The sequence below is a fragment of the Myotis daubentonii genome, chromosome 17 (assembly GCF_963259705.1).
Source record: "Myotis daubentonii chromosome 17, mMyoDau2.1, whole genome shotgun sequence".
NCBI classification, from domain to species: Eukaryota; Metazoa; Chordata; class Mammalia; order Chiroptera; family Vespertilionidae; genus Myotis; species Myotis daubentonii.
The window spans coordinates 25,567,757-25,639,845 of record NC_081856.1 but is presented as its reverse complement, the minus strand read 5'-3'; the positions used below and the strand labels follow the sequence as shown (position 1 = coordinate 25,639,845).

The following is a 72,089-nucleotide window of genomic DNA, read 5'->3' as shown; positions in this document are numbered from 1 at the left end:
TAGCCGAAGCATTATGTTAATTTGAGGCTCTGAATACTTCTCTAAACAATAAAACAAATGATGGATGGATTTGCTTAGAAGGGTTGAATAACTAAGAGAAAAAAATGCATTAAATATTGAAACATGGGTCACTTTGAAGAATATGGGTCGGAGAAGACAAAAAAATGAGCGTTTAGATTACATAAACGCTCTGCAATACAAAATTCAGGGTGGAGTTAAAGAAAGAGAATTAAAAAAAGACGCGGCAAAGTTTAAAATTTTGCCAAACATTTGCACCTACAAATGAGGAAAGTAAGGACAAGATTTAGCAGTCAGTAGGGTATGCATTATGAGCTGAGCATTAGAGAAGTATCCATCTTTCAGCATTCATTCATTTGTGCAGCAAATATTTATTGAGTACCTACTATGTACTACACTGTCCTTGGAACTTGAGATTCGTTACTGAGCAAAATAGGGAAAGATCTCTGCCCTCATGGAGCTTATGTAATTATAGAGAGAGACAATTTTCAATAAGCACAATAAATGAACTAGATAGCGTTTTAGAAGGTTATTGTGCTGTGGCCAAAAAGACCCTTAAGGCAAAAGAAGAGAGGCTGAGGGTCAGGAAAAATGGAATATCAGGTAGGGGAAGAGAGGAATTATGGATATATTGAGTATGGCAAGGGTCAGGGTAATAAACTTATTCCTTCCTGACATTAGTTGTGGCCACCACATGGGTGACTTTGCTTCTTGCTATCCTCTCTGGCATTGCTTTTCGAATGAATGTCTCCTGGGATTTAGAATGAGGAATTAAAAGGGGTCATATGAGTGTCACTGTGAGAGCATTTGAAGAACTTAGAAATCATATTTATTGAGTTAATGAGAATGCACCAGTGAGAAAGTCCAATGGACTTTATAGCCACAAGGAGGGATTAGGTGATCTTGCAATACATAACATGAACAAAGGCTGTACATGAAGTTTTGGAATGCAAAAGACACTTTCAATTCGGAATCTATAGACTGCTAAACAACTTTAAGGAAATATCCCTTCCTATGGGGTGGGGGGGGGGGGAGAAAAGGTAGTGGGTGGGTGGGTGAGGAGGGGGGTTGGTCCTAAGATCCTTTGTGAAAAATTCAACTAGTTGTTTGCTGACCTGATGCCAAGCACCTAGATGATCACCTCCATTTCTCACTTTCCTCCAGGACATTGCACTGTGCACTCATGGTCAAGCTCAAATCTGTGATCAGAGGGCTGGTATAAAATGATCAAGATACTAATTTGAGATTGGAGCAAGGTAATCGCAGGCAAAAGGAAGAAACACTTGTTTCCCTTTTTAGGAAACATGCTGTCTATTGCTGGACGGCCGGAGACCATGCTATGCTAAACACATCGTTTATTGGGCCTTCATCTCTGAGAGTGGCAAGATGAATACACATCTCCATGGGTGGAAGGTCCCTAAGTCACAGGGAGAATTGTCAGCCTCTGATCTACTGCGATACATTTGCGCCATAGTGGGTACCGCTCTCCAATTCCCACCCCTGGACGAGAGAGCTGGTTCCTGAGGAGTGGAGGAGCAAGGACCATTACGGCAAATTCTGAGACCTTCCCGGGGCCACCCGCAGTGTGATCACACTGAACATCTTCTTATTGGAGGACATGGTATGAACAAGACTTCTCTGGACCACCATAAAATGAAACAGAGTTTCTCCCCTCTGATGCTTCACGTTGGTGCTTGAAATACCCCCAAATAATAATATATCACTTCTTAGAATATGCTGAAAGCAGTGATGTTTACCCCAAATGAACTGAATGACTGAGACAAAATCACCTCTGCACCCTAGATATCCCACTCACAGTCAAAATTCTTCACAATATTCCACCCAAATGGAAACAATGGGGCCAACTGGACAGTGTATTAGGGACTGTACATAACCAGTAAAAAAAAAAAAAAGGCACCTGATTTTTTAAATTTGAATTTTTTTTCAAGTCTGGGGGATTCCTTTGCAGCAGATTTTCCGGATCGCAAGAAAGGGGGTTACAGGAGGCCCAGGGGACAAGTGTAAGACAGAGAGAAGTAGACAGAGTCAGGGGCACAGGGAGCATATTTAATTTTAATTGGAACCTAAACATTTTCACAGAGCCTGTCAGAGTTTGTTGGCACCGCTCTATAACTCTGCTACCAGCTGCGATTGTTCCATAATGCAGAAATGAGAAAACGTCCCACAGAACTGTGTTCCACCCCCCTTCGGTTTTCCTTGCTTCAGTGCAAAATGTTAAGAAAAAGTTTACTCTGTGGTTTCTTCTAAACAAATTCAGCTCGGCATCCAGGTATTATTGCTCAATCAGCCAACTTAAGTACTTATTTTTAAAAGTGTATTTTTGACTTTAAACACTCAAATCCATTGTGGTTTATCATGTCAATATGTATTTTGGCACGTGCCCCGCTCTGAGAAGGCCTGGTAGCATTCCTCACGGGTGTGCGCACGGCTCCTGCAGCAGCAGCGCAGGTTCCCTGTTTCCAGAGAACACAGACCTGCACCCGAAGATCTTACAGCCCATCCTGACACTGCCTGCCCCTCCTTTGTCAGAGCCAAGTCCAGGCCGATCGGGTAAATGGACCAACCAAATAAGTTGTTTTCAGTTCGTAGTACAAGCAGAATCCAAGAGCTAGTGTTTGTGCGCGGTGAGTGAGCTCAGATTTTGAAATAAGAACTTAAATTTGGACAACGGCTTCAATTATAATTCGATCCAAGTTTTTCCTCCCCTGATCTCCAATAACAACCTTGGAAGACAGGCAGGGCGGCTACTAAGGTTCCTGTGTTCATAGATGAGGAGACAGAGGAAAAAATACTCCGCGGTGGTCCAGGACCACAGGATTCTCCTCCAGCAAGTCGATGGAGGAGCATTTAACTTACACGTGTTTGGTTTTGTTTCAACTTAAAATCCAGTGCACATCGGTTATCTAAGAGTACCTCTTAAGAATAAATTGACTTCAGGTAAATGCTTAAAATATTCATAATATTAGACCAGTGAAAATTTTTATATTTTTAGAAATATTGGCAGGAATTGTCGTTGTTATTAGTATCCCAACTATTAAAGTAGCACAAGAAAGATTTTTAATAAATCAAACGGAACAGCTCAGGAGAGAGAACAAAATGTTTCCCCCTCTAAAATATTACTGGATGCCATGCATGCACTCCCAGGTCATCCAGAACATTCTTTCAAAGGTCCTTGTACTGCTCAGAGAAGATGGGTATTTGTAATGGAGCTCCAGTCAAAGATGGAAACATTAATTCTGCCAAGAACATTTTCAGAGATATTCCAATATTAATAATTACAAGTTGTCTCCCAAATAAAGCAATATCACCACCATTGCTGTTGCTACTTTTCCATTAATAATAACAACAACTAATAATTTTAAAATGCTTACTACTCATGAAGCACTATGCCATGCACCTTCTGTGGTTACATTGCTTTTCTCACTCATGACAACCCCCATCCTCACACTAGAGAAGAAAAACCTGTGACATGAGGTCACATACTTTGCCATAGTCCCACAATTAATATGAAATGGAGTTGCCCTGGCCAGGTAGCTTGGTTAGTTGGAGCATTGTCCTGATATGCCAAGGTTGAGGGTTCAATCCCCAGTCACGGCACATACAAGAATCAATGAATGAATGCATAAATAAATGGAACAACAAAACAGTATTTCTCTCTCTCCCTCTCTCTCTCTCTCTCTCTCAAATCAATAAATGAAATTTAAAAAATGAAATGGAGCAAGGATTTTAACTTACCTAGTAGGCAGCGTAATTTCAGAACCCATGAGCCTAAAAGTAACAGGACATTGCCTTCCCAGCAGCTGCTAATAATAATGATGATGGCAGCTGAAATGCATTGTTAATTATTAAAGTTATTATCAAAATCGTTTTTACAAGTGATGTATGGAATTTGAAGGGATGAAATGATTCTCCCAAGTTCCCACAGCTAGTGAGTTAAAGACTAGAGATTCAGATTCGGAAAGTTTGATTTCCCAAAAAGGAAATTGAATCCCACGATTCCGCCCCTCCCCCTTCTTATGAACCAGCTGGCAAATTAAAGTGTAGGTCTAGAATTCTCTAGACCGTGTCGTAGACCTTATGGCCTCCTAAATCCAAGTTGCTGGGTTAGGAATTCTTAAACTTTTGAGTTGACGGGATATTTCATTTTTCTGGAAATTATTGATTACAAAAGAGCTTGAGAGACCTGGCAAGATGGAGAGTCACATTTAAAACAAAAAACCTTCCAAATGATGTGCAGAGGACTGAGAACTTGAGATTCAAGTAATTACATTCTTGCTTGTCCTGAAGATCCTATCTGATAAAAAACGTTGTTTCTGTTTTCATGAGAAAATATTGCAACGGGATGTGTGATAGCAGGTTCTACTCTCTCTTTGGATCCCAAGGCTTTGGGAAGAGGGAGGGTAAGCTGCAAAAGCATCTCTCTCATCTTGCCTTGGCAGGGCCTTGGGGTTCCCCCCAGAGGTGCTGTAGAAGGCTTGCTACAAAGCTAACACATGGTGTTTGTTTGTTCATTCCATCACATGGTAAATGGAAACCATCACCATATCAAGTACCAATGGCTATCTTTATTGTTACCAGTAGCTATGATGAGGGCAATTATCTTTTATCATGAAGTTCCCCTTAACTCTATCTTCTCTCTAAAGGCAAATCCAGAGAAGAGACATGCTGTTGAGTGTTCCTATAAGTGGACTGGATTTTTTCTTTCACTTGTTAGTTTTAATTCAGAACACATACGCGATGCTGTAATGCAATGGCGTTCTAACTGCTCAAATTCCTAGAGGGCACTTTGGTGGAGATATACACCCTCGGAGAAATATGTGGCCTGCTCTCCTACTGCCATTGCAAACAGAAAACACCTGAATGATGGTGTTTGAAGAGTTGCCTGTGATTGTTTGTACACTGGGTCCACTTTGAAGAGAGACCCACACCAGGGAGGTGAAAGGACTCCAATACTGCAAATGGTCTCCTTGCACATGACCTGCCTAAGCGGACAGGCAGTCGCAGAGGCACGGGCAGGGATGGAGTGAAGTATGGCCATGGCTTCCATAAGAGCACCCACAGACCAGCCCAGTACTGACTGGTTACAGGTGTTTCGCAGATGAGGGCGCATAGCAGTGGGACAGCCTGTCAGATGTTTTTAAGGGAACCACCATTCTGTGTGACCTTTGGCAAGTTGCTCAACCAGCCTGGTCTTTCTTCTCCTCATGTACTAAGGAAAAAGTTGGACTTGTTCTTCAACCCTTCCTTCTCACTCCGAAATGCTCTGATTTCTAATCTAGACTTGTAGATCAGGCTTTGAGAGCCACTGATCTAGTAACCTAAAAAACTGACTACTTTACTTCCCAAGCTATTCAAAGTATAAAGGGAGGAACTCTTACTCACTGCTAGAATTGGGTGTCAGAGATATTTAATTATAGCATTTGGAGGTGTGCCATTCATCCATCGCTGGTAGGTGTCATGGTCAGCTGTTTTATTAAGTAATTTATCATCTCATTCGACAATTACCAGTCTGTAATCACCGAATTCTATTCAATCAGAGGAGAGCCTTGTTCTTCTATCCTCTGGTATTTAAGCCCTAAAGTAAACCTATGATGTTCATGATCATCTTTCATTCTGCTGCATTTCAATTTTTTTTTCTGACCTTGATTTTGTATCTAATGATCTCTAGTTTTTCTGGCTATGGAATCATAGTCTCCCAGAATTAAAAGTAATTTTAGAAATTATGTAATCCCGCCTCTGTTTTACTTAATTGAAACTTGATCACAGGGAAGACTGTACAATTTTCCCAAGTCCTACAGCTGGTTAGTGGCCGAGTTGTGCTCAGTGTCAGGTCCCTGATCCTTGATGGCCAGATTTCAGTGAGATTCAGCAGGCTCTGGCTCCACCAGAGGGCCGAGCCCAATGCCATCTGATCTGAGAGATTTGACGACAGTTGTCTGGCCTCAAAAATGCCCAAGTAGAGAGCCACAGTAGTAAGGAAGAATTTGGGCAGGTGGTTAAAGACAGGGGTGGAGAGAGGAGGATAAAAGAAGAGTTGGGGGCATTTGGTCTCTTTTCCAACTTGGCAGGAGGTGAACTCTAGGGATGAGTGAGAGTAGAAGAGATTTTACTGGGATTAAACAAAGTGGAGTGTCTTCAAGTGCTAAAGGACACTTGAAGGACAAAAGATGCTTGACAAAGACTGGGGAGGACACCTGCAGGGTAGGGAGTTGTATGTGGGTGATTTTCTTTTCTTTTTAAATTTTCCTCCCCTCCTCCTTGGTACATGTTGTTTTATTAAGAAAAGAATAGAGTTAAAAATTGCTTTGCTAGATCTTAGCCTGGAACCATTTTGAATGGATTACCTTTTATTTTGAAACAATTTCAAACTTATAGAAAAGTTGCAAGAATGACGCAAAGAACTTTGATATATTCTTCACTCAGACCCACCAGTTTTTAACATTTGCTGTCTTTGCACATTCTCTCTCTCTCCATGTGCATAAAAATTATGTATTCTTTCCAAATCACTTGACAGTACATTACCCTTTACCCCTAAGTACTTTGTGTACATTTCCCAAGAACAAAGACATTCACTTATACAACCATGTACAGTTAACAAAATCAGAAAATTTTACATTGATACATAATTATTACCTAATCTATAGACCTTGTGCAAATTTTATCAGTTATCCCAGTAGTGTTCTATATAGCATTTTTTTTTTCCTGGTTCAAGATCAAACCCAATTTTCACATCTCTTTATTTTCCTTTGATCTGGATCATTCTCTTCCTCTTTTGCCTTTCATGACTGACATTTTTGACGAGTACAGGGCCATTTATTTGTAGAATAAACCTTCAATTTGGGTTTATCTCTGATTTTCTTGTGATCGGATTCAGGTTATGCTTTTTGGGAGGGGTCCTCGCTAGGAGCTTTTGTAGCCTTCTCAGTGCACTGTGTTAGGGGACACAAATGTGGTTTGTTAAAATTGCTGATAAAATTAATGACTGGTGATTATTAACTGTAGAGTAAGACTACATATTTTAAATAGTGGATTTTGTTGTTTTTTTCATCTCAATGTATTATCATTGTTAAAAAAATAATTTTGGAAATATTTTAAAAATGAACATAGTGTCCCATTTAATTCACATTAAAGTTAGGCATACCTACAGAAACAAGGAATGCGGGCATAACTGCAATGCCAGGCCAGCATCTAGCACAATAAGAACGTAGATTATGATGCAATTTCAGGTACAAGTGAACATTGATGTAAGCAGAAATAACTTGTTTTCAGCTTCTGCGTATTTCAGCATAGCTTCTAGGGAATCAATTGGATACATATATAATTTAATCTGTTGACTAAATCTAAGCAAATGTAAATTATAGCATCTGGGGGACATTCTGAATACTTGTAACCTTCCCCTGGAATGAATTACTTGGTTCCAATTACAGATGAACAGGTTCAGACTGATGGTCCTACAGTATTTTAACCTATGATGGGTCACTGTAATGTTATTTCTATTTGTGGCTATAGAGGAAAATGACCTTTTCTTTATATCAAACAATGAAAGTTCATAAAGATGTTGGATTTTGGTATGAAATATAGGGGCGGGGCCAGCCTAGAAGAGATCAATGGGGGTGGGGGTGGGACATGTGTAATACTTTCAACGATAAAGATTTAAAATAAATAAATAAACAAATGCAATTAAATTGATTCAAAAGCTATTTAGTATCTGAAAGTTGGTCTTAAAAGATGTTGATGAAAAGGGAAACAACCCCAGATGGGAGAAGGTATTTGTAAGTACTATTTCCAACAAGGGGTTAACATCCACAATATATAAAGAACTCATACAACTCAAAACAAAATAAACAAACAATCTGACTGATAAATGGGCAGAGGATCTGAATAGACGTTTTTCCAAGGAAGACATGCAGATAGCCAACAGGCACCTAAAATGTTCAACATCACTAATTATTAGAAAAATGCAAGTCAAAACCTCACACTTGTTAGAACTGCTATTATGAAAAAGACAAAAAGTAAAGACTGTCAGAGATGATTTGGAGAAAAGGGAACCCTTGTACACTGTTGGTGATATTTTAAACTGGTATAGAAACTATGGAAAACACTATGGGGGTTCCTAAAAATAAATTAAGAATAGAACTACCACATAATCCAGCAATTCCTCTTCTGGGTATTTATCAAAAAAATTAAAAAAAACACGAATTTGAAAAGATATATGTACCCTTATGTTCATTGCATCATTGTTTACATTAGTTAAGATATAGAAACAGCCTGTGTCCATCAACAGATAAATGGATAAAGAAGATGTGAAGGTGATATATATAAAATGGAATAGTACTTATCTTACCTAATAATAGACAAACATGCAAATTGACCATCCCTTTGATATGCCCACCAGCAGATCGGATAAGTATGCAAATTAACCAAACAAAGATGGTGGTTAATTTGCATATGTAGGCACCCAGCGGCAATTGGAGCTGAGGGTTCCCCTGCCCAGGCCTAACGCCTTGGTCAGAGGTGTTAGGCCTGGGCAAGGGTGGAGCCGGCGATGGTGGGGAGCAGGGAGGGAGCCGGTGATGGCGGGGAGCAGGGGCGGAGCTGGCAATTGCAGGAGCTGGGGGTCCCCTGCCCAGGCCTAATGCCTCGGCCACAGGCGTTAGGCCTGGGTAGGGGCGGAGCTGGCGATCACGGGGAGCAGGTGTGGAGCTGGCAATGGTGGGGAGCAGGGGCTGAATTGGCGATCACAGGGAGCAGGGGTGGAGCTGGTGATGGCAGGGAGCAGGGAGGGAGCCACCAATGGTGGGGAGCAGGGGTGGAGCTGGCAATTGGTGTGAACTACAGAGGAAACACCTTTTCTGACAGCTCATTGGCTAAGCTCCCTGTATGCCACTGTTAATATTCTTAGTAACTTGGCTAATAAGAATCCAATAAGGTGATCTAGGATTTTTCACCACACTCCTGGCAAAAAAAACGAAGATCCGCTGCTGGAGGGCTAAGAAATGTCATATCCTGCCCTAGCCTGTTTGGCTCAGTGGATAATGCCTCAGCCTGCCCACCATAGGGTCTGGGTTCAATTCTGACCAAGGGCATGTACCTAGGTTGCAGGCTCCTCCCAGGTCAGGGCTCATGCAGGACGCAACCAATCAAAGTGTTCCTCTCACTTTGATGTTTCTCTCTGTCTTTCCCTTCCTCTTCCACATTCTCTAAAAATAATGGAAACATATCCTCAGGTGAGGATAAAAAAGAAAGAAAGAAAGAAAGAAATGTCATATCCTATGAAAGACACATCTTGAAAATGCCTAAATAAAGTTGTCATTTTTTCATGGTGAAGGGACTGGAGTCCGTGTTGATGAAAACACCTTGGTGGCTGCGGTGACTGGCAGTGGCTGCAGCAGCGGGGTGATGGGGCTGGTGCCCTGATCAGCCTGGTCGCCTCCCACAAAGGGAGGCCAGACTGTGGCCTAGGCCCGCTCCCCAAGGGGAGCAGGGAGCGGGCCTAAGCTGTCACTAGGACATCCCCTGAGGGCTCCCAGTATGTGAGAGGGGGCAGGCTGGGCTGAGGGACCCCCCCCCCCAGTGCACAAATTTTGTGCACCGGGCCTCTAGTCCATAAAAAAGATGACATTTTGCCATTTGCAACAATATGGATGGGTTGTGAGGGAATTATGCTAAGTAAACTAAGTCAGAAAAGGACAAAAAACATGTGGACTACAAAACAAAAAGGAATCAAGGAACAAACAAACCAAAACCAAAACAAATTTATAGATACAGACAACAGAATGGTGATTACCAGAGGGGAAGGGAGGTGGGGGGAAGGTGACATGGTTAAAGGGGGTCCAATGTATAGAGTTTTGGTGGTGACCATACTAGAGTGTACATAGGTATGGAATTATAATGTTGTACACCTGAAACTTATATAATGTTATTGGCCAATGTTACGACAATTTAAAAAAAGATGTTGATGAAACAATGCTTGACTTTTCTGCAAGAAAGCAATTGCATTTCTGTGGCATCTTTGTTTTTGAATTACTCTTCTCAAAATGCGATTTGCCTGTCACTGGTGGTGCTGTTTAGCATGGCAAAAGGTGTTTGGTTTTAATGAAACTTTTAGCCATAGCTGAACCACCATGAGCTAATTGCTTGCTGCAGGGTGGACCCTGCAATTCTTTACTTTGGGTGTAGAATGATTCTCTTTTGAAGTAAATCAGATGTACTAGTTATTCTACATTCCCAAGAATGGCAAGAAGAAAAACCGGAGTGAGGAAAAGTGGATGGAAACGGGATTTCAGGAAGATCAGTGCCCGTGGCTTAGCCGCTGCAGTAGAGGAAGTCTGGCTGGGAAAATTCCTATATCCATTGCTATGAACTCAGTTCTCCTTTGGAACTTTGTACTATGTAAGTTCCGTTTGATGAAGCCGCAATGCCGCCCAAGGGTGAAAATGGCAGTGGCTCTATGCTGCCATCTGGTGGCAAAATGCTGCATTGCCTCTCCCAGTGAGTCAGACTTCACTACCTGTGGGCTGCCCTCGGCTGGACCACCTGCTAATGTGCAAAATTGGGAAGTTTGACCTGTTTTGTCCATTATGTGCCACAGGAACTTCTATGTTCTTTTGATGTTCTCTTCTCCTCGGTGGAGTACGTCTCTCTTCCCCTTGGCGCCTCGTGTACTGTCTTTTCTTTTCCCATCAGTCCAAGGACAAGAATAAGAACAACTAACATCGAGTCCTTCCTAGATTCAAGGCTCACTAAGTGTCTTGTAAATATTACTTTATTTAAACCTGGGGAAACCCACATGGGATAGAGATAATTATTATTCCATTCTACAGATGAGAAAACAGATTTAATTACAGCCTATCTAGAGCCTGCACTCTTAATCACTACATTACCTTCCCACCTGTGTGTGAAATTCAATAAAATATTACCTATCAAATGGACATTTGGTTTGGTCTTATTTCCAATTGTGAAGAGAAACATTCATCTCTTATGAAAAAAAATGTCAAGTAGTAGGAAGCAGGTTGCAAAAATATTTGAGAGGGCCCTTAACTAAGTTCTATTCTTTTTTTTTTTTTTTTTTTTTAAGGAACCTCCATACTGTTTTCCATAGTTCCTATACCAGTTCCTATACCCCTTAAATTTGCCTATAATTAAGGCAGCCATGTTTCTGAGGAGGCTGAGCCAATCTGGAAAAAAAATTAATTTACTATTTCATAAATAAAATATAAATGTTTAAGCTTGTGGCAAGTGGTGGTTATTCCAGAAATACTCTCTCTGTAGCCCTACTTAAGCCCTGGGCACTGGTGTCCCTGAATCCTATTTCCAGCCACTCATGCTCAGTCTTTTTGATTTGGGAGGATCCCCGAGTGGGGTCCCAAGCTGTACACAACCTATAGGCTCAGCCAGGTCTGGAGGTATCTGGAAGACCTCCCCGTCACTAACTAATATAAGATGCTCAGGAGGGCATCACAAGAATTTTCTTAAAGAGGCCTTAAACTTACACGTTTCTTTCAAGCTTTAGAATAAGAAGGGGGGGGGGCTGTGGTACAGTCGGTATAGTAAGATGGTATTGCTCAGCATGTTCCATAGCATGCTATTCCCCATGCCCACTGTTATGAGGACAGGAGGTGTGCCAGCCACACCGGCCACTGCGCTCCATCTCTGTGAGCTGCTGAACGTGGCCAGCATCGATGTGGGGCACCAAGCGTGGGGGGCATTGTCTTCACTCAAACACACAATGGTGGGATGTGCCGGAGACTGGGACTGAGCAAAGGCACTGAGTCACATACTGTAGCTTGACTACTTCAAAGGCCATCCCCGCTGCCCTTTCCTTTCTTCTACCAAACAGGCTGGAAAGCTCACACACTTACCTTCCCAGAGTCCCTTGCAGAAAAAGGTGGCCAGGTGAGCTAGTTCAGGACAAGATGTAAGTGGTAAGCCATTAGGTTGGGCGACCAGGAAAGTAGTTGAAAAAAAGACGTTAATCGCTGCTTTATGCAATAGCTTGTTGCCCTTCCTCCTCCTTTATCCATCCTGCTTGGAACCAGCCCTGGAGAATCACTGCTGGATTTATTGTTGTCTGTATCTATGAGTTTGTTTTTTGAAAAAAAACAAACAAACAAACAAACAAACAACACCAACTTCTGTGTAGTAGGAATCTCGGCCATTTGCCACCGAATGCGTTTCTAACTGATAAAGACTCCAGGAAGCACAAGTGCTAGCTGATGAACACCAAGGTGGTGTTGGCAGCCCGCTTTGGGGAGTGGCAACATTGGCTGAGCTGGCAGATGCCCTGCTGACTTTGGTAGGTTCGTGCCGGGCTTAGAGATCCCAAATTTCTGCAAGTCGGGTGGGAGGCAAGACCAGAGAACTACCAGAGAACTTTTCTTAGTTGCGATTGCTTTGTACTCATCAGCTGGTGTGGCCTGAGGAAACTTGGGTTGTAAATGTGTTGGTGTTCATGCTCATGAATTTCAATGTACCATTCTGCTGATGTTTCAAGCATCTACCATGTGCTTAGTCTTTCACTAGGTCAATGTTTTGCAAACTTTTCTGTAAAGGGGCAGATAGTAAATATTTTAGGCTCTGCAGGCCATTCAGTCTCTGTTGCAACTGCTCAATGGTGGTGGCACTGATGCATGAAAGCAGTGATTAATGATAGGTGAAGAGATGAGGATGAGTATAGCTATGTTTCAATAAAACTTTATTTACAAAAGAGGCAGTGGAGAGGGCTTGACCTGAGAGCTGTGGTTTGCAACCCTCTATGCTGCATAAGACCCCCTCCCACCCAGAAGTATTTCTGAAAATGTGGTCTTCAGGACATCAGTTCCACTGGATATCTTAAAAAAAAGTTAGGAGTAAGTTAAACCAATATCTCTTTTTCATGGTACAACACCTATCCAGTCACTTAAGCTAGAAATCTGTGGGTTATTATTTATTCTCTCCCATCTTGAACACATCTCCAAGTCATTAGTTATACTTCCTAAATATTTTTTCATTTTTGTCCTTCTCTCTCCACCTCTATTACCCCAAATATCCCATTTCAGGCTCTGGCTACCTTTCACATTGGGTCTCTCCTAGTCCCAAACCCTACCTGCCAGAATCCTGGGTCAAAAATACAACTTGAGCCCTAGCCGGCTTGGCTCAGTGGATAGAGCATTGGCCTGCAGACTGAAAGGTCCTGGGTTCGATTCTGGTTAAGGGCACATGCCCAGGTTACAGGCTCAATCCCCAGTGTGGGGCTTGCAGAAGGCAGCCAATCAATGATTCTCGCTCATCACTGATGTTTCTATCTCTCTCTCCTTCTCCCTTCCCCTCTGAAATCAATAAAAATATATTTTAAAAAACACACAAAAACTCTAACCAAGTCACTGTCCTGCTTAAAACACATCGACACCTCCTCACTGAGCAAGCAGCACTTTCTAACTGGTGTTCACTGGGATGTTAAATGTGCTGCAAGGAAAATTCTGCATGGAATGTTGGATAAACCAGTTTAAACAGAGTTCTTTACCGCTCAGGGTTCTTAATATACAAACGAACATTTTGACTCTTTAAGACAGTGGTTCTCAACCTTCCTAATGCTGCGACCCTTTAATACAGTTCCTCATGTTGTGGTGACCCCCAATTTCATTGTTACAAATTGAACATAATTAAAGCATAGTGATTAATCACAAACACAATATGTAATTATAGATGTGTTTTCCGATGGTCTTAGGCGACCCTTGTGAAAGGGCCGTTTGACCCCCAAAGGGGTCGCGACCCACAGGTTGAGAACCACCGCTTTAAGAGGAAATACAGAATGTGGCACTTCCCAAATCCAATCAAACATGGACACTGTGGGTGGTTCATATGCCAGCCAAACCTTTTGAGAAACAGTCCCCTGTAGATATTGCCAGAAATCCAAATTCATGGGAAATGCTTTTAACTCTACATCCCCAATCAAAGAATTAGTTTCTCTTTTGATGCTGCCCACAACGATTGTTCTTGGCTGGATGTCTCCTTTCCCCTTGCAACACAGCCTGGGCACGGGAGGAAAAAGTAAGTTTGAGAGTCAAAAAGATTGGCCTCGGAATTTCAACTACTTACGAGATGTGTGAGCTCAGGTTAGTTTCTTCAGTTTCTTTGAGTCTCTTTTTCCTTATCATTAAAGTCGATATAAAACCTACCTCATATAAATCTTTTTATTAAATTATATGCCATCTATAAGGTAAAGAGCAGTTGACCAGCCCATAGAAACTATTCAAGAAATGCTATTTCTACTTCTGTTTGAACTTTCAGGCGATCTGAGCAGGAAGGCCACAGAACCAACTGTTTGCTTCAGCCTCCTCGCTGAAAACTCACTGAGTCTCTTGTGTACAAGGATCTTGAGAAAACTCTTGAGCGCTACCCATCCGATGCCCATAGGAAGGAAAATGCAGGCCTCAGGTGGCCCTCTCCTGTGTCATCCAGGAGACTTCACTGCGTGCCAGAGAGGACTTCCTGCCAAGGCTCCAATGATGCATTTAGATAAACATTGTTTGCGTTTTGTGTTACGTAATGTGAACATATCTGGCCCTTGCCTTGTGTCAAACATTTTTTTACCAACACCCCCCCCCCCCCCGAATTTATTAATGAAACAAGTGGTGGGTTTTTTGTTTGTGTATGAATAATAGTATGGTTTTTGGAGCTGTGCTAGTCACTACTTTTTATTTAAAAAATTTTCATGAAAGACATTTAGGAAAAAACTCTACAAATTTTAAGAAAAATGTGAACAAAATGTGATGTATTTAAAAAGGGCATGGGATATTCATTGAGGAGATGTAAAGTTTCCCTACATATTAATGTGTTGTAAAAAATCTAGAAAAATGCTTGATAAAATATGCAGAGGAAGCAGTAGATAAGACAATTTCTAGGAACAATTTAAAAATGAGGACTCTCCAGTGCTTTCACTTCTCTGTTATGCTGCAGTTTCTCAGTAGATGGCACCCTTCTCCTACCTTCAAAGCTTTTAATCACACTGAGGTGTAAAGGGCTGACAGTCCGATTACAACAGTTACCAAATCCTCTTTGGGTCTTGGCTAATCACCTACATACGGCCCTATGCCACCTACACTACATTGCAATAGAATGGATTTCATGGTTAGGCCAATATTTTAACTACAGTAAAGAAATTTACTCCTATATTTTACTTTAATGTATTTGCAAAATTCAGTTCTTCCATTCATCTCTTGCTGATTTAGAACCCTAGTCCCAAATATTGTCATCTCTCCAATATTCTAGCTTCACCTTAGGCCTCTTACACTCGGCAGCTGGCCCAGCTACTATTTTATCAAGAAGATCAAGCCATTCACTTTTTTTTTCGTCAGATTGGCAAAAAAGTGTGTCACAGAATTTTAGTAATTAGTTTATGTGTGTCATGAGATAAAAAGTGATGCCCTAAACCTTTGCTTTAGATAGCCCCAAGAGAGTCTCCACTACATGGAGGAGGGAGGGAGGGAGGGAGAGAAAGAGAGAGAGAGAGAGAGAGGTGGCAATGATGGAGCACAGATGCCAGTAACAGAGGTACACTCTTACACTCTTCAGGCTTAAAGCTTTGTCTAGGCAAGATCTTTGGCAGTGGTTTAAATGCCCAAAGAGTTGGATGAAATAAATATACCAGATGAGTTTTTGAGGGAGTTGTATTGCCAAAGCAAACAGAGATCAGGGTTGAAAGAGTCAGCAATCATTCACACCTCTAGTTTGAGGCTGTACGATCTGTGCAGTCTTGAAGAAGGATGTAGCCTGCGAAGCTTACCTCAGATATAGTCTTGGAAACAATCAAACAATGAAGAGCCCCTCCAGGGCCTTGGAGGGCAAAGGCAAGGAGACACTTTCCAGAGGAGAACCAGGCACGACCACCTGGGAAAGGGAGTCCTTGTGATTTCTGTTCAGGATTCCCCCTTTATGGACCATCACTGTGCTACCTCTGCACCCCTCCTGCTTTTGAATGGAAAGTCCTTTCTCCTCCTCCTCCTCCTCCTCCTCCTCCTCCTCCTCCTCCTCCTCCTCCTCCTCCTCCTTCTCTTTCTCCTCCTTCTCTTTCTCCTCCTCCTTTCTCTTTCTTCTCTCTCTCTCTGTGGCTATTCTGCTTCCGTGCACTACTCATTGTATATTGACTGTGATCGGCATAAATCAGTTACCTTTCACTTTCTTGGTCATCAAGCCATGGAGAGGCATACCTGGGTCTGATGGGGAGTGTGCCACACAAGAAATTCAGGACTTTGTGAAGCAAACAGTGGCTGAGCAGGGTTTTCAGTGCAGCTGGTCTGGGGTTGTGTCTAATAAGAAGAGGATGCATAGATACTTGGGGAAGTAGACTGTGGCAGAAACCATAAGCTGACACTCAACATCTGCTCTTACCTTTTCCCACAGTAAAAGAACCTGTGGTCTTTAGCTGGCTGGTGACAGTGTGAAATGGAAACCATACCACCAGCATCCTTTGCAGGTCGATTTGGTCATGTAACTAATTCTGGCCAATAGGGTGTGCTGTTCATGGGGTGTTTAGTGTTCTTGGATTGTCATTAAAGCATGTAGAGGTACCTTCTGCTCTCTGGGTTCTTGCGGGCTGGAATGTGGGCATCATGGCTGAAGTTTCAGTGCTTAGAGTGGACTGTGCTCATCAGTGATGTTTGGACTGTAAGCCACCCATAGCAAACGCACAGAGGAGCTTGGGTCTCTGAAAAGCCTGCACAACCACCTCCAGGCTTTTAGTTTTTTAAATTTATTTTTTTAAATTAAAAAACTTTCAATAACATTTACATTCAATATTATTTTGTGTTAGCTTCAGGTCTACAACATACGATATCCCCCTGATATTTCCAGTACTCAATGGGCACTACACATAGTTATTACAGTATTATTGACTGCATTTCCTATGCTGTATTTCACATCTCCATGACTATTTGTAATTACCAGTCTGTACTTCTCAATCCCTTCATCTTTTTCACCCAGTCTTCCAAGCCCCCTCCCCTCTGGCAACCGTCAGTCTATTCTCTGCCTCTATGAGTCTGTTTCTGTTTTGTTTGTTCATTTATATTGTTCTTTAGATTCCACATATAAGTGAGTCATATAGTATTTGTTTTCCTCTGACTGGATTAGCATATGACCCTCTTCGTTCATCCATGCTCTTGCAAATGACAAAACTTCATTCTCATTTATGGCTGAGTAATATTCCATTGTAGATAGGGGGGGCAAAAGTAGGTTTACAGTTGTTCGTCTGGAAAAGAATAATTAATAAATAATAATGCAAGAATGAACTCTGTGTTCTGAGTACTCATAACTGTAAACCTACTTTGCCCACACTTGTATGTACCACAGCTCTTCAAAAACCTCAGAGAGAAATACACTTCCACTTTCTTTAAGCCCTTGTTACCTTGGCGTTTCCGGGTATCCCAGCTGGATGTAGTGCTCACTAGTAGAGTGAGCAAGACTTGATGCAGAAAGATGAGCTGGGCAACTGTTGCAGGGCAGGGGACAGGTGACAGGAGCCTGAACTAAGGCAGTAGCAGTGGGGAAGGTGAGGAAAACCTGCTAGTGATGGTTGAGAGGCTGAGTGGACTGGATTTGATTACTAATGGGTAGGCAGGTGAGAGATGAAGTACCAGCAGAGTAGAGCTTTATACCTGGGTTTCTGGCTTGGACGCCTTGGGGGAAGCATGGAGGAGGAGCTGTGGGCATGGTGAGGAGCCCCCGAGGGAATCTAAAAAGTGAGGACTTCAAGGAGAGAACCTTTGAGAACATTAATAATTTGAGGAGGGAGCAGGGGAAGAAGCGGGTAAGCATATGACACCAGGACCAAGAGCAGCGAGGTTCATAATGTCAGTCACAAGAAGTAAATTAAGATGAAGAATGAAATCCCAGGGATATTTTCATAAAAGTCACTGTGATGGATGGATGTGGAAGCCAGGTGGCTTAGGAGCCAATGGGAGGTGAGGAAATGGACACATGACTCTAGGCTGCATTTTAAATGATGTTACTCATGGAAAGGAGAGTGGTTGCCAGAGTGGGATGGACGTTTTTGTAAAGTTTATTTATTTTTAAGTTTCACATGGCCTGTAGTATGCTTATGGGACTCGGGGCGCAGCTCCTGGTGGCGAGGTTGAGATATGGGAGAGGGGACCTCTGAGGAGGCGCTGCCCAGGGGGAGGATCAGTCTGAGCAAGTTCATTGCTTTTTCTGAGGCTCAGAAAAAGAAGGGAGGTGGAGGCAGAAATAAGGCCTTTGAAAATATTAATTTGGGGACTGAGGGAGTTTATATTTTTCAGCTTCAATTTTCTTAGTGAGGAAGGAGAGAAGGTTACCCTTGGGAAAGAGTAGATGATGGGACAGTGGTGGGTTTGAGAGGAAGGTCTGAAAGGTCACCGTGGGAAACAGGAGAAACAGCCCAGGGTGACAGGTCTACCTGCCTTCGCATGCTAGCCAGTGGTCGCCTTTATACAATGCAATGATCAAGACCAGTGTGAGGCGAACCAGGGAAGACCTAGGCCTTGAAACAATAGCTGGTGACGTTGAGCTGAGCTTTCTAACCTCTACTGTCGCTGCTCCAGTTAGTGCGGATCCGCAGGAAGGACACCTTGGTACACATGAACTGCAAGGGCACAGATGACAGAGCCTTCACCACACCACCCTGCAAGCAGCCTTCCCAAGGGATGAGCACCAAGGATGGGTGCACTTGTTATTGGTTTGATTTCCAATTTGATAGCAAGTTTCTAGGGGTGGGGGGAGACGAATCCAGGCCACAGGCCCTCCAGGCTCTCTTCAATGGCCCAGTTGTGGCCTATTCACTGGCAGCAAAGGGAAATTGTTCAGCTGCTGGGGGACAGTTGGATAAACCCAAAATAGGCCACTGCCTGGAAACGTTGAAGATGCCTAGACTGCCATTGTATCTCTTCACCCAACCATTTTGTATGGAATGTTTTGTTTCACATCAGCTTTTGTTTGGTGACCCAAATTCTGTCATGTTTCTGTCAAGTGCTGACTCTTAGAGGTTGGAATTAAGTGTTTGTTTGTTGTTGTTGTTTTTAAAGCATTTCCAATTCATCTTACTTCCAGGATTCTAAATGATTTTAGTTGACAAACTGTGACTACCTCAGCATTGGGACACTGAGGAGTATATGGATCCTCTGTGGCCTGGATTTCCTTTTCTATCTTGGCATAGATGGAATGTTTGTGTCCTTCCACCCCCCAAATTAATATGTTGAAGCCGAGTGTGATGGTATTTGGAGGCGGAGCCTTGGGGAATTAGGGTGAGATTGGATGATAAGGGTGGGGTACTCCTGATGGGATTAGTGGCCTTATAGGAGAAGTAAGAGCCAGATCTCTCGCTCCATGCCCACAGACCGAGGAAAGACCCCCGTGAAGACACAGTGGGAAGAGGGCCATCTGCAATGAGCTCTCGCCAAAAACTGCATCAGCTAGCACCTTGATGTTGGACGTCCAGCCTCCAGAAGTGTGAGAAAATAAATTTCTGTGGTTTAAGTCACCCAGTCTGTGGTCATTTGTAATGGCAGTCAGAGTTGACTAGTATAGCATCACAATGTAAAAACAAAACAACGAAACAAACAAAGGAAGTACATGGTCACAGATTTTTACCCAGTCAAGGTCCTTCTAATACTACTAGTAAGAATACTCCTTAGTTCTTGAGCAGCAGGGCAACTATACCATGCCATCCTTGGAGGGTAGAGGGCCCAAACCTGGCATACAGCCCTTGTCTTTTAGCCTTCCATTTCTTAAGGCTTATGTAGGCTCTTAATCATGGCATCATTAGGGTTAAATTTCAGATGGAAAATTGTATGAAACACATGCTGAGTACACTTGCTCTCAAGTGGTATTAAATCACCTTGTTATTTATTAGCCTCTAGAATGCTCTAATTTACATGTGGTCTCTCCTCCTAGGGGTACTTCAAGTAAATCTGAATTTGTTTATACGATTTTATGGGTACTATAAAACCACAATTGAATTTCAGGCCTTTGTAGTCATCCAGCCTTGCAAGATGCTCTCCAATTAGAAATAATTGCTGTTAATGCTGTTATGAGTGGTGGATGCCCACTACACCCAGACCTTTGTTCTACTAAATCCCCTAAGAGTCTCTTCTTTATGCTTCAGCTAAATAGACAGGCCCCTAGAAGATACGCTTTTGGAATTGTAATAGAGGAGCAATATTGTGCCTCTCTGTTAATTAACCTTGTTAACCAAGGATTTGGAACTTCAGTTGGTTAGTCAGGGGGCCTTTTGATCCTCTCAGTACACATCTCCAGTCGAGTAGGATGTCACTCTTGTGAAATAAGATGCCCTTTCTTCTTTGGCACATACCAAACAGCTTTATTATTCTCTGAGTAATGATGCAATATTCCTCTTTGATGAAATCATGTGTATAAAGTGCTGAGATTCGTGCCAGGCACAATAAATATTAGCTATCATTTTTATGATCACAAAACAAGTTTTTTTTTTAAAAAAGACTTTCTGAATGGAAAGGAAATACAGGAGCAGCATTGTCGGAAACCTACGGACAGCTCAAGATAAACCAGTCCACAGTGGACTCCAGACTCCACATCCCTATTGCTCTAAGAGCAACTTCCCCCCAAGATATTTAAACTCTTTTCTTTGGACTCTCACAGGGTGACCCAAGGTACCTCTCATCCTTTCCTGTTCCCCACACAAAAGGAAGTCAGAGACAAAGGCTGCTGCTTTTCTTGCAAGGCAGGTGCCCCGTCCAGCCTGGGAAGGAGTTCCAGGGTATGGTAATGACCACATTTCGCTTAATCTTCCTTTCATGGTGAAATCTCCAAAGCATGCATGCAGTTGGCCAGTTGATTAAACTGTAATGAAGGCAGCACTGATGAGTGCAAATGCATAAAATAGTCCACCCTATGGAAAAACATCTCAACATGAATCCCAACCTGAAATACTAAATGAAACTAACCACATGAATGTGTCTTCTGGATTAATAGGTAGCAGTTTCTCTAATTCAGTAGAATGTCCTTTTCAGAGTGAGAAGCACCCATCCTTTGACCTCTTTCAGGAAGAAAAACGCGGTCCCATTCAGAGTTTGACGTAGGGTCGCTGCCTACCAGGGATTTCAGGGAATGGACGGGCAGACTCCCTCACAGCGGCCCCTGATTGGCACTTACTCTGTGAGCATCTGGGGCATGGAGAAGCAGGCATTTGTGTGTGGCTGCTTTGGAAAGATGGACACGGGAGGCTGGCTTTTTCTACACCAGGGAGCACACAGAGGTTCAAAAAGGTTAAGGTGAAGAGCAAGGTGACAGGACATCTAGAATTGTGTGTCCTCTGGAAAGAGGGCCCTCCCGCTAAACACTCACCATGTGAGAGGGTTCTCTCTCTCTCTCACGCCTACTGCAAGCAGAGATGACAAAAATGAGCTGTTTTTATTAATCATAAATAAAAGCACTCAACAAAAAAGCAGATGGCAACATTATTTTCAAAAGTATTGGCTGAATATTCCAGTCCAGATAGAACGCGAATGGTACTTTTCGTCTCCAGATATATTCTATCAGACAAAAACCCTTCCCTTCATTGAAATAAGCGGTATGTAATGTTGGGTTTTAGATGACATCAGCCATAGAGTTGGTCTTTAGTTCTTTTTCTTTCCAACGAAGCCATCCATAAAATTGAAGGCACCCACATATTCACCTATGAGCAGTAGCAACTTGGTGGGCAGGATACTAAAGAGAAAACAAGAGAAAACTTTCTCGGTTATCATTCATAAAAGCATCCTTACAGCACAGCTGAACTGCAGTGCCACCGACCTGTCGCAGGAGAATTCACGCATGCGCACATTGCCATGCATGCCCCAGTGTCACCCTGGGCTTGCCTACAATGTGGGAGGACACCAGCCCAGGGTTTCTACCCCTCCCTTTGCTTTATTTACATCCTTCAACTGACTTCTCATGTCCATTTCCAAAGCTTCCCTACACGATGTAATGATGGGCTGGAAGCAGGGACGTCTCGTGGAGTCAGATGAGCCTGGCTTGAAACCCAGCTCTGTCATGTACGATGTCATCGCAGGCAAGTTGCTGAGCTCGGGAGCCTCAGTTTCTTCCAGTGTAAAATGAGGTCATTCATCTTTCTTTCTGGGCCTGCTGTGAGGATTGGATGCAATAGCTCCTCAGATGGCGGGCAAGTTCCAACTAAGACTGTTCATCCACCCCCACGCGCCCCTCCTGACGGAGCACTCTGACCCTGCGGATTCTGACATTCACATTGCAGAGCGAGGAGAGGGGCAGTAAACAGAGCAGGCCCAGGAAACCTGACCCCTGAGCTAAGGGGGGGATAAAGTAAAGGATCTATGCTGTCCCTCGGGGGACACCCCAAGAAACCCAGGCGGTTCCTGCCCTCCCCAGCTTCAGGTCTCTAGTAAATGTTACCTTTTCCAGGAGACCTCCCCTGAGTACCATACTGAAAACTAGACCTCAACCTGCACCCCCGATCCTACCACTCTGGAATTTCCTTTCCCTGCTTCCTATTTCTTTGTAGCACTTATGACCTCCTAGCATATCTTCTCTTTTACTTTATTATTTTTTGTTTATTCCCTGATCCCTACCCCTTAGGACAGTGATGGCGAACCTTTTGAGCTCAGCGTGTCAGCATTTTGTAAAACCCTAACTTAACTCTGGTGCCGTGTCACATATAGAAATTTTTTGATATCTGCAACCATAGTAAAACAGAGACTTATATTTTTGATATTTATTTTATATATTTAAATACCCTTTAACAAAGAAAAATCAACCAAAAAAATGAGTTCGCGTGTCACCTCTGACATGCGTGTCATAGGTTCGCCATCACTGGTCTAGGAAGATAATTTTCACAAGGGCAAGGACTCTTGTCTCTCTTATCCTTTGCTGTAACCGCCAATCCTAGGGTCGTCAGCAATGCCTGCACACACCAGGCACCCTCTAATGCTTGTGGGATGTTGGAAGGAGTGCGTCCTGTGATCCCCTTCACTGAACTTCTTCATGCTTTCAAAGCCTTCTCAGGAATTATGCAGACCCCCCCTCAATCTGGGGTTTATATAAGTAAATATCAACTCTATAATTATTTCAAAAATTAGAAAAATTAAATCCCATGTTCTTTACAGTTGGCATTAACCTCTGTTAGGCAAGTGGAGGCACAGTCCTGTGAACACGCACGCTGCCCAATAAAATCATTACATTCACTCATTCACAAGCTGTAACAAGCACTGATTTCTACACTGTAAATGAGGAAATTGGACCTGGAGAATAAAGGTCATGTTCAGAGTCACAGGCTTAGTACACAGCAGGATTATAACTCCAGATTTCAATCTCCTTGCCATAGACCCTCTTGCCCCACCCCACACCTTAGCAGTTATATCAGTCACCACTCCTGTGCTAGGTGAAGCCTGAGGAAATGAAGGCATGGAAGAATGATTTTTGGTTAATTGTAGATACAATTAGCTACAGAGAAAAGACTTTTGCTTATGCAGGAAGGGCACCTCTTTTTTTTTTTTTGGTCTTTTTTTTTTTTTTTTGTCAAACTCTCCCCTGGAGCTGAAAACACACAAGAGTGAGCAGAAACCAACTGGCGTCTGATCTCCAGGAACTGACGGCTCAGTGGGGAGGCAGCCGATAATCCAAGGATCTCACAAATCAGTGTGCCATGCAGCGGTGAGATGCCTGAGGAGGCCAGGCTCAGATGCTAGAAGAGTATGCATTGAAGCTGTTTGGGATATTCTGGAAGGCCAGGGAAGGAATGTTTCATCTAAGAGGGGGCACAGTATGTGCAAATGCCCTGCACTGTTTCCAATACCGGGACTCTGCAGGTGAGGCTTCTCCTGGCAGGATTTGGGGAAAGTTGTGATCGGTACATTAGAGAAGTCATAGAAGCTGACTGATGTTGTTACCTTTTTAAAAACATCAGGACGTATATGAACTTTGGTATATACAAGTACACTTTTTCTTGCAGGATAGCGTCTACTATCTTTCTGACTACATACTCTGGTTCCAGAATCGGTAACAGAGAAGGACAGCTAGGGAGTGAAAAAGAAAAAGACAAAAACAAAAACAACCAAAATTAACAAATTAATAAAAACAGTTCTTGCACATGAAGCATAAAAAGACTGTAAGACATTATCATTTATTTGCTTCGTTCCCTCCCAGATTTTATCTACTTCTATACTTACTCCCTGATTATCAACATGGTAATAACTGGAATTTGAAATGGAAAATGATGATTCTAATGAATACACTGATGTATAATATGCATATAAGTAAAACCATATTAAATAAATGATCTATTAGTATAAAGCAAGTCTTTGAAAAACGAATTTCCTGTCATCTCCATGAGATGCAGAATGGGGAATTTGTGTCCCTTTAAGTGATTTTCAGTCCTCCTGTGGAATCAGGGATGAGGGGAGGAGGGAGCTGGGTGGCAGAAAAGGAATGTGATTGAGTGCTGGGGAGACAAGTGAGCAGATCCAGGCTACAGGGTGGCTGCGAGTGAGACACGGCTTTGATAAACCATTCACATTAAACCCAACATCTTAAATATAAGCACTGCTGAGTAAAAAATAAATTCTGAGACCATTCATAAATCATGCTGAATCCGAGAGAAATACATTTTTAAACAACTTTAAAAAAACAGTTAGAAAAGCCCAGCCGAGTGGCTCAGTTGGTTGAGTGTTGCCCTGTGCACCGAAAAGTTGCCAGTTTGATTCCTTCTCTAAGTATGTCCTGAGGTGAGGCTTTAAAAAAGTAAAAATAAAAATAAATAAATAGGGGACCCTTTCCCTCTCCCTACGTGGGAGTCTGTACTTGTTCTTCAATAAATCTCCATCTTTGCTATACTAAATAAATAAATAAATAAATAAATAAATAAATAAACAAACAAACAGATAGAAAAAATAAAAGAGGCGATTATTTTTTAAAATGCAGTTTCTTTGATCTTACAGGATATACTTACCCAGTAGTACAACCTTCAAACATTCCAGTGTTTATAAAAAATGGGCACACAATAGTGGTTTTGATCCCCTTTATTTTCTGGGCAAATAGTTCGAAAAAAATAGATTCAGCAAATCCATAGGCTGAAAATTTACTTGCACAGTAATCTGAAAAAGACAAACAACGCTGATGTACCTTCTGAAGTTTTAAAAATGGCATTACATTAAGTCTCCTCATAACACTAGCCAACAGAAAATCAGACAACGATTTCAGAGTTCTTGTTTCGTGTGTTGTCCATTCCGACTGGAAGAAGTGCAGACTGAGTGGGGAGGTACATGGTCACACAAAGTTCAGTTGATAAAGACCGAGTGGATGCTGGAGAGCCTCCTACAGTCACACTCCTAGCCTTTACTTCCACGTTATAAATGGTCAGACATGTGCTAGCTGTTATATGGGGCACATGGCATGTGCATCTAGGCCCAAAGAATTTCAACCCAATTGGGGCAGGAAGGCACATAAAAGAGGAAATATAGTAAGCAATGCAGTAGGCTAGACAAGAGAAGGCAGCCTGGGTCATGATACTCGGATCAAAGTTTCTTCCAACTCTAATTCTTTCTCCCACTTTCAGAAGGAAAACAAAGGACTCGGTAGCTTGTCCATTTTGAGCTTGCTGTCTTCAATCACTCTCACTTCAAGTAAACACCTGGGTTTTCAATCTGCTGCATGGAAAAGTTTGGAGTAGAAAAGGCGTGGAGATGAGCTCCTCCTTCCCTTTGCCTCACACAGTCAAACAAGGTAAACGTACTTGCTCTGTTCAGAAGCGGCTACCACAACTGGCAAAAGCCAGGAAATGAGTGCCAGGCGTGGGGATGTCAGGCCCGCTGCAGCTCAAGAAGGCAGGTAAGACCATAGAAGGAGGGAGGGGAGAGGAGTCCTGACCCGCTTTTGGGATCATCTGAGTCATTTGGTCCAAATGCAGCTCACTGAGTCCCTCAACCCTCGAGACAAATAACACCCTTGGTGATTCTGATGCTGGGGAGCCAAGACCCCCACGGTGGGATTTACAAAAGGCTTACGCTTGTTTCTAAGGCCAGCTGGGGATGGAAGAATCCTTCTGAAGATAGAGAGATACGGCGTCAGAAAAAAGATGAACAGAAGCTGTAAATATACCTGCATTATTTCAGAGTTTCATCATTGATCAGACATATACGAGAGAGGTAATGCTAACGTGATGATTTCTGAGAATGACAGAGTACAGGGAGATGTGCACAGACTGAAAATATTTTGGGTGACTGGTGGTTCTGGAAAACCGCTTCACCTAATTGAGATGAGCTGGGCCTAGACTGGTACTGTGAATCTTGGATTAGGCTCAGCTCCAAAGCCTCAGGAAGTGCCTCACGGGAAGGTTGGCCAAAGTTATCCGAGTATCGCAGCTAGGGCTTCTGATGCCCGAGTCTCAGGGATCTGCGTCAGTACATGGCATGTTGCTCCTGGGGACGCCCTGGTAGGGAAGGATGAGACTTCTGCTCCTCCGGGAGCCCCCTCCTGAGTTGGGCTGCCTTCACTGAAGATCTTGGTCTATCTCTTTGCCCCCTCCCCACTGCTAATGACAAGTCAGCTGCAAAGGAGAGGGAAGTGGCAACCACTTCCTTTAAGTCTTCCAATCAGTGGAAAAGCAAAGAGGTGAAGTTTAGGTTTCTTGGGGTAGAGAAATTATCTCCAAACTGACAGCAGGGGGAGACTTCAGAAGGCAGAGTGGTCGTTTTTTTACCAACCTGAAAACAGTACCAGATGAATCTTGGGGATGGTGACTATGCTAATCACTTATGTAAAAACAGTCATCAGTAAGGTGTCTCCTCTCTCTCTCTCTCTCTCTCTCTCTCTCTCTCTCTCTCTCATTTTTAAACCCAGGGGACTATGTAAAACGTAATGATTCCAAAGTGCATACTTCAACTTCCGGTAGGTATATCTGATGGGCAGTTTTGATGCATTATGTAGTTCTCAACCACTTCCCTTATTAAATATACTTCTTAATTTTTTATCTTTATTATTGGTGCATCAGGTCAATGCTGATTACTCAGAGCTATTATGTAAGTTAGAGCTAGGGAAAATGTGCAAATGTGAAATATTACACTTTTCTTACCTGCCAGCCCATTTATTCCAAATAATCCAGCTGAACTTGAAATGCAAACCAAGTGTCCATGCGCATTAGCGATCATAGCAGGTAGAAAGGCTTTATAAGTCTAAGATGAGCAAAGTAAAACTTTTAATATTTTATACCACATTTTACTCTTTTTCAGATGTTTATATGATCATTGTGATTAAAAAATTTTTTTTAAGCTCATAAAAATACCTGAAGGCACTGCAATATAAAAACTTAAGTATCTGGAAAGTAACCATCTTAACTTGTTTCACCTATGAAATCAATATTTTCCTCATGGCATACCAATATTATTACAAATAATTTACTCAAACTTACATTTTGCTCATATTTGATTTTTCAAAACACAATATTAAGACAATAATTGAAGCAATACAGGAGAATCTTAGTTATGGCAGCCACAATCCAGAAAGGAAAAGATATCATTATTTAGATTATAATCAAGAATAAGATTATTTAGATTTATATTGCTCTTTTTCTCCTGGGATCATATTTGAATTTCAAATTTTTTTTGAACAGAGTTTACAGGACATGCTGCTGTTGGCTTCAGTGTAAAGATATCACTTTGTTTTACATTTATCTCTACTTCTTTGAATAATAGTTTCTTAATTTTGTTCCATGTCATAAAAGAGAATATCTGTTAGAACGAGGGGACGGATACTGTGTTTGAGGACCACAGAACACCTTCACCTTTGATATGGGATTTGGAGAAAGAAGATAAAGGAAAGAGCAATGAGCTTTGGAAGAAGATGTATTCTGCAACAGAGGAATAATTAACCTATACGAATAACTGCATTTTATTTCGTAAATTTACATTTCTTTTTTTTGGCTTAAAACAACACAAATTTATTCTTACAATTCTTTAGGACAAGAGTAAAAAAAGGGTTTCACTGGGCCGAAATCAATGTGTTATCAGGACCACATTTTCTCCAGAGGCTTTAGAAAAAAATCTGTTCCTTTTCCTTTTCCAGCTTCTAGAGATCATCTACCTCCCCTGGCTCGTAGCACCTTCCTACCAGCAGCCCCAACACCCTGAACTCTGTTTCTGTCGCCAAATTGCTTTCTCTTTTCCATAAATTTATATTTCATATTTGTTTCCTACTATAAATAAATATGAGAAAAACAATCTCTTGTAAAAGTCAACCAACCTCTGTTTGTCTGCATCATAATGAGTTTCAGAGAGAACCTAACACTTACAGAGAGGAGGAAAATCAAAACAAGCAGCATAATAAAAACCGTGGCGTCCGCTCTGAGTCAGTTCTCCCTGGCAACACTCCCCTTGGGAGTCCTGTCACCATACGCTCTCTGACCCTCTAGCAAGTAAGTGCCCACTCTGTGCAAGTACTCAAAGAACGTACCTGGACTTGCTCAGAAAAAGCGTACAGAGAGGGCGTGAGGGGAGGTCAGGGCCAGCAGGGGAACATCAGTATTTCAGAAACACGTGGAAGAGAAAGTGGAAGAGAAAGAAGAGAAAGAGGAGACCATGAAAGAGACCAGGAAAGCGAGAGGTGGGGAAAGAACATGAAAGCCCCGGAGTGGAGATTTTCAGGGACACTGCCTTTGTCTTCCTTCTGATGGGATATCACAACTTCATTCTAATGCAGCCGAGGGGCATTTGGGACAAGACAACACAAGTCACTTGCAGTAGTTCCTGAAGGAGCATGGTGGCCACTGAGTTCTGAATCTTTCCATCTTTCTCCTGAAAACTAAAGAGAACCCCAAGAGTACCACCATGGCATTTTTGGTGAAACTAGGAGACAGAAAACCTACAGTCTCTGAAAGCTGTGCAAGGAGAGTTGAGTGGAAAGTCCACGTGGAGAGGTGTGAGGAGAATGGAGGGGATCTCAGAAATCTCCAGCAAATAATCACTCTCAGAAGCAGAGCTGGACAAGGGAAGGATGAGCTATGAGTGGGGGGGGCGGGAACAAAATGGGCTCACGTGCTGGGAGAGGCAGAACGAGGGACCGTGCCTGGCATGGGGCGGCCTGATATGTTTGGTCTCAGCTACAGCCAGGAAAACACAGTGTCTGAAAGTGGGCACATGGCTGTGCCCCTTGATGTCCACAGCACGCAGTCACCAGGGTTATTGGTAGGAACCTTTCTTTCCCTGGGTAGGTACTGAGTCAGGAGGCCGAATGTTTTGGTTTGCTCAGAACAGACCTGGTTAATGTTGCTTATTAAGAATGCCCTCTCGCTTTTTTCAAAAGAGTTGCAGCTTAGGCAAATGATAAGGTCACCCTGGCCAAGTCTAAGTGCTGTCACTTGCGGTGTAGCCTTGAGTAAGTCTTTTAACTTTTGTGATTCCTTATCTCAAGGAGCTGTTTTAAGGCTCATGCCTGAGGTGCCTAGGGCAGTGAATAAATGACAGTAGTACCACAAGGACAGTGTGTCTTTGTAGGATTCCCTGGAGAGTTCTGGGAGTGTGGGTTGAGTTGGATTGGGAGAAGATGACTGGGTAGACCAGGATAAGCTAAAATTGAGAAGACTGTGCTTTATTTAGAGGCTAATCTTTGTTATGAGAAGAAAAAATTATTACCCATAAATGTGCTTTGAAATTCACATCAAAAGCCTTTTCCATAAGGTCATCCGGGCAGTCGAGGAACCTTTTGCCTGTTACGATGCCAGCATTGTTGATTAGGATGGAAATGTCACCAACTTCTTTTTTAACCTGAATTGAGTAACAAGAGCAGCACCATCAACGTAGTAATTTCTTATATGATCTAGGTTTAATCCCCGCGCCCCAACTTAAACCTTGTTAAGAGACTGAGCTTATGCAGTCTGGAAACAAAGCATGTTTTATTTCCTTTGCTGAGTGTACAGTGCATTAGCGATCCAAGTCTGATGCTTTTCTTTTTATTTCTTCTTCTCCTTATGATAATTCCAACAATGCAATGCTGCTTTCCTTCTACATTTAGAGCTATTCTTATATTTGGTGAGTAGTAACTTTGTTCTATGCTCTAAGAAGCATATAATTTTAATCAATGTGTTGGGAGGTACGCCCTTATTGCCATCTCTCTATATAAAGGCTAATATGCAAAGTGTCCCCTCGGGAGTTCGACCGACTGGCAGTTTAATCACTCGCTATGACGTGCACTGATCACCAGGGGGTGGCATGGAATAAAGGAAGGTCCTGGCTGGCAGCTGGCAGCCAGCAGCTGGGAAGGGAGGCCCCGGCTGGCAGGACCATAGCTGTACACGAATTTCATGCACTGGGCCTCTATTCCTATATAATAAAAGCCTAATATGCTAAGTGTCCGGTCAATATGTCATCCGTTCAACCAATCAAAGCATAATATGCTAATGATATGCTAAGGCTGCTCAACCTTAGCATGCTATGATATGCACTGACCACCAGGGGGCAGACGTTCTGACCCGTAGGTTAGCTTGCTGCTGGGGTCTGGCCCATCAGGACTGAGCGAGACACTCTGGACATGCCCTGGAGCCCTCCTGCTACCCCACCTCCTGTATCCCTCCCCAGCCCCGATTGATCATGAACTGATGGGGTCACTTGGCCTGGCCTGCGCCCTCTCGCAATCCAGAGCCCCTTGGGGGATGTTGGAGAGCCAGTTTTGGCCTGATCCCACAGGCCAGGCCGAGGGTCCCCACTGGTTCATGAATTCATGCACCGGACCTCTGGAGTCATATAAATCAAGACCTAGCAGACACAAAGATGGGGTGGCATAGGGAGTGAATGGAGGAAGTATGATATTCAGTATATCCATGCTTTCAACACACATCATGGTTCAGAACCTGTCTATGCTGTTTTTATCAGCTGGCTGGCTTTCTTCTCCCTCCCCCAAACTTTAGGCATAAGATCTGTGAAGGGAGGAACAAGTAGGCCACATTTGCTACAATGACACTGGGCCTACAGTAACTTGAGTGGTCATCCTGGGATGAGAGTAAGTTTGTGTTGTTTTATAAGGGGCTCAGGGGTAACATCTAAGGGAAAACACAGCAGATCCTAATTTTATACTTAGTTTTCTTTCTTTCTTTCTTTTTCTTTCTTTCTTTCTTTCTTTCTTTCTTTCTTTCTTTCTTTCTTTCTTTCTTTCTTTCTTTCTTTCTTTCTTTCTCTCTCTCTCCTTCCTTCCTTCCTTCCTTCCTTCCTTCCTTCCTTCCTTCCTTCCTTCCTTCCTTCCTTCCTTCCTTCCTTCCTTCTTTTTTTTTTTTCCGGCATTCATTATTCTTCTTTGTTGTAAGAATGTGGCAATAATCTCTTCAGCCCCAGGAAGACTTGCACATAAGCTGTGCCCACCTTTTGAATAGCCACACTATGACAATAAGAACCCACAGGAAGGCTGTGCGTGTCAGTGTCTAACTCCACACTGCCCAGGATGGCTGATTTGACTTTCCCACCACTATAAGTCATAGTGGGCAATAGGTTAAAGTCAACTTCTACCAGTGACCACGTGGTTTAAAAGATGAAGCAATCCTGAAGTTTGACCTTGGACATCTGGAATCAGTAATAAACCTTACAAAAAATTCACTGATACTACAAATACAAACACACCTCATTTTTACAAATAAGGCAAGACCCTTCATCAGCAAAAAGATTACAACTCACTTTATTGAGTGGTCTGCAACTGAACCCTCAATGTCTCAGCAGTATGCCTGTAATGAGGTGGGTTTTTTTTTCTCTGTTGAACCAATGCAGTCAATTAGAGGTATGCCAAGCAAAATCGATTATGAGTTGGCTTGTCTAAGGCATCACAGTTATTAAATATATAGTTAGGATACTTCCACATGCCACATTAAGGATAAGTGACAACTACATAGCTCCAGGCTGGTCTTGTGTTTACTGTTCCAAATGACCTCTCACCCAGGATGCCAGGTATCAAGGCCGGACTTTCAGTGCCAACTATGCTCTAGGGACACAAGCTTTCAAGGTGATTGGGGTCTCAGAGGAGATAAAACACTGTCAAACTGCTCTGACAATTTTCACCTGGATCACTCCTCTATGGCATACTTTGTAAAATTTCTCTGGTAGCTTCCCTCTATCCAGAATAAGAAGTGGAAGTGCTTGATTTATAAGGTGGAAAGTAGTTTGCTTCTCCTGAATGCAAAAGAGCATATACTTAATTGTCTGCAAGACCCAGAAGTAAGAAAAGTTGAATAATAGGCTAGTAAATGCACCATGTTTGACCATTTCTGAAGCTGAGCATTTTGGGCAGAACTAAATTATGGATATGGAGCAGTGGGAACTAATTATTTATGGAGCACCTCATATTAGCTTGTTCCACATCTGAAGATGTTGTGTTTGAACACAAGCCAGTTATTGCTTAAGACTTGCCAGGGAAGTTATTTGTCATCAGTGTAAGCCAACCTGCCAGGTGACTGGTGCTTCAAGGACAAAGGGCTGAATTTGTGAGGTCAGCTCTGAAAAAGACACATCTGCTCTTTGCAGGGTAGTCCCAGCATGAGCCCTGCTAGCTTGTTAAGTTTGGGTCTCCAGACTCTTCTGGGCAGCCTGTGATTGGCAATGGTAGAACAGATGTGTAAAATGTAAAGACAAACTCAAACGAAAGTTACAAACTCACCCAATGGCCAGTGACCTGCAAACCTTTCTACTAGTTTTGAGCAGAGAAGCTGTGCAAAACCTTTCCAATGTAGTTGCTGTGCAAGAACTTTCCAATGTGGTTGCTGTGCAAGAGCTTTCCAATGTGGTTGCTTGCTTGTCACAAGCTGGTCTAGTTCCTCCCTTCTCACTAAATGAGAGAACCCTGGGAGTCACAAAAGAAGTGGCCCTGGAGAGTGATGTGTAGAATACTCGTGCCAACATGAAAACAGATTAATCCTTAATAAGGAAAGGAGACAGTCAGCAAACAAGTTAGTTCCTCTACAAACTAAGAAAACCCTACCATTGGCATATTGGAGCTTTGGTTTCCTGAAAGTGTCCTAAATATGTGCATCTCTGTCATCGCTAAAGGAACAACTGAGGTTAACAGTCTTTAGGATGAATAAAATATTCTAATTTTTTCATGGTAACTTCGGAGAAATATACATGCAAATCAAAGGCATTCTGGTGGAGCGGAAATAGCTGGATTTAAAATTAGACTAAATGTGGGTTTACACCTGGCTTAGTCATGCAGTAGCTCTGGAACCCTGAGCACGTTAATATATCTGTGCCTCAGTTTCTTCATCCTCAAAGATGGTGCTATCACCTATCTTATATTGTGATAAGGGCCAGCACAGTCAGTATAGAGTGGTGGTCAGAGTACCTACTCAGGAGTCAACAGGCTCATGTCCCAGCTGCCGCTTTGCTACTTATTATCTTTTTCTTAGGTAAGCTATTTACCTCTCCTAAGTCTTGGTTTTCTCATTTGTGAACTGGAGGTACTAATATGCCTTACTTTATAGGATTATAATATATAATACATACAGGGTGCTTAACATGGTGTATTGCAAAAATTCTAATTCCCACTCCCCCAAAATTTTTAAATTAAAGGAATGTTGGAGATAGGCAAATTGGCACTGAGAAAAGCAAATAGAGAAAGAAACTGATGTATTTCCAAGTATTTACATAGAGTTCTTACTACCCATAGCAAAGAGTAAGCACCCAAAATTTACCTGATCGGCCACTCGATATACCTCTTCCTTTCTACTGCAGTCACAGGTATAGGCATAGGCTCTTGTGGCTCCGGCGTCCCGAGCCATGTTGCATGTCTCCTCATTCCCCTCCTTGTTGATATCCCAGAGAACAAGCACAGCTCCAAGGCGGGCAAATTTAAGGGCTAAGAGCCTTCCGAGTCCACTCCCAGCACCTGTTATAAGTACGATTTCACCAGCAACGTTCTTCCGTGGCTTTGGGATTAAGGTAAAAATCATAGTCTCCAGAAGACTAAATACTGATTTTCCTAAGAAAACGAATACTTTCTTTGCTGACTTCACGTTGGGAGCCATATTCTGACTGACACCTATGAAGACAGACAGACATACTCATATAAAGACCTAGGCGTCTACTCCCTCTGAGTTTGCTTGTTACATGGAGCTCATATTTCCTGAAATAGTGAAAGAAATTGAGAAGCGTGATTTAAACATCTCTCCTGGTAGCAGAATCTGAACTTAAAAAAAGGGGGGGGCCCACCGGGACCGGATCTTGGCCAGCACCAAGCTCAAGCTCAACACACATCTGCATGCCCACTCAGCTTTGTTCATGAACAAATGTTCATTAACCAGGAACTGTAACTACACCCAAATTTAACCCAAAGAAGACGTTCATTATTTCTCAGAGTGAACTTTTTCTCCTAATAATCATGAGCCCTGTGGGCCGATTTATGTTCAAAGTCTTGACCATATCAAGCTTATGACATAACTGCTACATCTTTGCTTTTATTGCTGTCTCCTTTTAGATTCATGTTTTCTCATTTGCATTGTTGTTCTTAAATTACGTGTCACTATTTAAAATATGAGATTCAAGAGAAAAATGTAGGAGAAACCAAGATGGGGGCATAGGTAAACACTGAAAATTGCTGCCTCCCACAACAACTTCAAAAATACAATGAAAAGACAAAACGGACATCATCCAGAACTACAGGAAGGCTGGATGAGTGGAAATTCTACAACTAGAAGAAAAGAGAAAAGCACACTGAGACTCAGAGGAGCTGCGGATGTAAAGTGCAGAGGTACGGAGGCTTGAGCGCGCGGAAAGGGGTTGGTACCTGAGGACGCAGCTTTCTTTTTGAATCAGGAGGGAGTCACAAGCTCCCGACTGCTCTGAACTCCAGTTCCGGGAAGTCTCTGGGGACCCAGGACTCATACTGGGAGAAACTGGACTATCTGGCAGTAGGCAGAACTCGGAACTAGAGGGCGGCTTTCCCTCAGAGGTGCTTGCAGCAATTACCAGGACACTGAGACACACGGCCCCTTAGGGCAGGGCTGAGGATCAGCCATAGCTGCTTGCTCTGCCCTGTTGATTCCCTGAGACCCCGCCCCACCCAGGCTGTGGCAGAGGCTTTTGCATATGAATGCCCTGGCCCTTTGCAATCTGAAAATTACCTAACAAATTGCAGCTGGCTAGACAGACCCAGAACTTCCAAGAGAAGGCCCAAAACCCCACAGCGGCTTGCATTGCTTCACAGCTGGGCCTCATCTGGGCATCTCCAAACCCCCCCAAAAAGAAGGGGAATCTGCAGATCTCTTCGTAGCTCCTGCTGGGTAGCCTCAGGCAGAGGCTAAATTAGCACCTCCTTAGATCCAAGAGCCAGTGTACCCAGTGGTCAGAGTGGGACCATCCAGATTACAACTCCTCAGATCCATAAGGGTCACACTCAGGGGGCAGACTCAGTGAGCACCAAAGCCCCACTGAAGCAAGTCTTGCCCCAGAAAGGTGTCCTCAGCACAGAAGTTCTCCCACTGCAGACACAGCTGATTCTCACTGCCAATTGGCCTGGAGGTCAATTCCTCCCAGCGATACCTACAACAATCAAGGCTTAACTACAAGACTGTGCACAAAGCCCACAAGGGGGTGCACCAAGAGTGTCCTCCTCAGGTAATTGGGGAGACTGAGCCACTGGGCCCTATAGGACATCTAGCACAGAAAGCCACTCTATCAACACAGGGAAGCAGCCAAAATGCGGAGACAAAGAAACAGGACACAAATGACAGAAATGGAGGAAAGCAAACTATTGGATATAGAGTTCAAAACCACACTTTTAAGGTTTTTCAAGAACTTTCTAGAAACCGCTGACAAATTTAGTAAGACCCTCAAAAAGACGGGTGAATCTGCCGATAAATGTAGTGAGATCCTCAAGAAATCTAGTGAGACCATCGAGGGTATGAAAAAGGACCAACTAGATATTAAGCATACACCGACTGAAATAAAGGATATTATGCAGAGTTCCAACAGAAGACTAGAGGATCGCAAGAATCAAGTCAAAGATTTGAAATACAAAGAAGCAAAAAACACCCAACTGGAAAAGCAAAACGAAAAAAGAATCCAAAAATACGAAGATAGTGTAAGGAGCCTCTGGGACAGCTTCAAGCGTACCAACATCCGAATTATAGGGGTGCCAGAAGATGAGAGAAAGCAAGATATTGAAAACCTATTTGAAGAAATAATGACAGAAAACTTCCCCTACCTGGTGAAAGAAATAGACTTACAAGTCCAGGAAGCGCAGAGAACCCCAAACAAAAGGAATCCAAAGAGGACCACGCCAAGACACATCATAATTAAAATGCCAAGAGCAAAAGACAAAGAGAGAATCTTAAAAGCAGCAAGAGAAAGACAGTCAGTTACCTACAAGGGAGTACCCATACGACTCTCAGCTGATTTCTCAACAGAAACTTTGCAGGCCAGAAGGGAGTGGCAAGAAATATTCAAAGTGATGAATGCCAAGAACCTACAACCAAGATTACTTTATCCAGCAAAGCTATCATTCAGAATTGAAGGTCAGATAAAGAGCTTCACAGATAAGGAAAAGCTAAAGGAGTTCATCACCACCAAACCAGTATTATATGAAATGCTGAAAGGTATCCTTTAAGAAGAGGAAGAAGAAGAAAAAGGTAAAGATACAAATTATGAACAACAAATATGCATCTATCAACAAGTGAATCTAAAAATCAAGTGAACAAATAATCTGATGAACAGAATAAACTGGTGATTATAATAGGATCAGGGGCATAGAAAGGGAGTGGACTAACTAGTGGACTAACTATTCTTGGGGGGGTAAGGGGAGGGGATGTGGGAAGAGACTGGACAAAAATTGTGCACCTATGGATGAAGACAGTGGGCGGGGGGGGGGTGAGGGCAGAGGGCGGGTGGGAACTGGGTGGAGGGGAGCTATGGGGGAGAAAAGAGAAACAACTGTAATAATCTGAACAATAAAGATTTAATTATTTAAAAAATAAATACATAAATAAAAGGTGTGATTTTGAGCAAGCCAAAAAAAAAAAAAAAAAAAAAGAGAGAGAGAAATGTAAAACCCTATTTGCATAATGTATTTTAAGAAGACTAATTAGACCTTCTAAACCAGTGGTTCTCAACCTTCTGGCCCTTGAAATACAGTTCCTCATGTTGTGACCCAACCATAAAATTATTTTCGTTGCTACTTCATAACTGTAATGTTGCTACTGTTATGAATCATAATGTAAATATTTGATATACAGGATGGTCTTAGGCGACCCCTGTGAAAGGGTCGTTCAACCGCCAAAGGGGTTGCTACTCACAGGTTGAGAACCTCTGTTCTAAACCTTTTCTGATGAATTCACCATCAGCTCTGGGCCTCTGCACCCTATCATTTACCACTCAGACCTAATGGTTGTAGGACATCAGTGAGAGACAGGTCTGGATTCCAGTCCTGTCCTACCCCTGCCTGGCTGTGAAACCTGGGGCAGACTCCATAGCCTCTCTGGTCGAGGTCTCCTCATCTCTACTTACTGGTCCTATGGCATAGAGTAGTTTTGCAGATGGGAAAAAAAAATGTATGTCACGTGCTTGACCCATTCTGGCTCACAGTGCTTTACAAATGTTATGTTTTTCAGATTCATGGTGCTGCTCGCCAACAAGGTGAAAGAATACCAAATCTCCTCCCGACAAGCGCATACGGGGCTCCACACTTACATCCCGTTATCAGTTACTTGCACTTCAGTGGAATGAGTTTATAACATGCTTTAATAACAACCCACTGAAGAAAAGAGAAAGGTCTGATTTCCTCCAGGATGAGAAGATGTGTTTAGCAGGGGGCGTGCTGTGGTGGGGGTGGGAGGTTGCCCTGAGTGGGGAGCTACAGAGAATAGACAGAGGAGGGCAGACAATGTCCATGAAAGAACAGCAGGTCCTCACTTTGCAGTCTGGTTGAGGATAAACTAGTTACTATTAATGAGTATGAGTGGATAGAGTCAATTATGGATCGTGGTTGCACCCTTCAGAAATTATTGTGACCAAAACTGTTGTTTCTTGTGACTGAGGATCAGAAATAACGTGTATGTGGTTTATCCAAGGTCCCTGTGCTAGCTAATGCAGGGCCAGATGTTCATTTATTATGTTTGTTGAGCATTGATGCTGGGCACTGGGGCTGAGGGGATGGGCAGCCTCCCGTATTCTGGCCTGGTGAGCTAAGGATCTAGTTGAAGAGATAGACATTAAATGAATAAATATAGGGTGTCCCAAAATCCACGCAAGATTTGCAATTGAATTGAATTGCAAATCTTGCGTGGATTTTGGGACACCCTATACATCAGTGATGGCGAACCTTTTGAGCTCGGCGTGTCAGCATTTTGAAAAACCCTAACTTAACTCTGGTGCCGTGTCACATATAGAAATTTTTTGATATTTGCAACCATAGTAAAACAAAGATTTATATTTTTGGTATTTATTTTATATATTTAAATGCCCTTTAACAAAGAAAAATCAACCAAAAAAATGAGTTCACGTGTCACCTCTGACAGGCGTGTCATAGGTTCACCATGACTGCTATACATCATCACAATCCATCTGTCTCTCTATATAAAAGCCTAAGCAACCAAATGACCATGTGACCAGTCACTATGATTTGCACTGACTACCAGGGGGCAGAAGCTCAATGCAGTGAGAGCACCGCTCAGCTGACTGACAGGTGCCAGATGCTGGGCTCACAGATGGCTCCTCCTGGGCCACCTACTGCTTGGTGTACTCTTACGTCCCTCAGGGGATGTAGGGCTGCCAGTTTCGGCCCTATCCCTGGGGTTTGGGGGAAACCAGCAGTCTAAACCGGCCGTCCAATATCCCCCGAGGGGTCCCGAATTGCTAGAGGGCACAGGCCAGGCTGAGGGACCCCACCCGTGTATGAATTTGTGTACTGGGCCTCTGGTAGATTTATAAAGAAAAGTGCAGGGAGCTATAGAGAATAGAAATTAAATTGTGGTGAAGGTCAGAAGCAACAGGAGGGATTTGCCAAGAATGGACATTTGAGTGGATATCCATATGATGAATGGTGAGAGGTAGACAGATCTGGGAGTAGCTCACCCAGTAGAGGGACAGAAGAGTTTAAGCCTTAAGGTAGGTTTTAACTGTGTGACCAGGGAATAAGAATGCTGGCAGTGAGGGGCATAGATATTCTGGTTAAACAAAGAGTGGTTTCTTCTGTGGCACTCTGGGTTTCACCATCCTTGGAATGAAATGGCCTTCACACTCTCTGGCATCTTTGTTCAAATTTATTTTCACAGAATAGCTTAGATAATTACTTGGGCATCCCAGGCCCTCCAGGACTTGGAAAGAAGGTACCTGATGGGTGAACAGCGGTATTCAGACTCTTATATTAAACTAGAGGCCCAGTGCACAAAATATGTGCACTCAGGGGGTTCCCTCAGCCAGGCCTGCAACCTCTCGCAGTCCGGGAGTCCCCGAGGACAGTCAGACATCCATAGTGCTGCTGCAGAGACAGGAGAGGCTCCCACCACCACTGCTGTGCTTGCCAGCCATGAGCCCAGCTTCTGGCGCACTAACCACCAGGGAGCAGATCCTGCATTGAGCATCTGCCCCCTGGTGATCAGTGCACGTCATAGCGACCAGTTGTTCCACTGATCTGCATAATAGCCTTTTATTATATAGGACTAGGGGCCCGGTGCACGAAATTCGTGCACTGGGTGTGTGTGTGTGTGTGGGGGGGTGTCCCTCAGCCCAGCCTGCCCCCTCTCACATACTGGGAGCCCTCAGGCGTTGACCCCCATTACCCTCCAATCGCAGGATCGGCCCCTTGCCCAGGCCTGACGCCTCTGACAGAGGCGTCAGGCCTGGGCAGGGGACCCTCATTTCCCCCCATCACTGGTTCTGCCCCCAGCCCAGTCCTGATGCCTGGACCAGAGGCGTAGACCCCCATCACCCTCCGATCGCATGATCGGCCCCTTGCCCAGGCCTGACGCCTCCGCCAGAGGTGTCAGGCTTGGACAGGGGACCCCCATCTCCCCCTGATCACTGGCTCTGGCCCCCGCCCAGGCCTGAGGCCTCTGGCCCAGGAATCATGCCTGGGCAGGGGACCCCCATCTCCCTCTGATCGCTTGCTCCACCCCCCGCCCAAGCCTGACGCCTCTGACCCAGGCTTCAGGCCTGGGCAAGGGGACCATCATATCCCCCCAATCCCCGGCTCCGCCCCCCACCCAGGCCTGATGCCTCGGCCAGAGGAGTTGACCCTCATGACCCTCCGATCACCAATCACCGGATCGGCCCCTTGACCAGGCCTGAGGCCTCTGGCAGAGGTGTCAGGCCTGGGCAGGGGACCCCCAGCTGCCCGTGGTTGCAGGCTCCGCCCCTGCCCAGGCTAACACCTCTGCCAGAGGCCTCAGGCCTGGTCAAGGGGCCGATCCGGTGATTGGTGATCGGAGGGTCATGAGGGTCAACTCCTCTGACCCAGGCTTCAGGCCTGGGCAAGGGGACCATCATATCCCCCCAATCCCCGGCTCCGCCCCCCACCCAGGCCTGATGCCTCGGCCAGAGGAGTTGACCCTCATCACCCTCCGATCACCAATCACCGGATCGGCCCCTTGACCAGGCCTGAGGCCTCTGGCAGAGGTGTCAGGCCTGGGCAGGGGACACCCAGCTCCCCGCGGTTGCAGGCTCCGCCCCTGCCCAGGCCTAACACCTCTGGCTGAGGCATCCGGCTCGGGCAGCGGGGACCCGCAGTTGCAGCGGCCCCGTGATTGTGGGCTTCGCTTTAGGCCCAGGCAAGGGACCCCTAGCTCCCGGGACTGCCAGCTTTGACCATGACCAGCTCCCATCGCTGGCTCCACCCCTACTTCCTGCTATCACTGGCCAGGGCGGCAAAGGCGCCTGATTCTCTGATCATGGCTGGGGGGCAGGGCAAAGGCGGCCCCAGGGCCGCCTTTGCCCTGCCCCCCAGCTCTTAGCTCCCCCCTGGGTTTCCGATCACTGTCAGTGGCAGGAGTGGCAGGGGGCTTCTTCCTGCTTTCCCTTTTGCCTCCCTGCATTGTGCCTACATATGCAAATTAACCGCCATCTTGTTGGCAGTTAACTGCCAATCATAGTTGGCAGTTAATTTGCATATAGCCCTGATTAGCCAATGAAAAGGGTATCGTCGTACGTCAATTACCATTTTTCTCTTTTATTAGATAGGACTAGAGACCCGATGCACGAAATTTGTGCATGGGGCAGGGAGGGTTGCCTCTCCAATCTGGGACCCCTCGGGGCATGTCTGACTGCCGGGTTTGGACATCCCTCTCACAATCCTTGACTGCTGGCTCCTAACCGCTCACCTGCCTGCCTGCCTGGTTACCCCTAACTGCTCCCCCTCCCCCGCTGGCCTGGTTGCCCCCAACTGCCACCCCTGCCAGCCTGGTCCCCCATGCAGCCTGCTGTTCAGTCATTTGGTCACCCCTCACTAACCCCCCTGCCAGCCTGGTTGCACCACACAGCCTGTTTGGTCATCCATTCAGTTGCGATAGTCGCTTAGGCTTTTATATAGATAGATAGTCATGGGGTGTGTACCTGCAGACCTGCAAGGATGAGGGTCAGACTTTCTACAGTAATGTGACACCCCAGGCACCCTCCCCAGGCAGCAGCCTAGGCACTGCCAACACTCCTTTGACAAGAAAGCCAATACCAGGCCATCCATGTCCCTTTTAGGCACACCACTATGTAATTCCTAAGAAAAGCTGTAAAAATTAAATAAGTTAATGCAGGTAAACTATTAAGGAGTGTAATATAGTTATTCGGTCAATACTACCACATATGAAACCTTCTGGGGGAAAAAGAAGGTCCTCATTGCCCTCTCAGGATGCATAGGTTGGAGGTAGGATGGGACAAGAGGAGTGGGGCTAGATTTCAGGGCTGGGCAGGTTACAGGCCTTGGTAGAACAGTGATAGGCACATAATGGCAGCAAAAAAAAATAGCAGTTAGAGCTATGACTGGTGTTACTTCTAGCATGTAAATTAATGATCCTTGGATATACCAATTAAAAGATGGCTATAGTGAGTATGCTTACAAACAAAAGTAAAGCACTAAAATATAAAGTTCCATTTTAGTGTCAAGACTCTTCCTTACTTGGGAAATGACAGCATATTAAATGTAAGGCTGGCCCTGGCCGGTGTGGCTCAGTTGGTTGGGCATGGTCCTGTGCACTGAAAGAAAGGTTGCCAGTTCCATTTGGTTGAGGCACGTGCCCAGGTTGCAGGCTCGATCCCCGGTAGGGGGCGTGCAGAAGGCGGCAGGTGACTCTCTCTCTCTCTCTCTCTCTCTCTCTCTCTCTCTCTCTCTCAATCGATTAAAACATTTAAAATGAAAATTTAAATTTAATCAGGCTGAAGACTTCTTTGGTGTCTCCATCCTATGCTTCCTAGTCCAAGCTGAACTAAGCTGGTGCAATGGAAACAGGTGATTCATGCTTCACAGGCCAGGGGGCAGCAGCAAGAGGGTCCTGGGAAGGGGACGGGTGAGGGCCAGGGCGGGTTGGGGCGCTGGGGAGGGAGAGGAAGATGCTTCCAGCAGCGGAGAGCAGGGCACCTAGGCTGAATGGACCGAAGAGGGGACCAGGGAGTTACCCTGCCCTCTGCTCCGGGTTGGGGAAGGAGGCAAGCAGCTCACCCCCGCGGGGCTGGGTGCCGCCTGGCCTCCGATGCGGGGCGCTCTTTCAGACTCGCCGCGCCCTCCTCCCGACCCCCCCACCTCCACCCCCAGCACTATGCCCCAGGCGCTGCGGGCTGGCGAGCCTCGGGCGCCACTCCCCCTGGAGGTCGTGCCCCGTCCCTGGACCCGGACTTCGCCAACTCACTGGGGACACGCTGCCCTCGCTGCGCGCGGAGAAGCCTCTTCGTCCTCCTCGGGCACCGGGGCGCTGGCTGGCAGCCCCACGAGGCTCCGGGATTTATCCCGGCACCTGCTGGAGACCACGCCGGAGGGCGGGTCGGCCGCGCCCCCGCAAGGGGTGGGGCGGGCGTGGGCCCGGCTCCTTTCTTTTCTCCCCCGGCGCCCGGGAGAGAAGCTGGAAATCAGGTCGAGAAGACCAGATGCGCGCGCCGGGCGCCAGGATTTCAAACACAAGACGCACCCGCGGATGTTCAAGATTCCCAGAGCCAGGCTGCTCCGTGGATTATTAAACCTGAATTTCTGAGTTGGAAGGGCCCCACGTGTTTCCAAGCACAGCCCCGAAGCCGGGAACCCTTGAGTTAGAGAACAAAGAGGAGGCGGGTGCGGGAGGCCGTGCGGGGGAGGGAGCTAGTCCTGCCGGTGCAGCCTGCCGCGCTGGCCTCGGAGGCTGAGCCCGCCCGCCCCGTCTGACGCTTCCATCTGGGATCAAGGTTATCAGCTTCCCAGGTCCCGTGGCGGTGAGTAGTGTGGGCGTGGGAGAGCCTCGGGCGGCGGGTGCAGTGAGGGGGGGAGTGGGTGGGGCGCCAGCAGAAGACTGAGTGGAGGGCGAGGGGAAAGTTTGTTCATCAAGGTGAGGGTGAGAAAAAAGAGAAAAAGTCAACAGTGCACTCCGATCCAATCGGCATTGGCTAGTATGCATCTTTTCTGTGTACAAGGATCCAGGAAACAGCAGTGTCACATCTGCCAAGAAAAAAAGATAAAAATCACTTAACATTAGCTAATCATCTAATATAAGCAGAGCTCCCCATTGCAAGCTCGTAATAGAGGGTGGAGTTTGCTGGGTGGCATCAGGAGCAGAAATATTAAGTGATGGGGTATTGAAGGAAAAACGGGTTGTCAGGACAAGATTGCGGTTGGAATTGACCCAGGGTTGGGGAGGATGCATATAAGTGCCAAGTGGTGAAGGCTCAGAGGAGAGCAGCGTTAGGCAGCCTGTATCTGGGACAGACCTGGGTGTGTGAGGACTGCACATAGCTGTGAGAAGAAACAGGTGAGTGGTCTAAGCCTGGGAAGGGAGGTGCGGGGGAGACGCTGGAATGTCATTTCAGTATTTAGGAAGTGACTTGTATTCTGTAGGCTGTGGCGAGCCGTGGTCCGATTGGAGAGTGAATGGAGCAGGTGTGTGTGCACTGATTTCAGTGTGGGCATGCTTCTGGGAACTACAGAGTTTTTTTGTTTGTTTTTTTTTTGGGGGGGGGCGGCGAGGAGAAGGGGTAGACATATTCTTGAACTGCACATGTCTGGATGATAGACATGCACCCTCGGTGCCCCTGTGCATAGAAGAGGGGCACTTGGACAGGCTGGATGAGGAGGGGTAGCTGGGCTGGAAGGGCCTTCCAGACTTCAGAGACAGACTGGGACAAGGTGTGGAGGTGAGCAATGCCTGGGAATGAGAGTGACTAAGACTCGGAAGGTTGGGTAATGGGCTCCAGGCTGTATAGTCTGCCTGGAAGAGCGAACATTACAGAACAACCAGCCTTATGTCATCTTCATGGTTTCTCTGAGCAAAATCCTGGGCTCTCACTCTATTTCCCGGTCAGCAGCTCAGAGTAGACCTCAAGAAAGAAATCTCAAGCATTGTTAGAAATCTCATTAAAACCAAATATGAGTGCAGAGAAGTGGGGTTTCACTGATGATGTAATTAAAGGTTCTGAACTTGAGCCCTGCTGTTTGGAGAAGGCCCCACTTTGACGTGACGTGGGAAAACTCTTGACCATAATCCTGAAAGCTAAGAAAAATATTTTTAAAGGGTCCTTTGTGGCAAAGGCCAGGAATAGACAATTAATTTGTGATGGAAGATGCAGAGTGGGCTAATGAATTATGAAAAAGATGCTCAAACTTCATTCTTAGTTGGAGAAAATAGTTCTACTCTTCCAAGCCAATAAATGTTAAAAGAAAAAGAATGGCTTCATACAGGGTTGGTGTAAATTATATATTTCTAGAGAGCAAGTATCACCCATTCCGCCTGTGGGACTTTATCTTTACAACAAAATTAGGTATCATTTTAACTTCAGGAAGGGAAACTGGTCACCAGGAGTCAGAGGTTGGAAAGGAGACTTAAAAAAAAGATTAAATTTTTATTTTTAAAAGTATTACATATGTCCTCCTTTGCTCCCCATTGACTCCTTCTAGCCCACCCTGTCCCTGCCCCAGGCCCTTAACACCCCATTGTCTGTGTCCATGGGTTATGCATATATGCATACAATTTCTTTGGTTGATCTCTTTCCACCCACCCCCCACCCACCCACCTTCATCTTCCCTCTGGGATAGGAGACTTTTGACTATTTCAAACCATGGAAATGTATTACTCTTTCTAGAAATAAGTATATTAATAAAAAATAAAATGATTATTAATTTCTAAGAAATATGTGTGCATGGAGTGCTCTACAACCATTTTTTATAAAGTCATGTTTTTCAAGGATATAGGAAAATACTCTGCACATAGTGTGAATTAAGAAAGCATAGTATAAAACTAATTATATAATATGATGCTACATTTCTATCACAGTTTTATTTATGGGCAACTAGAGGCCCGGTACATGAAAATTCATGCACTGGAGGGGGTGTCCCTCAGCTTGGCCTGCCCTCTCTCACAGTCCAGGAGCCCTCAGGGGTGGGAGATGACCCGGTGATCAGGGGACGGTGATGCCCCATCACACCTCTGCTGCTGCTACTGCTGGCAGCGCAAGCCTTGGCTGGCCCTGGTTACCTGAGCCTTGGGCAGCCCTGGGTGGCTGGGCAGCCAACATCCGAGGCTTGTCTGTGCCTCGAGCCAGCCCTGGGAGGCTGGGGGACTCTGGAGGCAGGGGGCGGGCCCAGCCTTGCCTCATGCCTGCCACCCTGGTGGGGCTGAGGGGACTGGGTGCCGCCATCTTGTGGCTGTGGGTGCCACCATCGTTAAGGGTGTAGCAGTCAATTAGCATATTCCCTCCTTATTGGCTGTGGGCACAACCATCTTTGTGACGGCGTGAGTGTCAATTAGCATACCCCCTCTTTATTAAATAGGATAGGAATTCTGGAAGTAAATTCACCAACATCTTAGCATATTTATTATCAAGTAGTGGAATTTTGGTTGATTTTTCTTCTTTTAGTATTTTCCAAATTTTCTATTATGTGCACATCACATTTTGATCTCATAAAAAAATGTTTTTTAGGACATACAAAGACATTTCCATTAAGATGACAGACTGAACATTTATATCCCTTTTCTTCCAAAAATCCCACTGAAATGAAAGGGAAGATAAAAAAGTGTGACTAAAAACATAATAGTGCTAGAAAGAAAGGGACTACCAGTGAGGACTGACTAGAGGTTGGTAAGGAGATGGATCCCATTTCCAGAAACCAGAGCACAAGATACCTTAACCCAAAACACTCCCCGGGAAGGCTCTACAGAAGTGAGTCATTCTTCCCAACACAAACCTGGAGTAACTCCTACTCAATAAACAAACACAAAGAGTGGAAATAGGGCATGGGGCATCCAGATGGAATACAAGTCTTAACATAAAAAGACAAAACAATGAAAGTATTGAAATAAAATGCAGGGAAATTATTTTGTAATTTGGGGCTAGGCAAGGACCCCTGACCCCCAGCGCATTCATTTGACTACATAAAAATTGTCAACTTCTATACAGGGAAAAAATGCATAAGACAGGCAACAACTAGAAGAAAATATTTTCACATAAAGAATTGAAATGGAAAATTAGCTATAATTTATGGCATTTCTATAAACCAATTTGAGTAGGCTGTAGGAAAAATGGGTAAAGAAATGCAAAGGCAGTTCATAGGCAAATGACTGAAAAGATGCTAAATTTCACTGTTATTCAGGAAAATACAAATTGAATAGGCACATTTTTGGGGGGGTTCATCAATATTGAGGTATTAAAAATCAAATATAAATCCAGGAGTGGAGAGGGTGTGGGGACACAGGCATTCTCAAGTACTGTGAGTGGAAGTGGAAGTTGGTGTATTCTTCATGGAAGATAGTTGGGCTGCAGCTATCCTGCCTTTTGACTCTGCTCTTTCACATGTAGGGTTCCAGCACAGGAATATTGACATTTGTGCAGAAAGAATTCTCATTGGAGCTTTTTTTGCAATCGACGCCCCCCCCCCCCCAAAAAAACACAAACAAAAAACAAACAAACCATAGAAACTACTTAAATGCACATCTATTCCATTAACCATGGTGTAGTCATATAATAGAATCCTATGAAGCTGACAAAAAAAATGAATTTAGAATTATATTTACTGGTAGGAAAAGGTCTACAGGGTGTAAGTGGGAAAAAAAGTACAGAATTACGTCATTGAAATTACATTTATATTGTTCATGTTTGTGTGTGAAGTACAGATGGAAATGCAAGAGGAATGGATCTAATGCATACACACCACACTGTTCACTGTGGTTACCTCTGGCGGGCAACAGAGGTCTGAAATTAAAACTTTTTAACTAGAAGCAGTTTATAGTGGGTAGGCATGTATCCTCCTTGACACAGATCAACTTTGATCTTTACTGAGCCTATTGTCTTTTTGCATCTAAGATAACATACCTGTGGAATGTCAGGGTAACTTGTAACTTCCCTTTCTCCAGATCTCTCAAGGCACAACCAGTGTGCCAGGGCAAGCGCCAGGGAGAAGACCCCTAATTCCCTCATTGTTATTGTTATCTTGTTAATTGTTGGACTGTTAACTACCCTGTACCCACCTGTGTAAAAGAAGTATGTGTCTATCATTTTACTTTTTTTTTTTTTTTTAAATGTTTTTATTGAGTTCAGAGAGTAAGGGAGAGGGAGGGAGAGAGAGAAACATCAATGATGAGAAAAGCACCATTGATCGGCTTCCCCCTGCACGCCCCCTACTGGGAATCGAGCCCGCAACCCAGGCATGTGCCCTTGACTGGAAACAAACCCGGGACCCTTCAGTCTGCAGGCCGACGCTCTATCCACCCAGCCAAACCAGCGAGGGCTCATTTTACTTTTTATACAATCCCAGAGGTTTCCCAGCTTTGCTTTCTCCCACCTCCCTAATCTATCACCGTGGATTTTGTGTAACTCACTTATGTTTCCTCCTTTGATTGTAATGTATAAAACAAGGTAAAAAAAGCCTGCCATTCTTCAGAGCTTTATCCCAATATGTTGAAATTCTGCTTCCTGGCAATTTCCACAGTTTGACTCAAATAAACTCACAAAAATTCTTTACAGGTTTGAATGTTTTCTTATGTTAACAGGAGATAGTAGGTAAATGTTGCTCCAGATGTAGTTAAGTCAAACAAGTTTTGAAAGACTTCAAATATTGCTTCTTTTAATTAATATTTTAGTTAATATTGCCTAGCTGATGTTGGCCTGGGGGATTAGACTTCTGTACATTGGGAAGAAGTAGAAAGACAGAGGAAGACAGGCAGGAGAGCCTAACTTTTAGAGAAGAACATTCTATTGACTTGATGAGAGGGTCAATGTGAGCAAGTGCTCTGTTTTACACCAATTATGAGGGAGGAACATGGTCCTGAGAAGATGGAATCTTTGATGTAAGATATTCTTGGATATTTAAGAAAAGCCTAATGGTTACTGTCCAAGACCAAGAGAGGGCAGGTAACGTGGTAAAAATTGCATAACCAATGAGCAGCTGCTGGGAGCCATCCATTGTCAAACACTATCATGAAAGTGCAACAAGGAACTTGGAAGGCTGATGAACCTTGAGCTTTAGCAAGGGCTAAAAGCTATGCACCTATTGTTCTGTTGAGATAATGGTGGCTCAAGCAATTTCCTGACCTAATAGTCTCAAAGTAAATCTTTACTAATATTTACTGACCTTTAAGATAGTCTGTCTGCTACCAGATTGCCTGCCTAACTGAGGGCAAGATGTGTATTCTAAAATTGAATAAAAGCTGACAGTGCCAGGGTTTCGGAGCGCCTCTCCACTAGAGAAAGGTTTCCACCTGGCCCCCATGCCTTCTAAATACATATTTCTGGTCTAGTGCATTTGTTTGTGCGCAGTCCCTTTTCCAGATCTTGAATCCTTGCTGCAAAAGGTTGTGGCAAGCACCAGAACCAGGACTAGTCATAGTTTCTGCTGAAAAGCAGTTGGGCAACAACTCAGAAGGCTCATCAAATTCCCACTTGCATGATTTTATTCTATGCTCCTTTATGGAGGCTACAAAGTCAGACTCCTGACATGCAAGAGGCATGTAGAGATGTTGGGAGAAGTCCATGACGACTTTTTCTCCTCCTCTCTTTGTAAAAGCACATATTAGAAGCAACATTTTTCTAGGCCATAGAACAGGGGTGGGCAAACTTTTTGACTCGAGGGCCACAATGGGTTCTTAAACTGGACCGGAGGGCCGGAACAAAAGCATGGATGGAGTGTTTGTGTGAACTAATATAAATTCAAAGTAAACATCATTACATAAAAGGGTATGGTCTCTTTTTTTGTTTGTTTGTTTTATTCATTTCAAATGGGCCGCCGGCCCGCGGGCCGTAGTTTGCCCATGGCTGCCATAGAAGCTAAGAAGGACACCAATTATCTTACCTGATCAGCAACTCTGTTGACCTCTTGCCTGTTGCTACAGTCACATTTATAGGCAAACACTCCCTCACCACCCTTTTCGTGGGCCAGTCTATGTGTTTCCATATTGCCTTCTTCATTAATGTCCCATAGAACTACAGTGGCTCCAAGGCTGGCAAATTTTATGGCCATTAGCCTCCCAATTCCACCTCCAGCTACTGTTATAAGTACAATCTCTCCAGCAACATCCTTTTTTTGACTTTGGAATTATCTTGTAAAATAAAGATTCTAGAAAATAGTATAAACATTTCCCCAAAACTATGAAGGTGTCCAAAATTACATCTATGTTGATTCACTGAAGAAAGCAATGTCCTAATAAGAAAAAAGGTAACTGATAAATTTGTCACATTAGCCCAATTGCAATATACATGAAGTATTTAGGACAAGGAGATTTGCCCTGAAGACATTAATTATCCAAAATATGTATTTTAGCAACAATGGCTAAAATCATTGAATTTTTAAAGTATATAAATAATGAGCATAAAATATTTTATGTTTACAAGAATTTTTCCATTTTAAAGGGCGCTTTCTTTTTTTAAAATTTATTTTTATTGATTTCAGAGAGGACGGGAGAGGGAGAGAGAGATAGAAACAACAATATGAAAGAGAATCATTGATTGGCTGCCCCCTGCACGCCCCCTACTGGGAATTGAGTCCGAAACCTGGGCATGTGCCCTGAACAAGAATTGAACTGCTCAGGGGTCGACATTCAACCACTTAGCTACCCTGGCCAAGCCTTTTCTTAAATGTAAAAACCATTCTTATCTGACAGGTCTCCTGGATTGTAATCCAGGCCTTTACCATTAGAATAGGCTTTTCTTGGGGCTACTGTGTACTTTTCCCAGACCCACCTTTAACAAAAAATAATATAGCATTTTTTATTTCTAGTGACACATCATTGATTTTTATAATCACATTCTGTTACACTTGAACATTCCTACACAATCATCTTATTTAGAAATTAGATGCAAATATCTACAGAACCCACATTAAAACAGATTATAGCTGCTTGAGGAAATAATAATAATAATAATAATGCAGCAATACATATGGAATCTTGCTACAAATCAGGCAAGTTCTAAGTGCTTTGTGTGCATTTAACTCTTGCCCTGTTTTATAGTTACGAACAGAGTTACTAAGAGGCTAAGCAAACTAGCCCATGGTCACAAGGTTCAGAACAGTGAGGATGGAATTTGAACCCACACGGTGATTTCCCTCTCCAACCTGCCAAATGCTACGAGATAGAGCAGAAATAAAGAAAAGGCAAATGCTGAGCCTGGTAAAAAGAATAATCTTTGCATCACATTTATTTCACATTAGCCAGGAGTTAATTTTGAAATGCCTTGAAGACCCAAGTGAGGATGCCAAAGAACCCAGGCTACCTTCAACTTGCTGTTAGCTCTGACCTGCCAGAAATTCCAATCGAGATAAGATAGAAAAAGAGCATTATTGCCAGAACACCATTATAGATATTTAACTGGATTTCGGGAAGGAAGAAAAATCCTGGGGAAGTGTGCCTTCAGGACAGAGCAAGGAAAGGGGGCATTCCAGATCTCTTTCATTAACTTATTTGGATTTATAAAGAACATTAACCATATCCCTAATGGTATTTTCCTTGGAAACTTTTAGGTGCTTTCACTTGCCTTAAGAGTTTCACTGAGTTAATGTGCATTTATAATCAGGAAAGACATCCAGCTAGAGAAATTCACTCTTCTCCAAGCTTACATACACTTTTCTGGCTTAAGCACCATCCTGGCAACATGTAGTGTATTGTGATTATGAAAACAAATGATGTCTTATCTATCAAAAATAAATACAAAAAAAGAGAAAGAAAACTGGGGGAAGAACAGGTTTGGGTCTTTCTGAATGTTAAGTGTGAGATGCAAAACGAGGTGGGAATACTGACTTGCAATTACTGAAGTTCCCCCTTTAAGTTTGAGGGGAAGAAGAGGAACCATGTTCCTTAGCCTTGTTACCCCAAAGCCTGCCATCCTGCCTGATACATGTTAAGGACCCATTACATGTCTTTGAGAAGGATAGCTATTTTGTTTCCCAAGTCAAAATCCTTGAGGATGGTGATTCCATATCTGCATAACAACTAAAAAAGGGCTTTGGTCCCTAGTGGAAGTGTGCTAATGCCTAGCCAGTGGTTCTCAACCTGTGGGTTGTGACCCCTTTGGAGGTCGAACGACCCTTTCACAGGGGTTGCCTAAGACCATCGGAAAACACATATATAATTACATATTGTTTTTGTGATTAATCACTATGCTTTAATTATGTTCAATTTGTAACAATGAAATTGGGGGTCACCACAACATGAGGAACTGTATTAAAGGGTCACGGCATTAGGAAGGTTGAGAACCACTGGCCTAGACAAATGATGTCTATGGATGGCAACATTTATATTTGGCTTTATCTATAAGAATTATTTATGCAGTGTTGAGACTCTCTCTAATAAAGGTCATTTTTTTCTCTTCAAAAATAAATAAATAAACAAATAAATAAATAAATCCTATATAATAAAAGGCTAATATGCAAATAGACTGAATGGCGAAATGACTGGTTGCTATGACACACACTGACCTCCAGGGGGCAGATGCTCAATGCGGGAGCTGTCCCCTGGTGGTCAATGCACTCCCACAGGAGGAGTGCAGCTCAGCCAGAAGCTGGTCTCACAGCTGGCAAGTATAGTGGCGGTGGTGGGAGTCTCTCTGCGGCCTAAGCCGTCCCAGCTCCTGGACTATGAGAGGGTGCAGGACAGGCTGAGGGACACCCCCTCCCCCCCGAGTGCACTAATTTTGTGCACTGAGCCTCTAGTAAATAAATAAATACAAGTGTGATGCAGAAGGCACTTCGGGTTGCAGGATTTTTATGTGGAGAACAAGAGAAGATTGTGACTTTATACTTTTTTGTAGGAGAAAGTTTATTCTCAATGTAGATGATTTATCTCGAAAGAAATTCAAGTAGCTTTCTATAAAAATTATTAGATTTTAGCAACATATTGTTACTTTCTGGGACTATTCCTAGGGCAGGAGTTTTGACATATCTCTAACCATCCATTGTTTAAATGTTTTCTGTATTAAGAGACCTGAGAGTGCTCAGGTTGCTGAAAGCATCCAATTTTGGAACAAAAGAGAAAAGTCCAGGGGAACCCTGTGTATAGGAAGTGCTGGCCACAAATTCCAATTGCTCCCAGGTGGGTCCTTGGGCAGTCATGGCAACCAGGCAGTTAGAAAAAACCACTAAGCATCATGACAAGCAAGCATTTACTAAGTACTCAGCTGTATTAAGGGCTGTCCATGCCTTGTTTTATTTAATCCTCATAATAGCCCAGTGGGGTAAGTATGAGATTCAGGTAGGTCCATAACTTGTCAAGGAGTGCACAGTACTTACAGAGAAGTGGGATTCGAGCCCATGCTTATGATTCCAGAACTCCTGGCTCCTTTGACCATTGCACATTAAGGACCTAAATAAACTGGCCTTTAAATCGCAAGGACCTCCTGTGATTTTTCAAGTGCACCCGGAGCACTTCAGGTTAAAGGATGACTGTGAGAATGTTGTAAAAATATCTGACTCTCAGGAATGTTAAAAATATCAAAACAGTCTGGCTCTTGAGGCTCAGTGGTTGAGCATTGACCTATGAACCAGGAGGCACAGTTTGATTCCCAGGCAGGGCACCTGCCCAGGTTGTGGGCTCAGTTCCCAGTGGGGGGCGTGCAGGAAGGAGTCCATCAATGATTCTCTCTCATCATTGATGTTTCTCTCTCTCTTTCTCTCTCTCTCTCTCATTTCCTCAATAAAAATCCTTTTTTTAAAAATATCAAAACAACACATATAATAAAACATTTTGTAAATTGTGAAATGCCATGCAAACATTGATTTCTGTGATTGGTACAAAAGACTCTGATAATGCACTGCATTTGCAGCCAGCCAGTCACCTATAAAGAAAACCATCTCTAGGCCTAGGCCTTTTTTTCTAGAGCTTGGCTCCGCTGTTAAATTGCTGAGGAGTACTTGGGAGAGGGATTTGCACAGAGTTTATCTGAGTCCCATTCTTCTCGTGAGCTGTTGGTAAATGTAGGTCCCTGTCTCAAGGCCAAATCCATGTTCACCTGGGCCCAGTGGGGCTCACAAGCATGTCTCCCTGCCCACCCCCTGCCCCATATTAGATACCATACCTAATAAAATTAACATTAGTTCTACAATATCATCTAATATTAATCCATATGCAATAGGCCTCCTGCCCCTTCTTGCCTTTCACCCGTCTTTTCGCCACCTCTTCCCCTCACTCTGCCAAAAGTCAGCAAAATGAACAAAAACAGTGAGAAAAGAATAATAAAGAAACCCTGGAATTGATAATAAAATGACCTCCCGCCCCTATTTGGGAACTAAATTGTGCCCAGAAAAACGGACTGTTAGGAGCAAATACATAATCATTTCTCCTGAGTAGTAAAAAGATCTTCAGAAACGTTACACTTGGAGGCAGGAGAGTCCTCATAGAGGATGAAGCCAACAGAGATCAAGCCAGCTGCTGGAAACTGTTTCTTAATGATTCGCTCTGATGTGTCCTCCCACCTAGTGTTATCTCTGTGGGTGTCACCCGGGAGAAGTTACCCATGTTTTCACCCATAGCCTCCCCCACTGTCAACATCTGCAGCAGATGGTACATTTGGTGAGTCTACTGTCAAAGTAAGGAACATCCAAATATATAAGAATTTTTATGAGTTTAATTGAGCCAAACTGACGACAATTGCCAGGAAGCAAAAATCTCAGTGGATTGAGAAAATGCTCCAGAGAATGGCAGTACTGCACTTTATTTTATACATAACAATCAAAGGAGGAGGCATGAAGGGGTTGCGTGAAATCCATTGGTGATAGATTAGGGAGGCGGGGGAAAGCAAAGCAGGGAAATCTCTGGGACTGGATAAAAAGTAAAATGGATAGATACATACTTCTTTTACATTTGTGGGTACAGGATAGTTAACAATCAACAGTTAACATGTTAATAACAATGACGGGATTTGTGGTCTCTGCTCTGGCGCAGTGGCTGTTCTTTGAGGGTCTAGAAAAAAGGACATTACTTTGATATTCCAAAGGTATGTTATCTGGGCATGTTATTGTAGTTGCAAAAACAAACAAACAAACATCCCCACAAACAACAGACAGATTCAGTGAAGGTAAAGATTGACCTTCGTTAGGGGAAAAATACTGGCCTAGGACATCACTACCTGCCTGGAACTGCTTTTAGTTAGAAAGTTTTAATTTCAGACCAGCCTATGCGTGACTTTAGGTCTCTGAGTTTGTGAGGCCGCCAGGTAGGCAGGCCTCCCCCGAGCTTGTCAGGTTTAGTATGTGGCCCCTTTTTCATCCACACTACATTGACTCATCAAGTCCATGGTTTACATGATTTTAGCTCTCAAGTTTCTCTTTCACTGATGGCTGATAATTAACCTCCCCAATTCAAAGTAGTTATATATATATATAGTGGTTTCCTATTTGTTCTAGGCTAAAGCCTGGTCTTTTTGGATTGACAAGAAAAAGTTCTGAAGTATCCTAAATTAAATTACAGCAGGCCTGAGGGTAGAAGGAACAGAGGCTAATCAGTTAAAAATCAAGGTCACAACCAACAAAAGAGTGCTTGGATTTCTGAGTGTATGTTGAAACTTTGAATTAACTTCCAGGTGGTTATTTTGGAGATTATCTAGGTTATCTAGACAGAATAGCTGAGTAGCCACCTGCCAGGTGCCACAGACCACAGGTGCCTCCACCTCCTGCTTACCCATGAACTTTCTGGACTGTTGGCCACACCAATCCTAAAGAACAAACACTTCCTCTCTATGGACTCTGCACCTATCCCAGAATTAGCCCCACTTCAACTTCTCCCATCTTTACTTTCTCGCCAATGTAAATTCTTCCAAAACAACTTAGGTTTTTATTCCCCAGACTATTTACATCAAAGAGCCCCTTCAGCCCAGCCATTGTGGCTCAGTGGTTGAGCATCGACTTATGAACCAGGGGTTCGATTCCCGGTCGGGGCATGTGCGAGGTTGCATGCTCGACCCCCAGTGTGGGGTATGCAAGATGAGGCCAGTGATTCTCATCAATGATGTTTCTATTTCTCTCTCCCTCTCCCTTCCTCTCTGAAAATATATTACAAAAAAAGAGCCCCACCAGCCCCCAGGTGGTGGACACTGCTGGTGGTTCTGACGGCATGCTCCAGGACCCGGTCCTTTTTCTGATAGCATATGGCTCAATAAACCCTTTTAGAAGAGCGCTTGGCTGTGGAAGTGTTTGATGAACAGGATAGTCCCTTTAAACACTGCACCCTGCTCCACGTCTTTGGACAGTACCAGGTTATTGAAGGGGCCTGGGTCCTCTCCTGGGTGAGTTTCTCCAGCTGTTGCTGCGGATGCAACTCCCCTTTGTATTCCCGTCTCTGCTAGGTTCCAGCCCCTGCCTCAGGGGCCAGGTGACACTTGTCACTCTGCCTCCTGTTGCCCATCAGTGGTTTCCTCACCCACTCTCCTCTCTGAGTGGCTGTAGGCCTTTTCCTCAGAAAGTAGCCATCATGTCCTGCCCTGTAGTGGACCCATCGTCCTTGCATCATCCCATGCTTCTTTTTCCGCGCAAAGTCCTCCAGGCTCAATTTTGGGGAGCTCAAAAAAAGTGCTATCCCCCAAATTCATGTCTCAATTCATGTCTTCAAAGGCCTATTTTGCAACTCAAATTCCTGAACTAGATGGACTCTTTGTTCTGGGGAAGTAATGTTTTTCTCCTCCTTTGCTTGAGCAATAACCCTGGAGGCATGGAACCTCCCACCCAGGAATGCCACCTGGAGCAAAGTTTCAGTTCCAGCTGCTGGGGCCAGGGTGTCAGTGGACCAAAGTTGGTGACTCTGAGGGCAGAGGGGAGAATGCCCCTCAGATTTAACTGTCACCTTTCAGTTGGTACTGGGAAGTGATATTACAGAAACAACGCCTTCCTGTGGCCAGAGAAATCAGTGGGTCCAGTTTCCCTGACACTAGTGGGAATGGGGTGACTCTTGCGATATCTTGAGGAAATGAATTTTTCTAAGACTTGCATGGGAGAGTGAATAATTTTTATTGGTGTGGTTGTAAAGTCCCATTGTCTTTAAACCAGTTCTGGAAAATGTGCCGCTAGAGGCCCAGCAGAGCCAAAAGTAGGGCAAATATCCAAAAATATCTGTCCCATGGTGGAATTGAGTCCAGTACAGTCCATTGGTCCATTGTGTGAGTCCTACATGGCCACGAGCAATGTGGGGGAATGCAGGGGAGTGTGCCCCCTGCAACAGGAGTTAGGTGTGAGCAGAAAGAAAGAGAATGAGTGAGTGAGAGAGAGAGGCTCCTTTGTTCAGGAGCTTAAATAGCAAATCTTCCTGCGCTTGCAGTGCCCATGCCACTGACTTGTTCCCAGGTGTGACTGGCAGCTAAGCATCTTCCTACACCACCCAGACCTTACTGGACATGCGTCTATTGTCCAGTCCCTTCCCCCAGCGATCTGTGGGGAATGGACTTGGAGAATGTTAATTTGCAGCTTTCCAGCAAAGCTGTGTAAATGGCATGCCTGTATTACTTAGTCTTCCCTTTATTCATTTCCTGTTAATAATGACCAGGTTATTATAATGGTGTCATTATGAGGAGAGATTACATATAAGGAAAATCCCAGAAGCAACGTTATCAAACCCTCATTGTGAGGACTTTTGCCCTAGCCCTGGGGTAGGAATGCAGGAGACTAAACATCAAAGGCAGAAGAGTTTCTGGAGGGGGTAAGTCCAAACCTAGCTGAGCCCTTCCCCTGTGGAAGAGGAGCCTACCTCCCTGAGAACTCCTGCTGTCTCTCCACACCACACAGTGGGTTTTCAGTGGCTGGGTGGGAGTCCAGCATCCTTGATCAGGGAGGAGTTGGGAATCTGCATCAATGACTATTTCAATTTAAATGGCAATTGACATAAATTAAATGAAAAATAAGAAGTTCAGTTCTCAATTGCAGTAGCCACATTTAAAATGCCCAATCAGCTGAACCGGTTTGGCTCAGCGGATAGAGCATCGGTCTGTGGACTCAGGGGTCCCAGGTTCGATTCCGGTCAAGGGCATGTGCCTTGGTTGCGGGAACATCCCCAGTGGGGGGCATGCAGGAGGCAGCTGATCGATCTCTCTCATCGATGTTTCTAACTCTCTATCCCTCTCCCTTTCTTTCTGTAAAAAATCAATAAAATATATTAAAAAAAAATAAAATGCCCAATCACTGCATAGAGCATAGTATCATATGGGTAACAGAGAAAGAATGGGTGTAGAGCCTTTGAAAACCTTGGAAGACCTGCCTAAAGGGAATAGAGGAGGCTGTTAGGAAGTCTGTAATTGCCTTAAGAAAAGGCTGCTTCTGAAATTAAGCAATTTTAGCAACAGCAAGGCTTCTTGGGATTTTTTCCCCCCTGGCATTTTTCTCAGACTTTAGCTCCGTTCTGTTCCCAAACTTGTTCTTTGACCAAAATTTAGCTTAACTAGACCCTACCCCTATTTGTGACCAATCATAATGCCTCAGTCTTGCCAATAATCTTTTTTTTCCATTTTAAAAATAACATTTTTATGTAAACTTCTCTAAGAAAGCAATTATTGTGGATTAGCAAAACTAAGAAAATAAAATAGCTATATCCCTAATACCCAAAGTTTACCACTGTTAACATTTTCATGTGTTATAAATGTAGATGTGTTATAAATGTAGATCCCCCCCCCTCACACACACACACTCAATACACACATAATTACCATACCAAAAGTGTTTTGTAACTTGGTTTTTAAGTTAACAACCTCCAACTTTTATGTCAAATTTTACATACAGTCTGTAATTGAATTTCTCCAATTGACTTCCAAATATCTTTTTCAGCAGTTTATCAAGATCCAATCCAGAGGCATGCAGTACATCTGTTGCTTTGTGCTTGCGTCCCTATTAACTAGCACAGTTCCTGTATTGGTGAGGAATCATTAATGCTAGATATTGCAGCTGACAAAGCACGACATTCCACTTGCTTACGTCACCAAAGGTTGGGCGGCCCTGTCCCACCTTGCATTTGGCCATCTGGATCTGGATGGTGGTCTACAGGAGAGGAATGGAGGAAGGCCACTGCCTTGGCCCGGGATTGACACACACTCAGACGCCTTTGGCCAGAACTGGTGACATGGTCCCAACTTAACAGCAAGGGAGTTGGGAAAATATAGGGAAGCACCTGAAATTGTAGTGATCATGTCCCTGCTATAAACTCTTCGATTTTTAAGCTCCTGACACTGGCATGTTGAAGAGGCTCAGGTGCTATCCTGTAGGTTGTCACACCTTTGAATGTTTCTGGTTGCTTCTTCATGGTGCACTTTAGGTTGTTCTTCTAATGCCTATATTTCTTATAAACTAGAAGTTAGATATAAAAGCTTAAGTGTGCATGGTCAACATTTATATTTAGACAAATGATCAGTAATATATAATTTGCATCACATCAGGAAATTTTTAAGTATCTTATTAATTTAGATTGTAATGCTGAATTTGCTGGATAGTGTAATGAGCATCTGGTTACTTCATTAGACAGCTACATTTTCCCACTTATGAGTAATAAACACACACTTAATACATTTAAGACTGACAGGATCCTTGTATGAGTCAATAATCTCATTAGGTGTCACTGCATGCTGATTTTCTAATTCAATCATTTCTTCCACATCGGTAGCTAGCCTTCTTCTAGAAAGATCTGTCTTCATTTGGTTTTCTTGCTATACAGTGTATTGGGGCTTATAAAGTAATTTTCTGCCTCCCTTGTTCTTCTGGCTGGTCTAATAATCAAATTAATAGGGAAATATTAACAGAAAAATGTGTTCAAAGTTTGTTATATAAATGCACATTCTGGGGTGCAACAAAAAATGAGATCCAAGGACAGATTGGGCAGTTGAGGCAGGTATGTCATTCTGGAGCTAAGGAGAAAGGGGCGTTGTGGTTTGGGACTTCAACAGGCTGAAGGCAACTCATACGGAGATGGAAAAGCAAGGGTTTGGAAAATAAAAGTTTGCTGGGCCACCTTTAACAGTGGCACACAGAGAGGACATTGAACAGATGGGCCTTGCTAGCTTCCTCCCTGCCTGTCCCACACTAGTTCACATTAAGCTGTAGTTATCTGAGATGGTGTCTCCCTCTCTGGAGCAGGCTTTCTATCTAAATTCCTTCCAGGCAGTCAGCAGGGAGATCAAAGGTTTTTCCTTCTTTTGTTCCTTAACAACCAACTTAAAATCAAATCCCAAAAGGCATATTCTGCTGTGGCAAACTCTTGCTTCCCTTCAAGTGCCTACTGAAAATGCTTACTTATTTCTCTTTTGTTACTGATTTTTTAAGGAAGGCGTTGGTTTCACAGATGCCTCAAAGTGCAGCTGTTTTTAAGCTCTCTCTGTTTTATAATTAAACTTTTTATTGAGGTAATAGTAGAGTCACATGCAGTTGTAATACATAATATAGAGCAATTCCTGTGTACCTCTACTCAGTTTCTTATACTGATAACATCTGGAAAACTATGGTGCAACATCATAGCTGAGATATTGACATTGATGCAATCCACCTCATTTTATTCAGATTCCTCCCATTTTACTTGTGCTTACTGTGTGTGTATTTAGTTCTATACAATTTTCTCACATGTGTAGCCTTGTGTATTTACCACTACAGTAAAATATACTGAATATTTCCATCACTATGAGAGTACTTTGAATTGCCCTTTTGTAATTGCACTCACCATAACCCCACACCACATCACCTCCTCCTGATCTCCAACTCCTCACAATCACTAATCTGTTCTCCATTTCTAGAATAATCTGTCCTGCTGTAGGTGCCCGCTCCAGAATGGGCCCTGCTTCTCTGCTGTCTTTTATTCTCCTTCAGTCTTAAGGGTCTCCTTCTTTCCTTCCTTCCTTCCTTCCTTCCTTCCTTCCTTCCTTCCTTCCTCCCTCCCTCCCTCCCTTCCTTCCTTCCTTCCTTCCTTCCTTCCTTCCTTCCTTCCTTCCTTCCTTCCTTTCTCTCTCTCTCTCTCTCTCTCTCTCTCTCTCTCTCTCTCTCTCTCTCTCCTTTCTTCCCCCAATATATCTCTTCCCTTTTATTTTATTTATTTCTGTGTATTAGGGATTTCCATTTTCTCATCATTGCATGCTGGGTACCAGCAACTACATGATTAGGGCTCCAGCAGGAAACGTTCAAATTAAAATAATTCAAGTGGAGTTAAATAAAGAGACTATTTACAGAGACGTGAGCAGGGTTTGAGAAATCCATGTGGGAGAGTGCAGTATGCAGTGGCTGGAAAGAGCAGGCAGCTTTGCCACCCCAGGTCTAAGGGAGTGAAGGAGGGAGAATGATCACAACTGAAGGCGGAGAGGCAGCATGAGGAGGGCTGCCCTGTGGAATCTGAGACCTTGGGTCTCGGGGTCCAATTGTCCATCCTGTTGAACCCTGAAGGGAGGAAGCTGGAGGTATAAATAATCCACTGCTTACTCTGATCCTTTGGTGCTTCTGCTCAGTGAAACCCAACAGGAAGCCAGAGAACAATGCATCCCTTCGATGGAATCCATTTAGGTAACCTCCTGGGGCACAGAGAAAAGTGGAGAAGATGGAGGGAAAGTGAAAGATATCCAACACAGAGGCTGTTTATCGGACAGTCACTCACAAGCCTGTACAAAACCTGGCCACTTAAGCGGCAAGTTGTGGACCTCTGTTCAGGCGAAGCTTGACTGTTTCCTCAAAATGGCTTCTGAATTCTGGTATACTTTGCTTTGACTCATTTCCCAACTTCTGGTCCTCCCTGGCCCTCCCTCCCCTAAAATTAATTAAGCAATCTTGCTTTGGGTCTTGTGATGAGCACTGCCACGTTGAATACCTTTTTAAGTAGGCACAGCCTAGAAGAATGGCCAGTAAGTACTGTTTGTTAAAGAAACGAGTGGGCATACCTAGTTTGGTCCTGTTTTGACTAATCTGCTCAGCCTGTCACTCTGGTTTGGTCAGCACTCTTGGTTCCCATAACCCAGATTCTTCATTGGCCGAGGGCTCTCACTGCTTTCTGTGGGTTATTTGTTTTTATTCTGATTCTATCATGAGTGGGTGGGAAGGGGTAACTTCTGGACGAGATGCACCTGAGAAAACCAAAGTCTTAGAAACATTGACTTTTCTATCTTTTTTTTTCTATTCTTTTAAGAATTTTTACCTACTCACCCCCCATCCCACTACCACCCCCACCCCAGATTCCCACTTTTGGAGGCATATTTTCAGTGTAGCTATTATGTTAACGAGTCATTATATGGCAGGTAATGTGGCTCATATTTAACTCTTTTCTACACATTTGGGGACCATTTTAGTACTTACTTTCTTGCTCTGGACAAGAACACCTTTCTGAACTTTTAAAGTTGGACAAATGTCCAAACATCTCTTAAGAAATGAGAGACTGGGGTATGGATTGTAATATTTAAGCCTCATATCTTTTCAGACTGAATTTCTAGTTTTAATGAACTAGATGAAAGGTCTAGGGTTAACTTGATGGGTTGGTTCAGCGACTGAGCTAAGCTCCAGTTGCTCTTTCAGCTCTTCCTGGGACCTGGGATGACAGCTAGAGATGGGAACCAGGGAAGCTTTAAAGCTCATGGTTGATGCCATCCAGCATTAGATACCTTGTTTTAGGAAGAGCAGTACCAGGACTTGGACAGTACACTTATGAATTATGACCACATATTACTTTTGAGATATGTTGAGTGACATATCCCTGAGGCAAACTAGAGAAGGAGAGGTGTGTGTGGTTTCCACAGCTTTCCCTAGATGTTATCTGTGTTCTCTTTTGCTATGGACAAGAACCCTGGATGTGGACTGCCTAGGTTAGAAACAGGTATTCCTGTTACTAACTATGTAATCTTGGGCAAGTTGCCTAACTTCTAGTGCTCTAAATAGGATGATCACATTACCTAACTTATATGTTAGTTGTGAGAGAAAAGGAAATAATATAGGTAAAGTGACTAATCATGTTTGAAACAGAGGCAAAGTTCTGAAAAAAAAAAAATTAGCAGAGCATCCAGTGAGCTGTGGGACAACTTCAAGGAGACAAATATATAGGTGTATTTGGAGTCTCAAAAGGATGTAGGGAGAAACAAAATACAATATTTGAATATATATTGGCCAAAAATTATCTAAATCTGGTGAAAACTATAAACCCATAGTTTCAATGAATGCAACAAATCATAAACATAAGACAAATGAAGAAACATTCACCAAGGCACATAATAATCAAATTGCTAAAAACAAGTAATAAAGAGAAATTCTTACAGGCAGTTAGAGGAAGAAAAAACATCTTATAAAACAAAGGAACTAAGATAGGAATGACAGCATACTTACTGTAAGAAATGTAGTTTTGCAGACAGTGAGGCAATATCTTTAAAACACAGAAAGAAAACCCAATCAAATGAGAATCAAATCCAAGTTAAAATATTTTTTTAGAAACAAAGGCAAAGTACTATTTCAGACAGACAAAATGTAAAAGAATCCATCACCACCAGATTTGCACTACAAGAAATGTAAACTCTTAGAGCACATCTGATATGTAAGAAGAAAATGATACCAAGTGAAGAACTGACTCTACACAAAGGAATGAGTACTATGGAAATAAGTACTTTTGTGTCTTGTTTTTAACCATCTTTAAAAGATAATTAGCATGTAAAGCCAAAAAGGATAACAATATATTGTGGTGTTTGCATTATAGGTAGAACAAATATATGAAAACAATAACATTAAAAGTGAGGAGATGGGTAATGAAAGCACAATATGTGAAATGATATACTATTACTTGACAGTAGATTGTGACAAGTAAAAGAAACATCAATAAGCCCTAAAGCAACCACTAAAAATAAAAACAAAGACTAATAACTGAACAAAGGCAATAAAATAAGATAATTAAAAATACTCAGTTAATCCAAAAGTAGGCAGTGAAAGAAGAAAAAGAATAAAGAACAAATGAGACAACTATACAACAACTATTAATATGGCAGATATAAACTTATTCATATAAATAATCACATTGAATATAATAATCTAACCATTCCAATTAAAAAGAAGGGATTGTACTTATATCTGACAAAGTAGATTTTAAAGCAAAGGTTATAGTAAGAGAAAAAAGAAGGGCACTACATAATGATAAAGGAAGTAATCCAAAAAGAGGGTATAACCCTTGTGCACATTTATGCTCCCAACAAAGGAGCACCTAAATATATAAAGCTAATCTTGATGGACACAAAGGGGGAGATCGACAGTGATACAGTAATAAGAGGGGATTTTACCATTGACATCAATAGATTGATCTTCCAGGCATAAAATCAAGAAGTCAATGGTCGCCTTAAATGACACACTTCATCAGATGGATTTGATTGATATCTTCAAAGTATTTGACTCCAAAGCAGCAGATGGAACATTTTCTAGGATAGACCACATGTTAGGACACAAAACAAGTCTCAGTAAATTTAAGGAGATTGAAATCATATCAAGTATTGTCTTTGATCATAAGGGTGTGAAACTGGAAATCAATAATAAGGAAAAAACTGAAAAACACACAAAGACATGGAGGCAAAATACCATGTTACTAAACAATGAATGGGTCAACAATAAGATCAAGGAAGAAATCAAAAGGTACCTTGAAACAAATGAAAATGAGAACACAACAACCCAAAATCTATGGAACACAGCGAAAGCAGTCCTAAGAGGGAAATTCATAGCATTAAAGGCCTACTTATGGAAATAAAGAAAACTCAAATAAACAACCTAATGTTATACCTAAAGGAATTGGAAAAACAACAACAGACAACTTAACCAAGGAGATGAAAGACTTGTACTTGGGAAACTACAGGACTTTGAAAAAAGAGATAGAAGAAGCTATAAAAAAGTGTAAGAATATATTGTGTTCCTGGATTGGTAGAATCAACTTCATTAAAATAGGCCATACTACCCAAAGCAATCTACAGATTCAATGCATTCCCTATTAAAATACCAACAGCATGTTTCACAGATCTAGAACAAATACTCCAAAAATTTATAAGTAAAAAAAACAAACAAACTGAATAGCCTCAGCAATCTTGAGAAACAAGAACAAAGTTGGAGGTATCATAATACCTGATATCAAACTATACAACAAAGCCATTGTAACCCAAACAGCTGGTACTGGCATACGTGCAGTCATATAGATCAATGGAACAGAATAGAAAGCCCAGAAATCAACCCATGCCTATAAGGTCAATTAATATTTGACAGAGGAGACAAGAACATACAATGGGAAAAGGACAATCTGCCAAAAATAAATGGCATTGGGAAAATTGGAGACAAGAACATACAATGGGAAAAGGACAATCTGCCAAAAATAAATGGCATTGGGAAAATTGGACAGGTACATGCAAAAATTGCAACTAGACCACCAACTTACACCATACACAAGAATAAATTAAAAATGAATAAAAGACTTACATATAAGTTGTGAAACCATAAAAATCCTAGAAGAAAACATAGACAGTAAAATCTCAGACATTTCTCAGAGCAATAATTTTGTCAATATGACTCCTAGGGCAAGAAAAATAAAGGAAAACTAAATAAATGTGACTACATTAAACTAAAAATATTCATCAGAGCAAAAGAAATCATCAACAAAATGAAAAGGGAACCCACTGTATGGGAGAACATATTCGCCAATGATACCTCTGATAAGGAGCCAATCGCCAAAATATGTAAAGAACTTATACAACTCAACACCAGAGGGACAAGCAGTCCCTTTCAAAAATGGTCAAAGGACCTGAATAGACACTTCTTCAAAGAGAGTGTACAGATGGCCAATAGACATATGAAGAAATGCTCAGTGTTACTAACCATCAGAGAGATGCAAATTAAAACCACAGTGAGATATCATCTCACACCTATCAGAATGGTATGGTCAATAAATCAACAAGTGCTGGGGAGAATGTAGAGAAAAGGGAACCTCAGTGTACTGTTGGTGGGAATGCAAACTGGTGCAACCACTGTGGAATATAGTATGGAGTTTCCTCAATAATTAACATGGAATTGCCTTTTGACCCAGTGATCTCACTTCTGGGAATATAACCCAAGAATCCTGAAACACCAGTTTGAAAGCATATATGCACCCCTATGTTCATAGCAGCATTATTTACAATAGCCAAGATCTGGAAACAGCCCACGTGCCCATTAGTAGATGAGTGGATAAAAGAATTGTGGTACATTTACACAATAGAACATTATGTGGCTATGAAAAGAAGAAACTCTTACCCTTTACAACAGCATAAATGCACCTGGAGATTATTATGCTAAGTGAAATAAGACAGTCAGAGAAAGACAAATACCATATTATCTCACTTATATTTGAAATTTAATGAACAAAATAAACTGATGAACAAAATAGAAACAGAGGCATGGATATATGGAGCAGTCTGACAGCTGTCAGAGGGGAGGAGAGACTGGTTGAAAGAAGGTGAAGGGATTAGCCAAAAAACATACATGTGTAACCTATGGACATACCATAGACAACAGTGTGGTGATGGGCAGAGGGAAGGGGAGCTGGATGGAGGGGGGGAAAGGTGGAAAATGGGAACATCTGCCATAATGTCAAAAATAAATAAATAAATTTAAAAAGAAAAATAAATAAATAGAAAGCAGGGATTGTCACATTAAATAAGGAAAAGCAGGGTCCAACTATCTGTTGGGTCTATAAGAAAAGATATTCGAAATATAAAGGTGCAAAAGATTTAAAGTAAAAGGAAGAGAAAAGATATACTATTCTGACACTAGTTTTTAAAAAGCTATAATGGCTGTATTAGTATCATAAAGGATGTCAGAGCAAGGAATAAAGAGGGTTATTTCATAATAAAAAAGAAATCAATTAATCAAGAGTATATAACAATCCTAAATGCTATATACCTAATAACAGCTCTTAAAAAAGAAATGATGTAAAATCCAATGGAACTGCAAGGAGGAATAGACAAAGCCACAATGATATCTGAAGTTGAATACCCCATTGGCACTAATTGATAGAACAGAGAAATAGAAAACAAGTACGAATTTTGAAGACTTGGCAACATTATCAACATACTTGATCTAAATGACATTTAGGGATGCTTTATTCATCAAGTGCACAATACACAGAATATTTATCAAGGTAGACACTATTTGGGGCCATAAAGTAAGTCTTGAGTAATGTAAAATTTTCAAGTGATATAAGATATGTTATCAGATCACAATAGAATTAACTTTAACAGTCAGTAACAAAATTATATCTGGAAAATCCCCAACTACCTGGAAACTAAATAATTTTCTGCAAAAAAAAAACACGTGGTACAAAAAAACCCAAACAACACAAAACCAGAAGGGAATCAGACTAATTTTGAGCTGAATAAAAATGACATCAAATTTTGAGATGCAGATAAAACAGTGCTTAGAAGGTAATGTAAATAATTTTGGCAAAATAAAACATCCATCCCACTTAAAAACTTTCAGCAAATTCATACTATAAGGAAATTTTCAATATGATAAAGTACAATTATGTAAAATCTATACCTAACATCATACTTAATGCTGAAAAACGATATATTTTCCCTCTAAGATATGGATAAAGGTAAGGATGTCTACTGCAATTTCTTGGTGGTTGTAGCTAGTGCAATCAAGGAGAGAGAGAGAGAGAGAGAGAGAGAGAGAGAGAGAGAGAGAGAGAGAGAGAGAGAGAGAGGTATATTACCATTTGATATGAGCTCATCACCTTGTGTGAGAATATCTCTCCTTGATTCATGCCCAATAAATGTTCCTTTGTCTCTGCTCTAAAGTGTGATGTGTGCGGTATGACACCTGGCCAACCCCACTGCACAATCTGTTCTCTAGGGAAGGGGACAGAGTTCCCTCTTTTGCCACACGAGAAGGGTGAAAGTAGGTGAATTACCTTGTGCTGGCCTGGTGCCTGCTATTGAAGCCGATCTTGCCCTGTATCTGATACAGAGGTATAATGGGCAGAAGTGTTTAGAGCAGTGATATTCAACCAGTGTGCAGAGAGCAGTACAATGGTGTGCCACAAGAATTTTTAAAATATGCAATGCCTGACTATTTAGTCAGGGGCATTGACCTCTTTTCCCTTAGGTTGTCAAATAAAATAAAAAAATGACAACAACCAACACATCAATAGCCATCCGGTGTGAATGAATCAAAATTGTACCTAATTTTTGTCAGATTGGCAAACAATATGTTTTTTGGTGTGCTTCAGAATTTTAGTAATTAGTTTGTGTGCCATGAGACGAAAACGTTTTAAAATCGCTGGTTTAGAATCCTCCCTAGGATTGCACAGCACTCTGCTTGACAGCAACTACATACACACACACACACACACACACACACACACACACATGCTTTAAGAATGTTTACTGCAGCATGGTTTGTAGTGTGAAAAACTTAGTTACTAGTGGAGTTTTTTAAAGAAAGCAAAGCATACATGGTATACAATACCACCCAGTAGTTAAAGAACATCAGGCGGATTTTCATGTTAAAGCTGAAATAGTGCCAACAAACATTAAGTGGAAAAAAAAGGTAGCAGGGTAATATGTTTAGAATTACTTTATGCATGTTAACAATGAAACTGTGTGTGTTCATGCATGCACGTGTGTATATTCATTAGTGAAAAGAATATTCTTGGGGTTAACACCAAACTTTTAACCATGGAAAATATGGGAAATGAAAGAGGAATTTCATTTTTAACACTGAATAGTTCTTCATTTGTTTGAATTTTTGTGCAAACAACAAGTACTATAGCACTTAGAACTCTCACAAATGACCTTCTTTCTTTGTTGTTTATTGCTTCTTTCCACACATTTGTATATATGTTTTGAGAAAGCAGAGAATTGGGAGGCCTTTCATTTTCTGTAGCTCCTGGGCCTAGAATAGGGTATGGCGTATAGCATATGCTCCATAAATACTTCTTCCCTAAATAAGCAGTGAAAAGGGGAGAAAATGCCTGGTTGGGTAAACTCTCTATTACCCACTTCAAATTCACCTGATGTCCTGCCCTACCAGCCAATTCTTTAACAAGAGCTTAGTGTCTTATCGCCTCAATGTGGATTTCAAATTGCATGGCCACCTTATGGCCTCTCCTCTTTCCTTAGCCCTTTTCTATTCATAGAAGAGCTAGCCTTCTCCATGAAGTCCTCACTTAATGTCATTAATCAGTTCTGCGACTTTGAGTGAAATGACATGTAGTGAAACCAGTTTTGCTCCAGGCTAGTTGATATAAACATGAGTTAAATTTGTACAGCATCTTATCAATGCTATAATGAAATATTGAACAAAACAATGTTATCAAGGCTCTGCTATACTTGATTGATAAATTAAAGGAGGAATTCTGGAAGGTTGGCTCTTTCAGTTCATGTCTGCAACTCCCTCTCATTTCAATGTCTTTTCTAGATTGATACCAAAATGGGCTGGGGAAATTGGCAGCAGGCAGAGAGTATGCCAGAGCCCAGTTCTGCAGGGTTCTTCAGGGAAGAGAGCAACGAGGGCCCTCATTCTCCTAGGGGTGAGGTGAGAGGCAAGTACTAGTGGCTGAGGGAAGATGGTGCCTGTCTGCATCAAGTTGTTCCTTGAAACAACTTGATCATCAGAACCTGTGAATTCCCCATAAATCGACGAGTAGATAAGAGAGTTGTGGTACGTGTATACCATGGAATATTACTCAGACACTAAAAAGAATGAAAGCTTCTCATTGCAACAACATGAATAAACAAAGAGGGTATTATGCTAAGAGAGATAAGCCAGTAAGCAAAGACCAAGTCTATATGATTTCACTTATAGGTGGACCCTAAAGAACAAAATAAACGAACAAACAGCATGAAACAGACTCAGACAGAAAGAACAGACTGAGGTTTGCTAGGTGGGAGAGGGTTTGGGTGGGGGCTGGGTGAAAAAGAAAAAGGGATTAAGAAGTACAAATTGGCAGTTACAAAATACTCCTGGGCTTGTAAAGCACAGCACAGGGAATATAGTCAATACTACCGTACTAACTCTGTATACTGCCAGGTGGTTACTGGGAATATTGGGGGGAGTACTTTGTGAAGTGTATCATTGTCTGACCACCATGCTGTACGTCTGAAACTAATGTAAGAAATCATTGAATGTAACCTACAACTGAAAAATAAAATTTAAGAAACTCATGAGTTCCCTTAGAAATGGTCTGTCCTCCCCTTGCCGAGGATGGTCCCTCCAAGACTGCCAGTTCTGCGAATCTCAGGGAGCCCACAGGAAGACCCAGTAGACCGAAAGCACCAGTTGGGTAGGGCTGCTCTACCAAACGCCATATCTGGCTGTTGTGAGCATGGAAGGAACAGCATAAAGCCAGTATTTGGATAGCAATGCCATGGAGTCAGTCTCTGGGCAGGGTCATGAACAGGTTTGTATAAATTATAATTGATGCCCGAGGGTATTTTATAGTTTAGAAAACCTTCTGCAGTTCTTTCATGGTTTAAAGGCCATTTAACACAGAGCAGAAGATAGCTCATATCTACAACTTGAAAAATACATTTGAAAAGCAAAAGAGTAACTAAGGATATCCAAATGGTAATAAGCCTATAAAATGATGCTTGGTCTCATTAGTAATTGGAGAAGTATAAATTAAAACAGAATGGCTACAATTAAGAAAGATTGACAAACCAAAGTATTGGTAGGGCATACAATGTGGTTTGGAGGACAAACCCTTTAAAAGCTGTTTGACATTATAAACTAGGGTTAAACACATTCAAACCCCATGAACTGGCAAATCTACTCTTAGTTAATACACCCAAGAGAAAGGCATCACATGTGATAAGACATGTGTTTGAGAATGTTTACAGCAGTAGTATTTGCAATAGCCCCAAAGAAAACAACCTGAGCCTCCCATCAATAATAGAATGGAACTTGCAGTCTTTTTATACAATGGGATATTATATGGCAATAACAACAAGAGACCACAGCTATGTGCAACAGCATGGATGAATCTCATAAGTATAATGTTGAAACACATAGTTAGAAAAAAAGTATGTTTACTTTTATAGAAAAGACTTAAAATAGGCAAATTAATCTATGGTCATAGAAGTCAGGAGAGTGGTTACCTTTGGGGAGAAGAGAGAGCTAATTACTTGGAGGGGGCATGAGCGGGGTCTAGTGATGTTCTATTTCTTGACTTGGAGGTGGTTCCTCGGTATGTTTGCTTCATAGCAATTCAGTGAGAGTATATTTATGATTTGTGGACACCTCTGTAGATATGTTATGCTTGACTAAAAAAAGATAAGAGAAACAGTATCAGCACTTGGCATTGATGGGTATGTTTGAACTATTGCCAAGCTCTCTCTGCTGATGACATTTTTGCACCCCCTCTCTGTAGAGGCACATGTTCCCAGTCAATAATATAATTGCATGTTTTTTTGATGTTTGTTTTTCATTTTCTAAGCAATGTGTGAGCATTTTAAGTTCTACTTCTTTGGTGTAGGAATTGATAAGGAATATTTATTTATTGCATTTTTATTATAAAACATGAGAGTTTGATATAAATTTTTTATTTCCAGGTAACCCAAGATGTTTTGAAGGCTGCAAAACGATGACAGACACTTAATGCATTCTCTCTCAGAAGAACGAGGAGTGAGGACATTTGTTCGATATGGCGGACACTGAGGGTTACACACGGCAGCCTGTCTTGTCACTGACCTGCTCTCAGCCTCGGATCGTTTTCTGTCACATTGAGATCAAAACCCAAAGCTCCTTTCATACCTACACGAATTCATAAGTCTTGTTCCTCCTGCTATCCACATGTTTCCCCTTTGAGCACTGTTCCCTCAGTCTGGAATGCTTTTCCACCAGATATTCATGTAGCTGGCTCCATGATTTGTTGAATGAATGAATTGATTCATGTGGAGTGCTATGTACATTTCAAGAAAAAAACCCCCATAAATATTCATAGTATTCAAAATTCCAGAGTATACACAGTTGTGCACCCCTTCTCAGTCTACTGAGCTCAAGGCTCAGACACTTTACGCCTTTTTTGTATGATGTTTTCATTACATGGGTTTTACATGTTTGCAGTAGAAAACTGAAAAAGTGAAGATGAGCGTTAACAGAAAAATGCAGTTTCTGCCTCGTGGGACACAATCAGGAGAAGAGGAAGCCCTCTCCTTGGGTATTCTCAGGCTCTGACCAGGACTGAGGCGCACAGGTTATATCTCAGCCTTGAAAGACCCGGTGAGATAGCACCTGGTCTCTGAGAGGCCCAGGGGGAGGCAAGGGGAGGGGGGAAAGATCGAGACCTACATGTAAGAACTGGGACACTGAGTAATAGCTGTATCTAACCCTGTAACTGCCGACTGTATGCTAGCCTAGGTTTAAGCTTCTTGTACCTGTTAACACATTTACTTACTACAACAACCTAAGAAGGCACAGATGAGAAAAGTGTGTCAAGGACAGCTGCAGATCACACAGCCGGCTGGGATTTTAACCCAGGCAGCCTGGCCCCAGAGTTCACACAGTTCACAGAGTTATCAACTCTCAGAAGGAAC

General features: G+C 42.8%; 1 protein-coding gene across 3 annotated transcripts; it reads right to left on the bottom strand.

Moving 5' to 3' along the window:
• Positions 1 to 21,416: 21,416 nt before the first annotated feature.
• On the bottom strand, positions 21,417 to 42,960 carry SDR16C5 (short chain dehydrogenase/reductase family 16C member 5). Of its 3 annotated transcripts, none has more exons than XM_059673144.1 (7): positions 42,833 to 42,960; positions 33,692 to 34,038; positions 29,661 to 29,792; positions 27,107 to 27,206; positions 24,986 to 25,130; positions 23,928 to 24,053; positions 21,417 to 21,732 (listed from the first exon to the last, which is right to left on the bottom strand). In XM_059673144.1, the coding sequence occupies exons 2-7, from the start codon at positions 34,022 to 34,024 to the stop codon at positions 21,642 to 21,644; spliced, it is 927 nt and encodes a 308-aa protein (XP_059529127.1). In that variant the 5' UTR covers positions 34,025 to 34,038; positions 42,833 to 42,960; the 3' UTR covers positions 21,417 to 21,641. The 3 variants fall into 3 exon arrangements, with proteins under 3 accessions (XP_059529127.1, XP_059529128.1, XP_059529129.1); XM_059673145.1 differs by having other exon boundaries at positions 42,824 to 42,959; XM_059673146.1 differs by lacking the exon at positions 29,661 to 29,792.
• Positions 42,961 to 72,089: the final 29,129 nt, after the last annotated feature.

What these genes read in the sequence shown, in the direction of transcription:
- SDR16C5 (XM_059673144.1), bottom strand. Translation starts at nt 34,024, where the DNA reads ATGGCTCCCAACGTGAAGTCAGCAAAGAAAGTATTCGTTTTCTTAGGA. An exon ending in TATATCGAGTGGCCGATCAG is followed by an intron (nt 29,793 to 33,691) that starts GTAAATTTTGGG and finishes TACTCAATTCAG; the next exon opens with GTTAAAAAAGAAGTTGGTGA. An exon ending in TTTGAAGGTTGTACTACTGG is followed by an intron (nt 24,054 to 24,985) that starts GTAAGTATATCC and finishes TTCACTCCCTAG; the next exon opens with CTGTCCTTCTCTGTTACCGA.